The 69080-nt window shown below is 46.9% G+C and overlaps 2 protein-coding genes across 3 annotated transcripts; both read left to right on the forward strand.

Moving 5' to 3' along the window:
- The first annotated feature begins 5425 nt into the window (after positions 1–5425).
- LOC119458812 (uncharacterized) lies at positions 5426–11983 on the forward strand. Its single transcript, XM_037720673.1, has 2 exons — positions 5426–5605; positions 9974–11983. The coding sequence occupies exons 1-2, from the start codon at positions 5426–5428 to the stop codon at positions 11981–11983; spliced, it is 2190 nt and encodes a 729-aa protein (XP_037576601.1).
- A 21751-nt stretch (positions 11984–33734) lies between these two features.
- Positions 33735–49780, forward strand: LOC125946716 (uncharacterized). 2 transcript variants are annotated; one of them, XR_007467805.1, is made up of 5 exons: positions 33735–33844; positions 36219–36445; positions 37540–37609; positions 49033–49152; positions 49221–49780. XR_007467805.1 is itself a non-coding variant. In XM_049670572.1 (5 exons), the coding sequence occupies exons 2-5, from the start codon at positions 36311–36313 to the stop codon at positions 41332–41334; spliced, it is 396 nt and encodes a 131-aa protein (XP_049526529.1). In that variant the 5' UTR covers positions 33741–33844; positions 36219–36310; the 3' UTR covers positions 41335–41417. The 2 variants fall into 2 exon arrangements, 1 of the variants encoding a protein (XP_049526529.1); XM_049670572.1 differs by lacking the exons at positions 49033–49152; positions 49221–49780 and adding exons at positions 40686–40851; positions 41310–41417 and having other exon boundaries at positions 33741–33844.
- Positions 49781–69080: the final 19300 nt, after the last annotated feature.

Consider the following 69080-nt stretch of genomic DNA (forward strand, 5'->3'; position numbering starts at 1 on the left):
GCATACCATCATAGTGTGATTGTATTTGCGCTCAATGTACTTCACTTTGTCTATAAGACTCTGTACGCTGTAGCACCATGAAAATTTTTATGTGAAATATGCCATGCAGCTTATCGATGTGCGCGAATATAACGCAAGTTATATTTTTTTTTTCGAAAATTTGTGGCCTCGGAACGCACTTCACGTTACATTCTTGTTCGCGACAAGACTATAATGCAGATATTTTTATTTATATTTTCTGGCACTTTAAACTGGCGAGCTAAACCATAGGGCAACAATACTGTGATCGCTACCGCGTGTGGACTGTGTTCGAACACATACGACCAAGCACAGTTTTGCCTTATTCGATTATGGTGCGGGCACTTCTGTTTCCAATTACCTTGTTGGCATGGGAGTGCTATCCGCTTCCATGCATTGTTTTGCGTTTCGTTGTTGCTTCACGTCACATTATAATCGAAATATATATTTCTGTTCTTTCTCTGAGAGCCCCATAGCCACCCCCCTCCCTCGTGTTTAATAGCGGTTACATCATTTATGTGCAAAGATGGTATAGATAACCAGTGGTCCAAGTTCATTTTTATCACAAAGTAAAGCACAAGTACCTACAGAATTCGGTATATCAGAAAACCAAAGTTGAACTGCCAAACACTGCGAAGCCGCCTCAGAGTACAGTCTCAAGTAGATAGATTTCATTGGTCATGCAGAGGCGTGCAGCTCTTTATTACTTGCTGAACACGTAAGCTGTGAGAAAATTGAATATTTACGCAGCTTCAGCGAAGTGCTATCGGCCATTGTGCCTGCCCTCGGCAGTTGTGGAAGATTATCACGGCATTTCTTTTTCTAACTCATTGTACTTAATACAGAAGGATTACTGTATGTGTACGGAGAAAATGAATCACATGGGCAATGAGAAGCCAACAATGCATAAACGTGGAACATTGATTGTGCAGTTTGATGGCTCAGAATAAGTAGAAGTTTAAAACACTTTTAACTTTTGCTTGACACAAGGCCAAAGCATGGAGTAACCGTACTTGCCTGCTGTAGCCCTGCGCCAAGTTAATTTCAATTGCAGTCCAGCTTCCCAGTGTATGCGTCTGTTCTTACATCCTGTCAGAGGGCTGGTAACATGTTTCACCTTTCTAGCAGCGAACTAGCCCGTCTCGTAAAAGCAGTAAAAATGTGCCGACTGTATTTTTCAACCGATTTGCTAGAATGTGTAGGCAGTTCGCTTAGAAAACTAATGCCATTGAACCAACCCAGTGATGTGACTTTCTGTTCGCATGTCAGAGGCTAATAAAAGCAAGGTGGGAGCTGTTGCCAGTGTTCCGACTAGAAAGCAAAGACAGTATAAAAGGGTGCACACCACTGATCTCTACTATAGGGGACTGGATAGCGCATTGTGCGCCCTCGACTGAAGCCAACCTGGTCCCGGAAGTTGGCTCTTTCCGACTTTGCAGTGGCACTTCACCTGCATGGGAGGGCGGCATTTCTTCTCCTAAAATGCCTGCCTGTTGTGCCGTGCACTACCAAAGCAGGCCAGAGAAGTGTTTTGAGAAGACGTCCAGAAATTTCCATCACAGTGCCGACAGCATCGCTAACTTGAGCGCTGAAAACACTGGTGAATGAGAAAACAATTTATGTAAGAAAAAAACTATCGCATATGAGTACAGATTATCGTAAGAGCTCTTACCAGACGTGTAGAAACAACATCTGCTGAAATGCAGGAAACCACGAAGAAAAATGTTTACGGCAGCAATATTAGGTGACCGCATGCAATATTATGTTAATACAACTTGTTGTTGGGCTAGTTTGTGCATGCTTCTTACAACGAAAAGACGCAACACACCAAGGAAAAGACAAGCGAAAGGAAAGGGCGTCACTTGCCACTAACTTTATTCCGAGAAAGCAGCGCAACCAAGCCACACATGCGCGGCAAGGTTCCGCGCATCATACCACCCTGGATGAGTCAATAAGAAAGATGTGCTAGTTTAAAAAGCATCTAAAAAATTCGAACTCAGTGCCGCGCAGCACCACTGACGTATCGCTAATGCAGATATCTTTTTTTTTTTTCTTCTTATGTAGTATGCCTTCAGCGTTTCTTGTGCCAGCACCTCGTTGCTTCTACCAAGAATGCTGATCTTCTTAAATCTTGCCTTACATTTACAGGATTTGCAGTGCACAGGTAAATGTGTCGAAAGTTTATTCTTAATGGAAAATGCATGGCCCTCTCGCGCTCTGTCGTTAACACATCGGCCTGTTTGGCCGATGTAAACCCTGCCGCAGCTGAGCGGAATTTCATAAACCACCCCCACCGCACAGGTGACGTCGGGCTTTTCATGCCTCTTGCAACATATTGACGGCTTGGGCGCTTTTGAAATCCGCAGGCACAGGCCTTGGTGCAGAGAGGACCACTGGGACATTGTATCTATTCGCTACCTTCTTAAGTTTGTGCGCAACCTCATGTACGTAGGGTACAACTATTGGCCTTGTTTCCATCGGTTTCCGTTCCTTCTTTTTTTTTTTCCTTTCAATTTTTTGAAGGAGCGTTTCAGCTACAGCATCAACGAAGTAGCGAGGATACCCAGCAGAGTAGAGCCGGTTGACCTGACTGTCAAAGCTCTCCGCCATCCTGTGAGGGCACGATCTCGCCAGCGCACCTTCCAAGCACATAGGAGCAATGCCTCTCTTAATTACTTTTGAGTGGACCGCATCATATGGCATCAACTCTTTGCATGATCGGGGACAGTAGGCCCAGCAAATATGTTCCTCTGACAGCGTGAGGCTCAGGTCTAAAAATTGGATTTTGTTCTTTGTAGGAAGCTCAGGCGTGAAGCACAGCCCCTTCGCATGTTGTCTGAATTCCATCAAAATTTCGTTCACCAAGTTAGTAGTAGTCATACATGGTTTAGTATTTAAAGCTACTAAAAAATCGTCGGCATATCTAAATACCCTATGCACCTTTGCATAAATATTTTAGATATGTCGACGAAGCTAACGCATTAACAAAAGCCAGGCGAGCGCTATTGTGGACAATTACTAAATCAGCCATGTCGTCAAATTGGCCATGTAGTCAGTTCTGATTGACCCAGAACAAGCCCAGATAGTAGCTATGGCCTCTCTCATTGGTTAAAAAAGCCGCCATTACCAAATATGACACTATGGCGGATTCTGACAATGTAAAGAATCGCCCCCATGAACAGAACGCGCTCTCTCAAGCTAGCGCAAACTATGACATTGGAGAAGTGGCATACAACTGAATTCGCCCAACATTGGTTGCATTCTCTCGACCCATCTATGCAGCTGCGGCTGTTGCCTGGATTTCCGCGAAATGAGGAAACAATGCTGTGCCACTTACGCTTGGGTGTTGCATTCACCAATGCTTACACATGTTTGATTGGAATGGCTGATAGCGCCGAGTGTAATGCCTGCGGTGTCGATGAGACTATAGAACACCTACTATGCTACTGTCCATCTTTTCAAAACGAAAGACATGACCTCTGCAACGTTCTCAATAGGCTAGATAGAAGACCGTTCACTTTGAACAAGATCTTGGGACCATGGCCTCGAATATCACAGCTGCAAAAGGCCACAAAAGCGCTGCTGCGATTTTTAAAAACTACAGGACTGAGTGGCCGTCTATGACCCGGACTGATTGATAATCAGTGATAGAACAGAGATCTGTTGCTACGTCGGCGATATCAACAGTGGACTTTCTATTCTTCTCTTAATCTCTCTCTTCCCTTTTTCCTTCCCCCAGTGTAGGGTAGCCAACCGGGCTCAGTCCTGGTTAACCTCCCTGCCTTTCATTAAATCATTTTCTCTCTCTCTCTCTCATTGGTTCAAAAATCCGCCATTACCAAATATGACACTATCGCGGATTCTGACAATGTAAAGAATCACCCCCATTAACGCGAGGCGACACCGCCTTGAACTTCCCGCACCAGCCTGCCCTGACGTCACGTATTTTTGACGGTGCCTGCTTGAGCTTAGTAAAAATTTCATCCCTAAATATAGCCTACATTAATTTAGACTACATTGCACTCTGAAATAGTAAAATACTGAACGTGGCGTGTTTTGACGACTTCTGCTAGGTGCTACAACAGAAGGCATACTAAACAAATACAATGAAGTCAATGACGTCATGCTAGCGCTCTGGCGCCGGTGTTTTGGCACGAAATTATAAAACAATTGCCTTCCTTTCCCGCCATTGACCCTTAACCTCGCTTAGGCCACTGAGCCATCCTTTTCATTAAAGTTCACTCTCTCTCTCTCTCTCCGTAATGAACATCTTACCGCGAAATTAGAGAATATGGAGTTTTGGTGGAATCCTCTATTAGTCTAAGCTGGTTTAGGCGTTCTTCATTATTGTCCATTTAACCAACGAATTAGCTTCATGCTGGTGACTGACCAATATATTGCCTGCAAATTGCCTGTCCCTATGCTCACGTAATACGTGCATCCACCTGCGGTTAAAGGGACCCTTGCCACGCCCCATTACGAATTTGCTTATACGCTGGAAGCTCTAAAACGCCGTCTCAGGAGCGTTTTATCGAAATAATTTTTCAAATCAATCAACATTATTGGAGAAGATAGAAGAAACCAGCTGTTCTGTTACCATGCTGTCAGGTAGCAAGCGTCACTGCCACTTTCTCCCTCTGCCTCGACTATAGCGTCTGCAAGCTGTGTTCCTTCTCTTCCTTCTCCCATACCGTAGCCAAGTTCCCATTCCGCGAGCTAATCTTGTACGCATAGAGAAATACCCAGGAATGTGGATGGTTGGATAGCAGTCGCCATAGCTCAATTGCTAAAGAGCCGCAAGATTTGCGGAAAGGGCTGCATGTGGAAGGTTTGGGTTCGGCTCCCGACTGCGGCAACGTATAATTTCCCTCTATTTCGTCCCCCACCTCCCCATATTAACGCAGAAGCGTTGCTTGGTTAGATTGGCGAAAGCACGCACCCAGCTGCCGTCCGCAAAAGGCGTCCGCAAAAGCCGGGTCCGGAAAGCACGTGACCTTTCCCACCGGAACTGACGCCGACGCCGTTGCTGCGGTGTTTACCGGGGCCCCATTTCCTGGCTAGGTAGACATCCAAGTAAACGGGGATGTCGCCCGATTACAAGCGCGAAATCAAGGGATACAAGTTCGTGTGTGCTGCGCAACGAGAAGGCAATTTACGCCAGGGACGATGTGCAGCTCGAACCGGTCGAGTGCGGGGACTGCTTCGGGGCGGACGGCGAGATGGACGGTGAGTTCGAAGACGCCGGTGTGGTGGTGGTGGTGGTAGTGTGCGTGTACGTGGCGCCCCGCAAGTCGCCGAAGGAAGCGGCGGGTTTCATCGGAAAGAACATTCAGCCTGCGCTGTGTGGGCCTTGGTGGTAGGGGACTTCAACCAGAACGCGCCGGCTAGCCCATAGTTCCTCGCCGTCATGCGTGCCGAGTTCAGTCGCACATCGAAGACGCCCACTGAGGATATCAACACGTCAAGATGTACGTGCATCGATCTCGTATTCACCAACGTCCCATACATGGTGCGAGATGTGATGTATGTTCTCACCTACTACTCGAATCACAAGGTCAAGATAGCATCTATGTACCCCGACCACGGTGTAAGAAGATAGGTGCTCCGACGGCGCGCCCGCGCTGGGGCGACAGAGCGGCCACTTCGTGTGACCGGAAGTGAGCGCCGCCGCTAGGGGCAGCACGTGTTCAGGAGGCCTTGGAGAAACGGCACAACAGTGGATAATTTACGACCTCCGTCAGCATTTAAGCACCCATACCCAAAGATATGCAATTTTTCGCTATTCAGACGCCAAATCCTGAGCAGGTAGAAGGTTTCATGCCACTTACAGTCAAAATACCGTCATTTCGAACACTAGAGAGACCCGTCGTCTGCTCGAGCAGACGGCGCGCTGCGCTTACCGCTGCTCGCCGCGTCGGAGTCAAACGGAATGTCGGCAGAAATATAAAGGGACGTTCCTCCAACAAAGTAGAGTCGTTTTAAGCAAGCGAACGACATATATTCATCGAAATAAAGCACCTTTGCCGCGCGTGCCCATAAAAGCGCCAGCAAAGCGAGCGAAAAAGTGGCCCCCAGAACAGGTGCTGCCCCTTGCGGCAGCGGCGTGCGTAGAGTCACACTAAGTGGCCGCGCCTCGCGCCGCCGTCGGATCACCTTCCTTTTTACACCGCGACCCCGACGCAAGTACGCCGTCACCGGAACTACAAGAGTATGACAACACCATATAGTGTTAAATGACACCACCCACAACGCCGTGGCGGTCGTAGTACTTCGATGTACCCGCGACCCGTGATGCATACTGCCTCGACGACGAAATCGAAGACGACATGTAAAGTGGGGTCGACACCAGTTTGATTGCACCAAATCATGTAAATAAACACAATTAGGACTCTAACGTTGCGTCATTCTTTATAACACAACTCGGCAACACCACTTTGCAGCACACCTTCGTAACAACAACCTAGCCAAAAGAAGCGCTTTCGCGTTCTCATCTCATAAGAACATGCTTAGGGAACCTCTGCAACTTTTTATTTCAACATTTCAATTAAAAAGAACATGATCTTTGTTATCCGCTGTTTCTTCGTGCCACTTTTGAAGAGTATTGTACTTCATTTTCGAACAGCAGTGGGCATGCGTCATATTTTTAGTAGAAGTAGAAGAAGATCAGCAACGGCTCCCGTGATGAGACCCGAACACCAAGGGATGTCCGCGACGCCAGTGAGTACGAAGGCTGCATGTGTGTACGCTCAATAGCGAAGAATGGAGCCTGGAGTCCATTAATTAGCTTCTAGGTGACGCTTCTTGACAAAGACTCAAATTGGAGCATCGGGCCAGGCAGGGTCACCTGATAGTAGTAAATCCGGGCTTACTCTGGGCACGCGGCAGTTTACCTGATAATCGGGACACACCCATGGAGAGTCGAACGAACCTAAAAAGTCAGTGAACACGCAACGGTTCCATAAGGGCCCTACCTGTTAAGCATGATTCTTCTTCCTCACGACTTCCCCGCAGTCGAGCAGGAACAGTATGCGTGGAAATGCTGGAAACGTTGAATTCCAATCTTTATCCAGCACTAAGCCATTGTGCACTTTTGGTGGGTCGACTGTAGTGTCAACCGTCTCTACGCTCCCAAGCCAAAGTTTAAATACCACTGCATCAGACTCGCCGCTGTAGACCAGTGGCTACGGCCTTCTATTGCTGAGCTCAATGTCGAGGGTTCTATACCAGGCCTCGGCGACTGCATTTCGCTGGGAGCAAAATGCAAAAACGCTCGCGTACATAGATTTAGGTACAAGTCAAAGAATGAAAGGGAAAAAAAATGACCAACCCCTCCCCTACCGGAATACCGGGATAGGGGGGTAAGCGAAGCTTGTCGTGTGTTTCTTCAGTGTTCCTAGGAATGAATTGCACTGACGAGTACCACGTTGTGTTCGAACCATAACCGGTCACACACGATGCAACTGGCTCCGAAGTTCCGGTTGAGAAACTCGCGTTGAAACCTAACCGTCGCACCGGGGAAGTTAGCGCTAGCGCTGCCGAGGCGTGCACCACCGTTGTCGGGTTCCTGGTGGGCAAGACGACGCTGACGTTTGGCCTCAACATCGCCCTCCCGCAACTCAGGGTCCGCGGCTCTTCGCTGATGTTTCACCTAGGCTTCGGAAGCGCTCACGCTAGGACTGGCAAGTCGACGACGAGCTCTTTTCCAAGCGAGATCGCGGCGCCGTTGCTCAAAGGCAGCCTGCTCCTCGGCAGAACGCACCACGCGCGGCCTTCCCAACCGGGCGCCGGGACTGATCTGAGGCTAGGGAAGCCCGGCGGAGCGCGCACCAACCACGTTTCCTTCCTTTTCCCTCCACGCGACGCACCAAACTACCCTGATTGGCCGCGCGCGTCACGTGATCCGGCGCCGGCGCAGCTGGAACAGCGCTGTGGGGAAAGCCGGGTTTTTTTGCGTAAGCCCGACAACACCACCGAAACTTGTGAGCCAATACAAGCTCCGCTTGAAAATCAATCTGGAACGCTCCATTACTCGGTCTCTCATAGGGCCACAGTTGCCTTGGGACACCCTCGGGATGCCGTACGAATGAATTGTGAAACCAGTGCATCAGCAAAGCAAAAAAAAAAGAAATAGAGGACGCTTAAGCTTCGCCTTTAACAGTGGAAAGCGATAGCATTCGAAGAATATCCCTAACTGCTGCTCATGCTTCCCAGCAACTGCTCCTTATGTAACAGTAATGTTTACCGGGAAACGCTGGCGGCGAACGCTATGCACGAAAGTGAGCTTCCTAGTAGAAACGCGGCCGCTTGAGTGGGCCGATCATCTGTTATTGTTTCGCACTTTTAATATTTCAGAATTGCAGGGTCCCTGCAGGGTCGACTGTGCGTGGTGCGGCAGCATACCAACACTACAACACATTACATGGGATTGTGAATCACACCCGTTTGATAAAACACGCCACAGAATGGAGTAATGGGAGGCACAGCTAACCAACTCAGACCTGGCATCAAAGAGGGTCGCTGAAAAGCGGTGCATATCTAATGGCACCTACTGAGTGCTCCAAGTCGGCGCCAAAGAAATTCATTGAAGAGTGCTGCATACCTATTGCCACATACCCAGTTCGGCATCCCCAATGACCCATGTCGGCGTGAAAGAGACCCGTGCCATATACGCACTGACTCAAGTTCGATCGACGGTTGGTTTAGAACCCCGTTCTCTGAGCACATCAGTCAGATGCTCTAAGCTTTCGACCATGCATGTACTTCACAGTGACCCAGGTTGGCGAGAAAACGGTTAGGCCGATGGATAGGAAGTGAGCAAACAGAAAGTTTGTGAACTACCTTAAGAATGCTAATCCCATTAAGCATGGCTGTGCGTCCATCCTTTAGGGATGCTTGTAGACTTTAGTGATACTAGACATCGGTCTTATGCTCGGTGGTTAACTGTGCATCATATGTTTTATCGAATGTTTATTACGCACGGCGGCACATACACGCTGATACTTACCCAGTGACCGAAGTTGGCATCCAATATTTTCATTGGAGAACGGCGCATACCCAGTAGCACATAAATAGTTAAACAGGTCGATGTGAAGGAAGGTCAATGAAAAGCGGCACCTACTCAAAAGGTGCGACGGTTCCTTCATAACAGCAGCCCTATACCAATTAAATCATGGACTACCCAGGGACATGAGTTGGCAGGAAAGAGCTTAGGCACGGACATACGTAGATACGTAGAGACAGACCGTAAACTGGATGAAGCTCCAAAGGAATGCTAATGGCATTCAAAGCTAGATAAGGCGCAAGAATACAACACGGCTGGCGTCACCCCCTGATGTTCCGACACCAGCTCACCTTGTAGACGAGAATATGTACGGCACCTGCTTGGGCCTAGGTAATTCTTTATCGGTAAATATGGATTACATCGTATTTTAGGTCAACCAAAGACCGAATTTAACAAGATTCGAGAGATTTTACTCCGTCACGACGGGGCCCAAGAACACGGAACTGCACTAAGATCGATGACGTCACATTCACATAACGACGCGGGGTTTTCAGCGCAAAATTTTAAAAGTAATGTACTTTGTCAGTCTATATTCAGTTGGTGTTTCTATTTATACATGGCCCCTTAACGAAATATTCTTCTACAGTGTCACGTTAGGTACGAGTTGAGAAATTTAATGATTCGCATAGCTAACGAACAGTACGCTGTGATCATAAACACATCTCCTCGCATGTCTTTTTGCAATGTCGTTGTAAGGGACACTGGCAAAATCGGACATCCAACAGCAGCTGTTTGTCACATTCTGTTCTTTCATCGTTGCCCGTCCTTTACTACTTTCTTTTGATTTACCCATCCCTTTTTACCTCAATGTAGACCAGCACGCCAAATGCACGCTGATCTAACCATCCTCTCTCTTTTTGCTCTGTTCATCCGTTTTCTTTTCTCGCATCGCAGTGCACGCGGCGGGACAGCGACATCAACAAGAAGTGTCTTGGCGACCACAACCGTTGGGCGTACGGCTTTCTATGTTTCGTGGCCGTATGCGCGCTGGTCGCGGGACTCCTGGTCTACTACCTCTTCACGGACGCGCTCGGCGAGTCCACTCGACCTGAGTACATCGGAAGCCTCGGCTGCCACAACTGCTTGACACCCGGAGGGCCTCTCACCGAAACGCTCGACGCTAGTGTCAACCCGTGCGACGACTTCAAGGCATACGTGACGTCCCGCTGGCTGCCGGACCCGCACAGCGACGCGTCCGAGCACTGGAAATACAAGTGGCACGTCAAGTACATCTGGACGCGCGCGGCGACCAAGGAGATCAAAGGCCCACACTTCGCCTCGCCGCCGGAGAGCATAGTGGCGTCGTCCTTCAGGGCCTGCGAAAGCCGGTCCGCCGAGAACGCACTCGAGACTCGCGCCATGTTCAAGATGTTGTTGCGAAACCTCAGCATTCCATGGCCCGAGCTGCCCACGGGAGACACGGACCCGTTCGACGTCCATTTCAGCGTCTGCGTTCGGTGGAACATCCCCCTTTGGTTCGACGTCAGGGTCCTTCCGGAAGACGCCCTTAAAAGCAGACGTGCGGTCTACATCGGGCCGAGCGTGTATGCCAAGTTCTGGGGCAGCCAGTACAGGTCGATGGCTAGCGAAGCCACGATACGCCAGTACGTCGGCCAGTACCTCCTCTACTTCGACGAGGAGTACGGGCAAAACACATCGTTGACCTTCGACTCCTACTTGACGTTCAACTTCACGCGACACGTGACGTTCATGCTGGAGGCCGTTCACAAAAACGCGGGCCCTGAGTTCCACACCTTCGAGTCGCTGGCGAACGCCTTTGGTCAGCGTCCCGATCACTTTCTCAGCCTAATGAACAAGCATTTTCGGCCTCAAAAACCCTTCGAGCCAGGCGATGCGGCCATTGTCAAGAAAAAAGGCACCACCGAAGTCGTGAGCTACATCACGGCCAACTACGATTCCACGCTGCTCCGTAGTCACATGGGCTGGTGGGTGCTCCAAATCTACGCGCCCATCGCCGACGCCAGCTTTTTCGTCCAAAAGTACGGCAGCAAAGAACTGGCTGATCTTCTCAGACCGCTATTCTGCGAGACCCAGATGGAGAGTTCCTTCAAGATTCTGATTTTCTCCAAGCATGTCGCCCTCAACTTTCCCCGAAAGGTGAGACAGCAGGTCGACGAAATTTTCCACAACATTCGTGAAGAGACGGCTGCCCTGTTCGAGAAGTCGGGCTCACTCGCCGGCGCGAACGTCGGGCGCAGATTGCGAGGCATGAGGGTCAACTTGTGGCCGAAGCACGAATACCGCTCCAGAGAGAAGCTTCAGCGCATCTATGCCTCGCACAACACGACTAAGGCGACGTCACTCGAACATTGGATCACTGAGCGGCGAGCCAACGCGAAGCTGATCGGAAGCGACGCCTACTTCGAAGACAAGAGGCTGCCTCACTCATTCTCTAAGGAACCGATCTATTACGATTCGCTTCTCAACGAAGTCACAGTGTCGATGTTGCTGGCACACGAGCCTTTCTTCTATCCCGGCGGCGACGCTGCCGTCAACTACGGAGGTTTGGGAGCCGCCTTCTCTTCTGCGTTGCTGGCGGGAGGGCTTGAAATAGAAACAGCGGAACCAGAAGCCAATCTGGAGGAGGCCACTGGCAATGAAAGCCTGCCGACAACGCGCAAAGCCACCTCCTTATTCATGCCTATTAACCCTCTCTCGAAGACCGCAGCGCAGGGCTTCCTTCCGGCCTTTCGCGCCTTCCAGCTCTCAAGGACCATCCTAGCGAATGTCCGCCCATTCGCTCCAGAAATGTTGTTCTTCATCAACTACTGTCACAGTCAGAGCAGGGTACGGATTTCTTTCGACTGCAACGCGGCGCTTCGAGGGGCCACCAACTTCGTGTCAGCGTTTCACTGTGAGAAGGGTTCCCGCATGAACCCCTGACGCGCTTGACGCTACGAGAAGAGATCTAACCTCTTGGCTCTATATTGCACACCACCATCAGTGGAATCACGTGACAGTCCCGTTTGCGATTTCTTCTCCCGCTTTGTTTTTTGGCCAATGGTTTTTTCTGAAGCTATAGCTTGGTTTGCGATTGTTCGGGGATTGCAGGTTCGACATTGTCCGCTTATCCTTTTTAATTTTATTTCGCAATTTAAACGAACCGCTTTTACCGAGAACCTAACCGAATTCGTCCCTCAACTCTGCGGCGCATTTTGTTTTACGTCTGGAACTTCTACAAAAATGAACAGACCAAAACCGGCGAAGTTTCTCGACAATAACTCCACGCATCTAACCTCGTATTTATTACAATAAATGCCGCGACATTTGATAATTATACGATGTCCGTGCGGGGAGCAGTATCAGCGGTGAGAGTCGGAGATGACTCCGAGGGCAAGTGAAAAAAATTGAGGGGCCAGCCCTCCGAGCAATATAGCGAAACACAAAGGTTATAAAACTCGTTTGATATAGTGAAGCACGGTGTTAGACGGCTAGTTCCTTTTCGAATCATTAGGATGTGCACACAATGCGGCTGACAGACAGACGAAAAAGGAGCGACAAGGACAAGCGCTTGTCCTGTCAGTTGTGTTGTGCACATCGTAATTTAATAGATTGACCATCTTCACCAAGACACAGCAAACATATGTTATTAGCATATTAGCAAACAATAGTGAAGATGAGATTGTATCAGAGTGAAGTACAATTGTTTTTAAGTCATGTCTGTTATCAGGTTGTTGATCAGTTGGATCAACAACCAAGACCAACTGATCGCGAGAGAGATACAACTTTAATGGTGCCAGCAATTCACGAGGGCGGACGCAGCCTCCCTCCGCCTAGCAGACGGCCGAGATCCCCTGGGTCTCAGCGGCTGCCTCGGCTAGCTGGACGGCCCAGACCTGGTCTTGCTGGTCTGAGCTGAGCAGCAGGGTCTCCCACTGCTGCCGGTTTTGAATTTTGCGGCCCTCAAAAGGAGCCGCCTTCGAGCATGCCCATAGAATATGTGGCAGATCCGCCCTACATTTACATAATTTGCATTGATCGTTGTATTGCCCTGGATAGAATCTGCTGCAGGCCACCGGGTTTGGATACATGTTTGTTTGCAGGAGGCGCCAGGCCACCGCCTGTTTCCTGGTTAGCGCGGGATGAGCTGGTGGGTACCGGGCCCTTCCCAGCCGATAGTAATCGTTTATTTCTTTGTAGCTGACCATGCGGTCTCCTCTCGTTCCCGGCTGGGCGGGCTCACTTGCTCGGCGAGTAAGTCCTCGAGCTACGTTGTGAGCCGCCTCGTTGCCGGGAAGAGAGGAGTGCGCGGGTGCCCAAATAATTTGGATCGTGCCGCGATGACAGTCGCTGTTACTATTTAGAATTTTGAGCGCCTCTGGCGAGATGCGTCCTTTCGCGAAATTGTGAACTGCAATTTTGGAGTCGCTTATGATCACTCTCGCTTTCGTGGAGGCCACCGCTAATGCTATGGCGGCTTCCTCCGCAACTTCGGCGTTGTCCGTTCTCACGGTGCCGCTCGCGAAGGGTTCTCCGTCTGCGTTTACCGCTACTACGGACATCCCTTTGCGTTCTCTGTATTCCGCGGCGTCTACGTAGGCCACGCCCTCTACGTCATGGTATTTGCGCTCAATGTGGCGCGCCCTTGCCTCTCGTCGCTCCTTGTGGTGCTCCGGGTGCATGTTCTTGGGCAGTGGAGGAATTTTAAATTCTCTCCTCGTTTCTAGTGGAATGCTTAGTTTGGTGCCGTGTTGCGCTTCATATCGAATTTTGAGTTTCTGTAGAATGTGTCGCCCCGTTGGGGTTTGTGTGAGTCTTTCGTATTGGGCGGTAGTGTGCGCCTCGATTAGTTCGTCAAGCGTGTTGTGTAGCCCCAACTCTAAGAGTTTGTCGTTGGGTGTTGTGACTGGGACACCAATTGCCTGTTTGAATGAACGTCTGATGATGCATTCCATCTTGTTTTTTTCTGCTACACCAAATCTTAGGTACGGTGCCACATAGACGACGCGGCTTATGACGAAGGCCTGCACTAAACGAATTAGGCTGACCTCCATCATGCCGTAGTGTCTATTGGCAATCCGTTTGATTAGCCTTAGTGTTTGCTGTGCGCTGTTTTCTAGCGCCTTGATGGTACCGAGGTTTCTGCCTTCCGCATGCAACCGGAGTCCTAGGACTTTGATTTGGTCTACGATAGGTATCGGGCCCCCGTTCACTTTGATGTTAATATTCGGTGTTCCTCCGTATTGTTTCCTGGTCGTAGGGTACACCAGCAGGAGTTCGGACTTTTGAGAGGAGCAACTGAGCCCCTTCTCTGCCGCGTAGCGTTCGACGGCCTCCGTGGCCTGTTGGAGGGTTTCCTCGATTTGGCGTTCGCAGCCGCCTGTCACCCACAACGTTATGTCGTCGGCGTACAGGCTGTGGTTGAGGCCGCGGATCTTACTGAGGATTTTCGGCAGGCCGATCATGGCCACGTTGAAGAGAAAGGGGGACAATACCGAGCCTTGCGGCGTTCCCCTACTACCCAGTTTTATGTCATCCGACTTGATGTCTCCTATCGTGATTTGAGCTGTGCGGTTCGAGAGGAAGTCCCGGACGTAGGTGTAGGCCTTGCGACCTACCCCCAGGTCCTGGAGGTTCCCTAGGACCGCTTTGTGCATAATATTATTGAAGGCCTTGGTGAGGTCCAACCCTAAGATGGCTTTCAGTCCCGTTCCTCTGCCCCGCGCGTCGAGGATTTGATGTTTTATTTGGAGCAGGACGTCCTGCGTGGACAGTTTCGGCCTGAACCCGATCATCGTGAGCGGATACAGACCTCTATCCTCCATGTAGTTGCTCAATCTAGTGAGAACGACGTGCTCCATCAGCTTCCCCACGCACGAGGTTAGAGAGATGGGTCTGAGGTTCTCAATCAGTAATTTCTTCCCGGGTTTGGAGATCATCACTACGTGCGCAGATTTCCACTGCGGCGGTATTGCACCCTGTTCCCAGCACGCGTTCATGTACTTTTTTATTGCCGCGATGGATTCGTCATTTAGGTTGCGGAGAATCTTGTTCGTAATGCCATCCGGGCCCGGTGCCGACTTTGTGCGCAGTCTGAGTATTTCGGCCCTCACCTCGGCCTCCGTGATCTCCTCGTCTAATGCGGGATTTTCCCTGCCCGTGTACGCATTCTGTGGTTCTCGCGTAATGCTTCCTATGTATCTGTTGTGTATGTCGTGAATGAGTTCATCGTCGGTTCCCGCGTAAGTGTGGGTGATCTTGTTGAGGTTCTGTTTCTGTGTCGTTTTGCTGCCCTCTAGGTCTAAGAGACATCGGAGGAAGTTCCACGTTTTGCCCAGCCCGAGCTGGCCCTCCATGCTGTTGCATGTAGACTCCCATTGCTGTCGGTCCAAGCGGTTCGCGTGATCTTCAATCTCCCTGTCTAAACGTGCTATTCGCCGCCGCAGGGTCCTATTCAGCCTCTGGCGCCTCCACCGTCTCTGTAGGCTACTGCGCGCCTCCCACAGATGGAGGAGTTTGCTGTCGGCTGCTTCGAGCCCTGCTTCCTCGGGAATTTCTCGAGTAGCCTGCTTTACCGCCTTGTGTATCTGTTGTGTCCATTTATCAATGTCCGTAATAATTTCTTCGCAATCTATGTCTGCCATTGTGTTGTTGTGTTCTTGTGCCTGTCTGAATATATCCCAATCCACCATCGTCAATTTCTTACCCTTCTTTTTTGTGGCCATACTGATCGCGAAACTTTCTTACGTTGTTTACATGGTTGGTCCATAATAAGTTCTCATTAAATTTAACTCCAAGGAAGCATATTGACTGAACGCATTGAATGGTGCTTGTGTTATATGATATTGTTGGATCATATTCTAATAATTTATTCTTGCTCTGTATATTAAATACTTAGTCTTTTTAACGTTTAATTCTAATCAGTTGGCACGCAGCCACAATGTTGATTTATTCAACCAATAATTTGCTTTATTTTCTACTGCTTGCAAACTCGCGCTATTAAAGAAAACATTCGTGTCATCAGCATATAAGGCTATTTTGCAGCTGGAAGAAATATTAACAATATCGTTAATGTGAACAAGGAATAGAATTGGGCCTAGTATATAGCCTTGAGGTACGCCAGTACGTGTAAGGCCGTAGTTGGAAGCTATATCATTACCATTTGTGAATTGCACTCTGTACGACAGGTAGCTTCGAATAAGACTCGGAGTGCAGCCTGCTTCATGACTGACTGAGTCAAAGGCTTTTCGAAAGTCTAAAGATAATCCCAGTGTGACGATTTTGTTTTGTTTACTATATTGTTGACTATTTTGTCTTTTATGTGAAGTAAAGCCTTTTCGGTACATTTTCCTGTTTGGAAACCGTATTGTTGTTCTGCGATAGCTCCGGTCTTAGTGAAATATGAAATAAGGCGAGTGTTTTTTTTTTTGTTTGTTTTTTTAAGGCGAGTGTTGATAACTTGTTCAGCGATTTTCGAGAAAATGGCCGAAATTGATATGGGACGATAATTATTGGGATCGTTATAATTTCCGAATTTATGGATCACGCAGACTCTTACGATCTTCAGTTTCTCTGGAAATCTACATTCTTTGAGCATTTGGTTGCATATGTGCGATAACAGATGAGCGATACTATCGCAGACGCTTTTTGCTACCACAGCTTTAACATTATCAGCTCCAGCGGAGCAATTGTTTTTCAGAAGCATTACATACGTCACGATTTCAGCAAATGTTGTTGGGGAAAGAAATGTCGTGGGTTTTGGATTGCCTTTGAGGTAAGACATAGGGTCAATGCCATTTGCTTGCGTAGGCCGGTTTTCTCCGACTGATAAAAAATACTCATTCAGCTTATCTGATAGGTAACGCATTCGATCACAATCTCTGTTGAAGTGGCTTAAACTCGTTTGGATACTAAGCTATTATACGACGTCCAAATTTGATTCGCTGAATGCTTATTAGCAAACGCTTTTGCATAGTATTCCTATTTGGTTATTTTTAAATCAGAGTTCAGTTTATTCCTTACAGCTTTATACTTTTTGAATATATTAATGTCCTTATGTTTCACCAAGTCCTCAAAGAGTTTATGTTTATGTCTTATTATTTTGTACAGTTTTTTGGTGATTCACGGTTTTCCGCCAAGCCTAGTAAAACCTGAAGAAAAGCTAGGTCGCTCCCCAGCTCAGCTGTTTACTCCAGCCTTGCACCACTAGTGCAAGCTGCCCACGTTTTCGTGTCCGTCAACAAACGTGCGTGTGCAAAAACTCAGCTCTCGAATTAGATGCAAATGGTTTCATTCTATGAAGCGCTTATCGTCTCATCACTTGGATATGTATTTTCAGTAGATTGGTTGGCAATAGACACCATTTTCAACATCAGTAGACTCCGAGGTAGATAATAAGGGTTTCTCAAAGATTTGCCGCTGTGCGACCCACGTCAGCCATGTGTGCGCTCGCACCGCCCTCCCTTTCTCGTCGTTCCGAGCGTTTGCGTGCCTAGTTTCCTTCCGCTCTCCCGGCATGGCGGTCTCGTCGCGCGTGTCTAGTTTCCTCCGCCTCCCCGAGGTGGCGGTAGTCTTCCACGCGAATGTATGCTACTGATCAAGACCACTGATAAAAATAAAAGTGTGTTACGTGTGTCTTTTCTTCGGGATGACCGCTGTCGCCACTCAAGAGAAATAAGATTTTCTCATACCTTTATAAGTTTTTCCAGTCCAGTCATACCTTTGATCTAAATTCTGTGTCAGTTCTATACTGTGTGCTAAACTGTTTCGCTGGTAATCCACCTTCGCAGCAGTGGACTGGCGCGTGATTTTTGTATGAAACTCCGTGTATTGGGTGGTTTCTTAGCTTCCCTCTTGCTACGCCAGCTGTCAGCACATGCCTTACTGGTTTGCTTTGCCTCCTCATAGAGGGCGCGGAAGTTTTGAGGCGCGGATATTGAAAAATCTATGGGAGGGTAGACACATACGGCTCCGCTGTAAAAACAACGCACTCGGCAGTTCGTACAGTAAATTCCTGGATGTGGAACACAGTGAAGAGACGAGTATCTGTGCGATACGGTTTATTGCTCGACCCGGTGGCAACCAAGATGGCGCACGAGTCCTCGAGCCTTGTCAGCGTGCTCTTCTTTCACTGCGGTTTTCAACGGGGATAAATGCATGACGGCTGTAACGGCAACGGATACGGTATCACAACGGCGATGAGTATCCATAATTTAACGAATCTATTCATGGCCCATCCCCTACTGTGGGTACGCGCAACGACCACTCCGGTCAGCAACAACGACAGTAATTATAATTTTCCAATCATAGAACGACCACAAAATTTTCTAAATACAATTTTCTGCGTACTACAACGTTACAAATCCGCTTTACTAGAGCGCTATGCTAAAACTCCCTTCACTCGATCGCGCAGTAAAAAGCTACGCATCTAGACTGGAACTAAGTAGGCGTACTAAGTACTCAAGTCCAAAATTCACCACGCAAATGCTACCGAGCACTTGCCTATTTTAGACTACGCGTCTAAGGTTATGAAGGAAGTAAATATTTCTCACGGAACCTGAAGTCCTCAGACTTTCGTACACGGTTATACGCAACTCGCGTTTTGAGCCTTTGCTTGAACGGGCCACAGTCAAATCGACAAATTTAAGCCATACAATCAATCGCAGCAACAAAGCATGCAGACAGAAGTTTTCGATTCGCATATTTATTCAGTCCAAAATATTTTACAAAATCAGTAACCGAAACGCATCCAACTAAAGAAAGCTGTCACCACAACGACAGGCCCTTATTCCCTTAAAAATACTCTTTTGATCCGAGCCGAGTAATCGCAGCCAGCGTCTTGGTCTTCGATGACTTGTGTTCTTTGCTCCTGAAAGTCAGACGCACCACGTGTACTCCTCGATCCCGCATCGATGCATCTCCGATTCCACGCTTTCACGGTCGCAGTTTCCAACGCCTGGACTCGGCCATCGGCACCTGGTTTCATTGCGCCTACGAGGCGCAGCTCTGCTGTTCTCCGCATTCCATCGGCAAGTCCGCCATTCGTCCTGATCGGCGTCATCAACGTCTCTACGACACGAACCGTGCGTTTCCCGTTCCCGCTGAACGTGTCGGAGGCCATTGGATGACGACGAAACTGCTGCGTCGTGCGTGGAGCGAGTGCCACGAGCCATCCGCTGCTCCATGCGAAACTCACGGCAGCGATACGAGGACGGTGAAGCCGTGCGACGACGCCCGTCGATTTTGGGAGAACGAGCTGGCAAACAATTTATCTTGCTGAGTGGCGATCCACGTCGCCTAGAAGGCTCGGAGTGCCGCTGCGGGATGCGGTCATGTTGGCGCATGCGACGAGGCGATCGAACACCGAAGGCATCGCTGCAGCGGCCGCGTCTCTCTGCCGACACGAACCGTTTCGACGGCTGTGAGAGGGGCCTGCGGAAAGAATACCGCGAGCGGCGTCGAAAAGCCCCCGGCTGGCACCGCCAGTCTCGAACCGTCGGCGGCCGGCTAGTTTCGAACCATGGCCGGAATCCTCGGCGAAGCGACGGGGCGCGTTCTTCTCCGGCGTCCCGAGTGGCGAAAGGACGAGTGCGACCCCGGCATGACGCCGGAGGAGCGCCGTTGGTGCTCGCGAAGCCACTGACGTCGCAGTTCGCGGACTCGTCGAAGGGAACGCTGCCGTGGTCGTCGTTCAGACAGCGGATGGCGTGGACCAAGCGTTCGACATCCGGGTCATATTCATCATCGTCGTCTTCTTCCGAGTCGAAGTAGCGCTGCACCACAGCTGGAGGCGACAGCTTGCACCCGTATTCCGCCTGCTTGCCCCCTAAGGCAGTCCCCCGCAGCCACATCACCTGGGTCCGGACGATGAGCGGTTGCGGCTGTTGAACCGATAGACTTCTCTCTCTATCCTCGCCGACTCCAATGGAGGGCTGTACGAGATGCGTGCGTGTTCTAATCGGCGAAGCCTCGTTCTGCTCAGCGCGCGTGCCTTCAGCGTCACCGCCCTCGCTCGCCCTTCGCGCTTAACGCTCCTAGCGTTCACTCGCGACGCCAGCGCCAGCTTCTTCCACAGCACAAATTTTACGCATACCAGGAAATCACAGTACACAACAGACTAAATTGACAAATTTACCCGGGAGCGGACAGAATGCTCAGTAACAAAGATGAAGATATGTGGAGGAAATTACAGACGTGTTTTTTTTTTTTTTTTTTTTTTTAAACCCCGTACTCTACAGCAAGTGGCATCCAGGAGTATTCAGGTCAAAGTGCAAATTCTGTGATGAGGCTGCAAATCTGGTTCACATGGTATGGACATGTCCGTCTAAGCATGATAGCTCGCACACTCTAGAATCCTGGGAGGCTTTGCTCCGCAGCCCAGACTCCAACGTCCAGCAGGACATCATCGGTCAAGCCGTTGCTGCTGCGGTGTCTCAAAGTGTTCCGGCCGACGGCTAGGGGCGACAGGGAGAAAGATTTCTCTCCTGACGTTCATAGACTGGTGTTTTTAATAAAGTTGTTCCTCCTCCTCCTCTCGACCATCGAATATCAGCGCTGGAGCAGCAGGCCGCCGAAACTGCCGCGTCGTGCGTGGAGTGAGTGAGTGTCGAGAGCCGTCCGCTGATTCACGTGGAATTCGCGGCAGCGGTACGAGGACGACGACTCCTACGGCGTCTCCTACGGCGATAGCTGTTCAATTGCTGCGCTTGACCCATTCGCAGTGACGTCGGAGAGGAATTTCAGTAGAGTCAGCCACAAAAAAGAAGTAATGAAGAGGGAAATAAAGCCAGATCCGCAGTATGAAAATGGAATTCCATTTCACTAAGGTCAGCACTAAGGATTCAGTGCCTTGTTCAAGGCGTACAAGTATACCTTATGCCGCCAACACCGTAGGCGCCAAATACGGATGGGGGGGGGGGGGGGGGGGGCAATGCCTAAGTCTACCCCCCCTCCCTGAAGTGTGAGTACCAGAGTTGTGCTACCCACATCATTTCAGGTTTCTTTTGAGCTGCCTCTACCTTTACACTTCCAATTTTATTCTGGCTAGAAGCTTATACTGCCTGATTGTTGGCGCGGACGTGCACGGCTTTTATTGATACTTTCGCTTTATTTCTACAAATCCTTGCAATAGGAACACAAGCGCATTAGAAGCACCAGGGGCGGCTACCTCATCCGTATTTTTTCAATACAGCATTTTTTTAATTTCCCTTGTGAACAGCATGTACAGACAATATAGTACAAATGCATACACAGGACAAAGATTATTATATTGACGCGTGTACTCTATGCAGACGACAAGGACGATGGGGGCATTAACGGACTCCGTCTAATTTCTGTATGGCGCGCTTAGCGCATCTACAAATTTGACAGCTTTAAACACGTTTTATACATTAGCTCCTCCCCACTTAAAGTTAGTTCATTTAGTATGGGTACCAGGCCACTGAGACATCCAACCTAATGAAATAGCTGATTCTTTAGCACGAGCTTCTTTAAAGGGTCCGGCGATATCTGTGCTGCCGTCAACTGCGTATATCACTGCAGCCAGATATAGGCAGTTTTCTTTGACTGTAGACAAGAAAAGCCTCGCATTAGCAAAATCGACAGACTTTATACATCTAAATTATTCTTGGAATTGACAGTGGTGTCCTAACCGGCAATTCGAAGTAACATTTACAAGACTGCGTTGCCGTATTCCACAACTAAATGTTTACTTGCACAGATGTGGTCTGGCGGCATCACCATTATGCTACCTCTGCAATGAAGAAGAATCTATCGATCACTTTTATTATCGTGTCGGCGGTTTTCTAATCATCGACAACGATGTTTAGAAATCCCACTTCGTAATCTAGGACTGCCGTTAAACAGTTCAGTTTTACTCTCACTTGGAGTCACGGTGTTAGGATATGGCCACATGAATGTTTGCCGAGCCATTTATAATTTTCTATGTGACACAAAAAGATTGCCTTATTAATATTTTCCCATTTTTACGTGATTGCTTTATTTATCCTGCAATAAATTATAGATTTAGCAAATTCAAAAAGTAAAGTCACAAAACCACATTTATATTATTATTGTTATTTTTATTCAAAATCTACGTATTTCCTTTGCTGTATTTAATTTATTATTAAATTCATATTACTATTCCTATTCAGGCAAGGCTGACTAACTTAGTATAGACTACTTAATTCTTTTATTATTGCTTTATTTCTCATTTTCAATTAGTCATTTATTTTCATTCTTATACTTATGTAATTATAAATTAATTTATTTTAAATTTCTATCATAATACCACCCGGTTCATGGCCTATCCCCCTCAGTGGGTTGTTCCAAGTGTTGAGGCATCATCATCATCATCATCATCATCATCATCATCATCATCATCATCATCGTCGTCGTCGTCGTCGTCGTCTAATGGATCAGTGGAATTTTTTCGATGAAGAAGACGTGTCCCTGTTCTGTTTCGTTTGAACAGGTTGTATACCTATTAATTTTGATATACGTACCTATTCCCAAATTTGTGTTTGCGTTATTTTATAATTATCCTTTCTTATTGTTAAATCGAACTACCCGGTTTTTGGCCAATCCCCCAGCGTGAGTATGTGCCACTACCATCTAGGCTCTACATCTATATCTAGGTTGTCCTGCTGTTCTTGAACGTCTCCCTGTCTAAGGTCAGCACTAAGGAATCAGTGCCTTGTTCACGACGTTCAAGTATACCTTATGCCTGTCCGCGTTGTACCGCGACACTGGTGGAGGTGCGGAGAACTGGCCACGCCTGATGCCCCGGACTCCTTCTCGGAGTCGTTCATCTAGCCCGGACGCACTGTCACCCATTACGACACCCGTGCATCGCTTCAGTTGTCGACTGCTAGGCCTTGCCCGGAGTTCTCCCTTCTTCAACCACCTCTTACCAGGAGCTCCACACATCTGGCAATGGCCGAAACCAGCCCACCGCAAGCACCCCAAAGCAGCCGGTCTCCCGGTCCACAACAGATAACCGTTCTTCATCCGCTGGCTCCCAATCGCTATCGTGGTGCAGCCTTCGAAGACATTGAAGACTGACTTGATAAGTATGAGCGCGTAGCACAGATTAACCAGTGGACTGAGCAGCAAAAGCTATCCCACGTCTATTTCGCCCTTGACGACAGTGTCCGTACTTGGTACGAGAACCACGAAGCTAGCCTAATGACATGGAATGACTTTCGGCAGAAAATCACAGATAGTTTTGCAAGTGCCGACCGACGCTGACCGTGCCCAGCAGGTGATGGAGCTACGGGTGCAGCAACCCAACGAGTCGGTCACAATGTTCACCGAAGACATGGCCTGTCTCTTTCGTAGAGCCGACCCGAACGCGACCGAAGATATGAAGTTGCGCTATCTGATGCGAGGTGTAAAAGAGCAGCTGTTCGCGGAGCTTGTGCGGAATCCACCAGTCATCGTCGCTGATTTTATCAAAGAGGCTACGGCTATTGAGCGGGCCCTTCATCAACGATGCAGGCAGTACGATCGGCTGTCCACCAGCACCGCAATGAATGCCGCCGCATTGACTGCCGAGTATCAGAGCCCCTTGCGTGAATTGATCAGAGAGCTCGTCAGAGAAGAAATTCAAAATATTCTGACACCCACACTGGATAGACACGTAGCGTCAATCGCCGAAGTGGTACGCGACGAAATCAGGCAGGCGTTCCCGGAAGCCAATCTTCAAGACCACCAGCGTCCCGTGAGTTACGCTGTCCGATGTCCACCACTCGTTACAACCACACCACCGTACCACCAGCCTCCGACAGCCGCTCCTTGGCCGCCGCCGCTTTGAGGCTCGCACCCGTGATGCCGATGCAGTCATACCGCCAGCCGTCGTTCGCCGCGCCTTGGTCCTCGCCGCGAAACGACACTGCGAGACGGCCGCAATTTCGGACAACCGACGTATGGCGCACCTGTTGATAGGCGCCGACTCTGCTTTATGTGCGGAGGTGCCGGCCAGATTGCGCGCCATTGCTGGCATCGCGACGACTCATCATTTCGACCTCTTCGTCCGTGGTCTGACGGTCGACGCGCAAATTACGACTCCACGTTACGCCGCGACGACGCTGCTTTTCAGGGAACCTCCCATAGCGCACCCGAATGACGAATCCGTGCCTACTGATCGGACCGATTTCGGCCGTCGGTCGCGCTCTCCAAACCCCTTCACGTCAAATGCCTTCGCCTGCTGGACGTACTTTTGCTGACCTTCAAGGATGAAGGTCGCCCAGCCCACGCCGCGGAAACTGAACACGGCGATCTCTGGGAGTGAGGCTGCAGGCCCACCGCAAGACAATAAAAAGCCCCTAACTCCCCCGCTGCAGAACGCCGTGAAGCCGATAACCACCTACACCGAAGAAATTGTGAGCGCCGACCTTGATGTTTTCGTGGATGGCCAGCCGGTGACAGCGTTAGTCGACACTGGTGTCAACTTCTCTGTAATAAGTCAGGCACTCGCAATACGCCTGAACAAAGTAAGGACGCCAGGGATGGGACCTCACATAATAACCGCAGGCCGCCAATAACTGATGCCGACTGGGAGATGTATTGCTAGAATTAACATCGGAGATTCTTCTTTCGTGGTCGCTTTCATCGTTCTTCCTGCGTGCTGTAAAGATTGGATTATTGGAACGGATTCCCTAAGGGAAACTGTTCCAATAATGTATGGTTTCACATTCTCTGGGTGACACCCAGAGAACGTGAAGCCATACAACATGTGACAAAAATGCCTGAAGACGACGTGATCCAACCATCAACGAGTCGCTGGGCATCCCCTGTATAGTTCTAGTCAAGAAAAAAACGGCAGTTTGCGTTTCTGTGTGGACTACCGAAAACTAAATCAGGTCAAAAAGACGTGTACCCGCTTCCCCGTATCGACGATTCCCTAGACAGGCTTCGACACGCACGTTACTTCTTTTCAATGGACTTAAAAAGCGGATATCGCGAATCGAGGTAGACCCGAGAGACCGTGAAAAAACGCTTTTTTTTTTTTTTTTTTGACGCCAGGCGGCCTATAGTAATTTAAGGTTTTACCTTTCGGCTTGTGCTCTGCCCCTGCTACATTCCAACGCCTCATGAATGCCGTGCTTTCGGGTCTGAAGTGGAAAACCTGCTGAGTGTACCTCGACGACGTCATCGTGTTCTCCGCAACGTCTGAAGAACATCTCGAACGGCTTGAAGCGGTTCTGCACTGCATAGGATCCGTCGGCCTCACCCTGAAGCCGGAGAAGTGTCACTTTGGCTTTGCGAAACTGCAGTTTCTTGGTCGCGTCGTCAGCCTCGGTGGTGTCCGCCCGGATCCTGAAAAAATTGCCGCCGTTGAAGTCTCCCGTATACCATCCGACAAAAAGGCTGTCAGGCGCTTCCTCGGCATCTGTGCCTATTACCGGTGGTTTATTGCAGAATTCGCTCGCATTGCGTCGCCGTTAACTCGCCTCACGAGAGACGGACGCTGCTTTTGTATGGGGCGACGAAGAACAAGGTGCATTTAACGTCTTGCGGCAACGTCTCCAGACACCTCCAGTGCTTGCCCACTTTGATGGGACCGCTCCTACATTGCTCCACACTGATGCCAGTAATGTTGGCTTGGGAATTGTTCTCGTGCATAGACAGGATGACATGGAAAGAGTGATTGTCTATGCAAGCAGAACGCTCTCACGTATAGAGGCAAATTACTCCCCAAACTGAGAAAGAATGCCTCGCCGTGGTATGGGCGGGTATCAAATTTCGCCCATATTTGTATGGCCGCCCCTTCAAAGTTATCATCGACCACCATTCACTGTGTTGGTTGATGAACCTTAAAGATCCTTCTGGACGATTGGCGCGTTTGAGCCTAAGGCTGCAAGAGTATATGACATGACAGTCATGTACAAGTCGGGGAAGCGACATACGGATGCTGACTGCCTGTCTCGATCTCCGATAGAGTCGGCTTCTCCACTCCAAGAAGAAGAAACAGCATTTCTTTGTGTTCTGGACACATCCGCCATCGCTCAACAACAACGGCACGACCCTGAGTTGCTTGTACTAATCAATTACTTAGAGGGAAGATCTGCGAAGTCGCATAGAGTTTTCGCAAGAGTATTGACATCGTTTTGTGTAAGGGGCAAATCCCTTTACAAAAGAAACTTTTCTTCGACCGGGTCCCCCTATCCGCTCGTCATTCCTGCAGCTCTTCGTACGGAAGTACTTCAAGCCTGTCACAACGATGTGACATCTGGTCACTTAGGCGACACGCGAACATGGGACCGAGTGGGGCAAAGCTACTACTGGCCGAGACTTACCACCACCCTGAAACATGACGTTCGCACTTGTCTCGACTAACAGAGGCGCAAATCGCCTCCGACGAAACCAGCCAGCCTCCTGCAACCCGTCCAGGTTCCTCGAACACCCTTTTATCAAATCGGAATGGATATTTTGGGCCCACTTCCTACTTCTACTGCAGGGAATCACTTTGTTCTCGGCGCAACCGACTATCTGACACGTTACGCTGAAACAAAGGCCATCCAGAGAGGCACAGCAGCCGAGGTGGCGCACTTTTTCATTGAGAATGTTGTGTTGCGACACGCCGCACCAACCGTCGTAATAACCGACCGTGGAACCGCATTCACAGCTGCACTTTTATGTCACGTCTTGCTGCTAAGTGGAACGGCTCATCGGAAGTCAACCGCCTACCATCCACAAACCAACAGACTGACAAAGCGCCTAAACAAAACAATTGGAGACATGCTTTCAATGTACGTGGACGTCGAACACAAAAATTGGAATGACATCCTAACTTACATCACGTTTACGTACAACACGGCGAAACAAGAGACGACGCGCATGACTCCGTTCAGCATTGTTCACGGACGGGATGTACGAAGATGTTTGATGCAATGCTTCCACACGAATTTGACGACACTGAACGGACAACGATATTTTACGCAAAGTTCCGAACAGGCTTAGCAGCTCGCGCGCATGCGGATCTGCCAGCAGCAAGACTACGACGCAGGCCGGTATGATGTTCACCGTAGAACAGTAACCTATGAAGTCGGCGAGACAGTGTGGGTTTGGACACCCATACGGAAACGACTTCAAGTGTACCAGTGAGCTGGAAGAGTGTCAATATTATACTAATCCGTAAGAAGGAGAGAAGCCCCCCTCGGCAGGTCAACTGTAGTACTGCAGTGCCCATTCGACAGGCGCTGGCGGTGAATTGTTATCAGTGGTGCCTTTTGTGGGGCAATTCAAGCTTTCCACTTTTTCAATAAATAACTTATACGCAATTAATCGGCTGATGTGGCCCGGAGTGAAGGTTGGTCCCCTGGCCGAAACGTCAGTAAAATCGTGGTCTTTTCCCTACGTGCTTCTACTCTTTGACATGTTTCATTGGATGCTGTGACTCAACGATTCACTAATGCGTGTATATGCGAGGGGAAGTCAAAAAGTAAAAGAACTGTTGCAATTTCTCGCACTAGGGTTTGGTAACAGTGCTTGTATCCAGCGCTGAATTAGTGTCGTCTGCAACACTCCTATGGAACGCCCCACTCTGAATCCCGCGTTAGTCGTTAGAGTGTATCAGACCGTTAAACATGGCAGCTCCATTGTCGATCTGCACCAAGGAGGAAATGAGGGCCGTGATTCGCTTTTTGTATGCGGAAGGTGTTAAATCTGCGGAAACAATTCATCGAATGCAAGTGCAGTATGGTGACAGTTGTTTATCGCGAAGCAAGATCTACGAATGTATAGAGCGTTTCAAACAGGGAAGAACTTCTTTATGTGACGAGGAAAGATCTGGCAAGCCATCGACGTCAACGACTGAGGACAATTTGAAAGTCGTTGAGGGTATGGTGATGGAAAACAGACGAATCACAGTGGACGAAATCGTCAATACTTTACATATCAGTCATGGTTAAGCGTATTAATCTTACACGACAGGTTAAATTTTGGGAAAGTGTGTGCAAGGTGGGTCCCGAAATAATTGTCAGCGCAGCATAGGGCACAGAGGTTAGACATCTCTCGTAAACATTTGGCCCGTTATGGTCGCGAGGGAGATGGATTTTTACAGCAAATTGTTACAGTAGATGAAACTTGAGTACATCATCACGAACCGGAAAGTAAGGCCTGCGAACATGGTTTGGAAACGCTCATCATCACCAGAAGTTAAGAAATTTAAACGTCAGCCATCAGCTGGTAAGATTATGCTCACACTATTCTGGGTGTAACGAATTGAAATCTGCAATCAGATCCGTGGAAAACTGCGAAAAGGTGTCATCCTGCCGCAAGATAACGCTCGGCCACATTCTACCAAACGGACGGCTGAAACAAATAAAGGAGCTGGGATTCGAATTGATGGCACACCCGCCAGCCATACAGTCCAGACCTGGCTCCAAGCCCTTTTCATATATTTGGACCATTGAAGGAAGCGATCAGGGGAGGGAGATTTGCAACCTATGCAGAAGTCATCGATGCGGTGCAAAATTGGTTACAGGCAGGTGCAACCAAAAAAATCTATAAACTTCGGAAACGTTGGGCAAAGTGCGTTGAAGTGCAGGGAGCTTATGTAGAAAAATAATGTATGTTTCAGTTTTCAATCATTAGAGTAAATGTACCTTTCCTCAAAAGTCCCTTTACATTTTTTTTTATTTTCCCTCGTATACATGAGCGTGTGTAAGTGTACGCGCGCAATACGGCTTGCCACCCTATGAGATCCCCCCCACCCCGCCTCCACTGAAGGGAGACTTTAAGCCCTGGTCGCTACTAGAGGGCGAGAGGAGGGTTAAGCGGTTAAAGCCCCTGGAATTTTATGAGCGGTCGCCATACGTTCAGCGATGACATAGACGCAGTGACATCGCTACGTCACCACGTGAAATGCCACGTCATATATGTTTACGTAACCCACGTTGGCGGCGGCATCATCCGCTTTCCGACGTACCATCAGGTAATCCAGTTAGAGTCTTAATTCAGTGGAGAGTCTAATAAAAAAATTCATAACCCTTCCACTACTGTGAAGATGGAAGCCAGCGAAGTTACGACTGTGGTGGATCCGCCGTAGTGAATATTACTATCGTGAAGTTATATATTATCATTATAGACTATTTTGAGCGTCTTCGGCATGTTCGTCAAAGAGCAAGGTAAAGTGAAATTGCTTGGGTGGCATCCATGGCAGCGTTAACCAGGCCCATAGGCAGGGTGGGGAGGGGCTAGGGGCCCGGGCAACCCCCCCCCCCCAAAAAAAAAAAAAAAAAGAAAAAATTATCTTTCCGCGCTTAACCGAAAATAATTACTCAAAATAGGTGCTTTCTTCAAATAGTCAAGGCCTTCAGCAAGTGCCCCCCCCCTCTCCCCCTAAATAATTCCTGGCTACGGGCCTGGCGTTAACTGTATGCGGTAAGTACAACAGCGTGAGGACGACAACTATGCGTTCCTAGCCCAGAAAAGATGCTTAGCGTTGTTGGGTTTCAAGAACGCGAGAGCTGCCGCACCGAAAACACTCGTCCCTCGCTCGGAGCAAATGTTGGCGACCAAGCGCCAACGCCGCCGAAACGGACGAAGGAAGACCATAATATTTATAATAGCATACAAAATATATCATAACCAATTACAATCCCATCGTAAGAAAGAATACTAATCGCATAAACGTCACCGATCATCTCCAAACAATGGATGCGCCGCCAATTTTCTTTATTCGATTCACGTCTATATCGGATAACATTTAATGTCACAATTTCCACTTACTATTTTCGTTTTAATATGTTTTCCGCAATTTTTCTTTAACATTCTCGAACCCTCGTATACCACTTGATTTAAGGATACTACGCCAGGGTAATTTCCGCCATTTCACTGAGGACCAACCGACGAACCAACCAATCAACCAATACCACCTTCATCACGTGCCACGCCAGCCGGGGAAGATGAAAAGGAAGAAGAATATGCGACGCTGACCCGATTCTTGGCCAATCCCCCATAGTGGGTACGAGCCACTCTTGAAGGCAAGCAAGCAAGCAATCAAGGAAGCCGACTGCATTATTTTATAAATCTCCTTTCTCATTGTTAATTCGAACTACCCGGTTCTTGGCCAATCCCCCAGAGTGGGTATGTGCCACTAACTCTAAGGCTCTACATCTACATCTGCACGGTACGGCTTTGTTCGTGTCCCTCGCTTCCGTCGCCTCCATCCTGCTGATCATCGCCGTGACGCCGCGCAAGGACATTCCGACACCGCCCCAGCCATCCTGCGCCCTCGAGACACAGCGCAAACTGTTCGCGAACGTCAACCTGACGTCGGAACTATGCGCCGACTTCTCCGAGTTCATGTGCTCCCGGCGACAGCAGCGTGGACCCAGGGAGGCGGTGCGCCTCCGCTACCTGGAGAACGTCGTCTACCCCGCCCCTGCAGGTAGTGCACGAATACAAAGCGAGCCGCGCGATCTACATGCTCCACAGGTCGTGCGTGCGCCACTTGCTCGACCCTTCGACCACGCCCGAGACGATATGGAGTCAAATGGCGAACGCATTGCGCTCCTTCTCCAGTTGGAACCAGTTGGACCCGTTGCACCTGGTCGGCCTTCTGGACATCAGGTACAACGTCGGGGCATTTCTGCGCTCCTCCGTCACTTCTCCGTGGAGCATCAACACGACCCTGAAGCTGAAACTGGCGATGCCGAGCATGCCCCTCCTGAGCGACTTTGTCCGCTTGCACAGCGAGTTACTCGGTCGCTTGCTGGCGTTCCTCCGTTTGTCCCTGAACGTGTCGACTACGGCCGAAGGCCTGGGCAGATTGGTTGGCGTTATGACGAGCGGTTTTCTCGCAAACGGAACTACCGAAGAAATCCCAGGGAAGATTACCCTGTTGAGCGAATACCTGTCCAAGGCGTCGTTCAACGTTTGGATGGACTCCGTGAAAGCCGTGTGCGCGTGCAACCGCGTTGTCTACGCGGACGAGAAGATCTACGACGCCAAGCTGTTCGCCGCGCTAATCGACCTCTGCTCCGGTCGCGAGTACCGAGACGAAGTGCTCGCGTACGTGATCGCGTCCCCCAGCGCGAAGTTCGAGAAGTGGCTGGCCGCATCCGCGGGCTGGGACTCTCCGACGCGTCTGGACGTTTGCACGTCGTGGGTGCTGAACGTCCACCACATCTGGGACGTCGTGACCATCGAGCGCCACAGCGACCGAGCCTAGGACAAGATCTTGAAGTCGCTCTTCGATGCCACCGTAAAGGCTGCTGCGTAGGGCACGGAGATCCTGTTCGCGACCGTGGGAGACGCTACGGCGCTGCGTCGTTTCCTGTCGAGATTGGCACTGCTCTACCCCCGTAAAGTAATCGACCTGTACGCCGACCTCTTGCCCAAGTTCGAAAGCGGCGAGCACGTTGATGATGATGAAAAAACTTTATTTAATTAACACGGAGGAAGCTTGAGGTGGCCCGGAGGAGGCCACCTCTCACACTCACTAGGTGGGCTCCTCATTACAGGAGCCCATTGGCGGCCGCCGCGGCTTGTGCTCGGTCGACCAGGGCCTTCTGATTCGCCAGGTCGGAGCAGCCGAGCAGGGCTGCCTCCCAGTCCTCCCGTGTGGGGTTTGATTTTGGGGTGAGGTTCGGGGTTGATTGGCATGCCCACACCATGTGGAAGATGTCCGAAGACTTCTCCGCACAGTGCGGGCATTTTCCTGTACAGGCAGGATCAAAGTGCTTTAAAACTGCCGGGCACAGCAGTGTTTTGGTGTAAAGGCGGAGGAGTGTACGTTCCTCTGCCTTTGTAAGGCCCTTACAGGGCTTAGGATAAATTGCGTGGCCGAATTGGTATAGTTGAGTAATTTCTCGAAAAGTTAGGGCCGGATTGGGTGCGAGCACGTTCGCGACAGCTTCGCCGTGCGCGAGTACATCGTGAGAACACTGGCGATGGACGCTGCCTTGGACCTGGACGACAAGCGCATCTGGAAGGCGGGCACTTTAGGGCCGCTTGTGACCATATCAAGCCGATACGTCTTATTCTCGCCGTTACTCGGAGATGCGGACCGAGTGCGGGTCGAGCAACAGCGGCTTTCTCAACGCCCACCTGGCCGACAGTCTGGTCCAGAAGATTCACGCCGAAGCCACGCAAGGCGATTTCGGGGTCGTCGTGGCACCGGAGAGCCTCGGGTGCTTGGATGACGTCGGTGGTCACGTGGTGCAAGGTCCAACGCCGGCCGGCTTGCTGCAGTGTCAGCTGCTGGCGCTGCAAGTTGTGGCTCGCGCGATGCCCTTCGACTATTGGCGCCATCAGTCGGCGGCGCTGGGCGCCTGGAACGTGACGTCACACACAGCCGGGTGTTTTTCATGCTCCTTTATCTGAGCGAAATCGGCCCGTCTGCCGACCTGCCACGAGAGAGTGGCACGGCGGCGTTTCTGCTGCGACTGCCGGAGTTCCGGGAGGCCTTCGGGTGTCATCCGCCGACGATGACGCCAATTGACACCACCGCCCCCACCCTTCCTCCAGCGTAAATGGGACAGATAATTTTTTACAATAGTTGTCAAATGCCTTTATTTTTAAAACTTGTTGTATATGCCCTGCTTCGTACATGTATGTCCGCGTACGCTATGCTAAGGCGACGCTGAATCTATTGTTCGTGGGAACACAATACAATGTTGTTAACATACTGTTTATTCGTTTGGCCTTTTGTTAGTGACGTTTGTTTCTTTGCTAGAAAAGTCGCAGGGCGAAACATCGATTGCGATAAGAAATTAGTGGACAGCTATACCAAGTAAGGATAGTAGTTTTATCGGCCGTGTAAAATTGTACACATAGGCATACTACCTGAATTAGCAAGCACGGTGTCACGCGCGCACAAGCAAACATAACGCATCTCACTCGATGACCGCGGAAACGCGCTGTCAGAACGATGTGACCTGCGTGCGAGAACACGGGATGGCGTACTCTAACGCCGCCTCAGATCACTCTACCGCAGATGGAGAGACAATCTGGGGGCTTTTGCTCCTTGAATATCTGTCCTTGCCTAGATACTACGGCGGAGAACTTCCTTAGCTCGTTTGGTATGCGTTTGTCCCTAGGCTAGCCGGCATGTACGTTTGCGTTGATGGCGCCGTCCACAAATTTTGCTCTTGTGCTCCGGCAGATGACTTTCCGCGCGGACGGTCGCGGCCGCAGGCAAGCTCCCTCCGTAGCGTTCCGCGCGACTGGAAAACATCGCGTTTCCTTACCCCTTCCCGCCATTGCGTGCGCAGGATTTAGCCGCGATTACCCAGCTCACCGTCGCATGCTTTTACCCGCACATATAACATACGGCGCGCGGCGACGATATCGCCCGTGGACTTTATACGGGATCTCACGGCGACGGCAGAAATACGCCTGGAGTGTCTGTATGACTGCTATCGCAAAAAAAAAAAAAAGTAAAATTACAGGTACATCCTACGGGACCACCTGCCGCGTCCTGCAACGGGCTTCAACGGCTCCGAACCTGTTCTTATTTTGGGGCATGATAAGTAGTTATGGTTAGTGTGACTGATGTAGTGAGTACCGTTACTGTCTGCGATTGCCAGGAGGCTCATCCTATATTCGTTTCGCTAATGCAGCATTAAAACTTAATCGAACTAGCTTTTTGCTCGGAACTTGTGCGAAGATGCCACCACGCGGAAGAACACGTGCAGGCGTACGCAGGCCCGAAAGCCCAATTTCTGTCGTGGTTTCGGATTTGCGAGCAGCGGCGGCTTCGTTCCGGGTTCCATCATTTCCCTCGCTTTTTGCTGCTGCAACGGCCAACCGTACAGTATTGTGGATTCTCCTACTCATGTCAAAAGATATTGCACGGTAATTTCGAATGAACTTGAATTCTTTCTTGTGTCAGAAAGCTGTTCATCAACGAATCACTGATCCACCGCTCGCCCGTGCGCCTGCCTTTGCTGTAGGTTAATATTCTAGACACCATGCGAGTTCTTTTGTGACATTCAGCCGTCGCTACTCTTTCTGGGCTCGCAACATAACGGCGTAGCTTACTCAATGCGCCCTGCGAACTAAAATTTGTCGCCGAATCGCCGGCCGGTGCTTGCTTGTCACTTCGTCTAGCCGCCCACAGAGCCGATATATGTAGTTGACGTGCCCGTGCGGTGGTGATTTGCATAGTGTGTCGTTGGACGAGTTTTTGTTTTGTCGGCATTGATAGCGTGCTCATGTCACCTGTGTGTACCTCACAACTGCTAATAATAACAACGCGCGATAGCTGGGCCAGGCATGCCGCCCGCGCCTACACTGGCGCACCAACGATAGATTACACGCCGCTGCTCAGGACGCCATGGACAAACGCTGGAAAGCAATTCGCAAGTCAGCTACGGGTATCACAACACGATATCTTTCGTTGTGGCATCGCACATCGTTTCTGACGCTTGCGGCAAACGAGGCGCTGGTAAGGCTGCGGGCAAGATTGTGACGGGTGTTGTAGAACAGGCTGCGCTACTTAGACAAAAACACCACTCGCGGCTGCGCGCCAGCCGGCACGGATCAGCGACCTTGCTGGAATCCTCACTGCGATTCCATTCATGCGTAGGTCGAACACGCCCTGAGCAGCCGCTCGCCCAACGTGTGTTCTCGATTACAGCGCCGGCGCTCCAGTAGAAAACGCATCTGGCATATATCTGGCCACTCGCTCGCATGTTTTTAATGGATCTGAGGTCTGTACTTCAGCATTATAGAGAGGCTCGAGGAACTGCCTAAGTCGGCTCGTGAGACTTTCTGTTGTCCTGCAGAACAATCGTCGATAATGGGCCACAAATGACATTAATGCTCACTAGAGATATTCGATTAAGAAAGCGGGCCTGTGCCGCACTTTTGGTTAGCCCTCAATACACGATCCTTGTGATAGAAAGACAACCTTATTAATTTAAAAGACTTGCGCACACTCAGGAATATCAAGACGTCCTCGATTGAAAAGTTAACGCGCAACATACCTGCACTGTCCAGCATTTCAGAACTGCTCAAATAAATGAAACCGCCTTTGACGGGCGGATCTCATCATTCGTGGAACAGGGCAGGACTCGATTGGTGGTGTTCACGTAAGAACAGAAGTCTCGAATATATTTTAACAGCGAAGCTGTTTAAGCCAGCCGCAATTTGTGGTTCGTATCAAGAAACTATGAAGAAATAAAAGAAAATAAGCTTTCTTGCCCAGGTGGGATTCGAACCCGCGTACAGAAGGTGAGCATCGTAGCCACGCTTGCAGAGCATGCTTGCTTGCTTGCTTGATCCTCATCCGTGGCGCTTACCCACTACGGGCGATTGGCCAAGAAGCCGGTGGTTAAAGGTTAAAGGGAAAGGGGAATGCATTCATGCGAACCATATGATTGCGTTCGAGCGTTGTCATCTTCGTCCACAGCTTGCACGTTCGCATGCTCGTGTTCTGCAAGGTGAAGAAGAGGTTTTGCACGCTATGAGAGAGAGAGACGCATTCACGGAGCGGGTCTGCTGGAATGCGTTGTCGGCATTGCAACGCGGTGTCGGTGTTGCAAGCTGCGCTATGCAACGCGCAGTGACGTCCAAGATGTGCGAAAAGAAATTATCATCATGAGTAATATTTTGCTCCCTACTACGCGACGCTACGGAGGGAGGGTATGCAGGTGAAGGGAGCGAGCTTGAATGCATCTTGAATATTTCATTAAAGTTTTGCATCCATCCATCCATCATGAGTAATAAGATGAAAAGTTTGCACGCACTTCCGGAAAATGCTGGGCTACGATCGGCCAGCTTTCGCTGTTTCTAGCGTTGCGTGGCCAGGTGCAAGGTTAAGCATTTTTTTGTTCTTGAATCAATTTTTTATTAAGATAAAAAAAAACGTCCACACTAAGGAATCGACTTAAGATCTGCGAGAAATAGCCGTACTGGACTGTTCGGATTCTTGTAGGACACGGATTGCTTCTAGCAGTGCAAAAGAAAAAAAAGGGAGTTGGAAACATGCACAGGCACTGGCTTGCAAATAAAGTTTCAACCGTGTATTTAGCACACTGCAGCAAAACCATGTGCTGATAGATGAACACACACGTGCTAAAAGATTAGGAAATATTAGAGGCTTATATTTTACAAGTATTCCTATGATGTACCAATGTGCCCAGCTCTTGGTTCTTCCATCTGCAAGAAATATCTGGCTACATAATTGCATTTTATGCTCTGCATTGCTTTTTTTTTTAACTTACAGGGGTGCAATTGGTTGGAAGGCTGAGCAACATACCCAGAAATGTGGCACTGCTGCTTACATTCTTCTTGCGCTTTAACAAGGGGAATGATGCAATGCTGCAGTGGAGTTTGAAAATAATGCAAGCAGAGACCAGTTTCAGTGACAAGGATGCCGCGTACGTTGGTCTTATACCCCTAGTGGTATCCTACTTCAAAGATGATCTCAGCCAACTCACACAAGTATATGAGGTAAGAGTCGATGTTAACATGCATGCATTGTATGCAAGTCGCATGTGCGCAAGGTTTAGTCAGTTCTTGGGATGTAATGTTGGCAGTGATTGCTTAGTGGTCATTCTTTGATTTCTACCGCATAAGTGAACGATTGATTGTCTTTCGTTCTTTTTATTTTCTTTTTTTTTACAGTTGTATGTGGCTGTACCTTGAATTTACAGGAAAATGTGCAACCTGTAGTTATGTTTTGCAGTAGTTTTTGAAATTTAAATTAGTTACATTAATCCAAGCGTCTCTGTGCCACACGACCACGTTCGATTTTTCATCCTTTTAACATTATGCTGCAACTAATGCCTCTCGCTAGAAGCACGATGATTCAGGCAAATATTTCTGCTGTCAAAGCAGTGGAATTGTCAGGCTAAATATTATATGTTATTGGATCCACAAGGTTGAATTTTCAACACCTATACTGGAAACACAGTCAATAGATGCTTATGCAAGCATAAAAGGTGCCATTGTTACTTGTTACTTTGATGTCATTCGCTCAGTTGGGTGTAGGCCTCGAAGGTTATGCCATGTTCAGCCGTTATCTTTCAGATCTCAAATGATTGGATACATTTTACTATTGATTCCCAAGTAGTATCCATGAAGGGCCTCTTCATGAACGTCAGGCAAACTAAACAAGTCAAGCTTACAATTGTAAGGATTCGAGCACACAAGCTGATCAGTTTCCTAAAGCAGTGCAGGCATAATTAGCATGTTCTATTTTGAACCGATCAGGAGAAATTCTATAATATGTGTGCTTTGTTCCTAAATTGTTTTGTATTTACAGCACGCACAGGCAGGCCCAGAGACAAAATAGAGACCTAATAAGCAAGCTGCTTCTCTCGTATGCACTTCTGGGTTATAAGAATAAGACATGCATTTATAGATTATAAAAATAAGTACAATTTTTGCCTCACTGACCAGGTTTCCTGGTCCAGGCACCAACAGACCTACAGTAAATGTGTTTCAGTAGGAACTAATCTTCATTTGACGTACTAAAGTGTTTCATTCACTAACATTTTATATGTGATTACTTTAAGCCGTGGTTGCACTCTTTTTCGTTTCAGGCATCAACAGAGAAGACAAGCGATTTTCTCGGCACCTTGCTGCCCGATTGCCCAGTCATAGCTGCATTAGGTGAGCTTTCTCAGCCTTTTTTTAATTTGCCAATGTTTTAAAATATGTCCTGCACTCAAAAGCCCAAAATTCACTGTTCATCACGAAGAAAAGCAAGTAACGGAAAAGGCCGCGAATAATTTCTTAATGGCTTACATGGTGCATCTCACCAAATGCTACTTAACAAAATCACCGTAATCTATCTAATGCCTATTGCAATATCTGCTGCTGTTTGATGGCCGAATTGCAAGTGTTGACTTGTTTGAAGCTGTTTACTAGCCCCACTGTCGATAAGAAACTAAAAATAGACATAATTGCAACAAAGCATATAGAACTGGCACCTGGAAAAAAGTAAAACCTGAGACTGTGATGAATTTCTTCTACAGAAAGCTAGGTTAGCTTATTGCAACTTAAGATCAATCAGCACAAATGACTAGGCATGTTTGTGGCTTGCCTGTCCCTCTGTTTGGTCTATGCCATGTTCCTAACCGAATAGTTTCCACAGAGCAGTTTCCACAGAGCAGGCTTCACGCAGTTGGTAATGTTGAAGCACCTGTTGCTACAATCGTATATGTTTCAGCTGATTATGTTAACTTGAGACAGCTGAGACTTGAGTGATTACCTTCGTGGTTGCAAAAAAAAAAAAAACAAGGTGCCTGATGCACTTTGTTCCTATCATTTAAACGGTCTGTAACGTAGCGCTGCATCTCTGAATTTTGTGATTGCTTATTGCAGCAGTTAACTTTAATTTAACGTCATTGGGCAGTTAAGCACAATTACTACTAAGTGACCGGAGTAATGAAAAAAGCAGCAGTGCTTGGCCAGTCTTTTATTGTATACATATATGCATTGTTCAATTGTATACATTGTTCAATAGCCTGGCAAGGGAACAAGAATTCAGGATCGCCAGTCAGCCTCTAGAATCTGTAAAGGAATATGTTTATCTAGGTCAATTACTCACAGGGGACCCTGATCATGAGAAAGAAATTTACAGAAGAATAAAATTAGGTTGGAGTGCATACGGCAGGCATTGCCAAATCCTGACTGGGAGCTTACCACTGTCGTTGAAAAGAAAAGTGTACAATCATTGCATTCTACCGGTGCTAACATACGGGGCAGAAACTTGGAGGTTAACAAAGAAGCTCGAGAACAAGTTAAGGACCGCAAAAAGAGCAATGGAACGAAAAATCTTAGGAGTAACGTTAAGAGACAGGAAGAAAGCGGTGTGGATCAGAGAACAAACGGGGGTAGACGACATTCTAGTTGACATTAAGCGGAAGAAATGGAGCTGGGCAGGCCATGTAATGCGTAGGATGGATAACCGGTGGACCATTAGGGTTACAGAATGGATACCAAGAGAAGGGAAGTGCAGTCGAGGACGACAGAAAGTCAGGTGGGATGATGAGGTTAGGAAATTCGCAGGCGCAAGTTGGAATACGCTAGCGCAAGACAGGGGTAATTGGAGATCGCAGGGAGAGGCCTTCGTCCTGCAGTGGACATAAATATAGGCTGATGATGATGATATGCATTGTGCGTAACGTTAAGAGACAGGAAGAGAGCGGTGTCGATCAGAGAGCAAACGGGATAGCTGATATTCTAGTTGACATTAAGAGGGAAAAATGGAGCTGGGCAGGCCATGTAATGTGTAGGATGGATAACCGGTGGACCATTAGAGTTACAGAATGGATACCAAGAGAAGGAAAGCGCAGTCGAGGATGACAGAAAACTAGGTGGCGTGATGAACTTGGGAAATTTGCAGGCGCAAGTTAAACTCAGCTAGCGCAAGACAGGGGTAATTGGAGATTGCAGGGAGAGGACTTCGTCCTGCAGTGGACATAAATATAGGCTGATGATGATGATCATATGCATTGTGAATTCCAGTACATGAAAACATTTAGCAACAACTTTAGCAAAATAACCTGTACATTCTTTATCATGTATTGGGGTTCAAGACAAACGCGAGAACAACCATATGCCGTCCTTGTTTTAAGTTTGCATTGTTAGTGAGCAAGCCAAGCAAGTGCTCTGGACACAAAGATGCATCTATTTCACCTAGCAAAACCCGTCCCCAAAATTATAACCTAATGCTCCCAACTAAAGCAAAAATTAAAAAAAATTGTGTGTGTCTACTCTAAAGGGCTCTAAACATGAAAGTTTTGTGTTCCAAAACTTCTTCCAAACTAGTTTTTCAGTGGAAGCCCTGCTAATCATCATCCAACCACTTACATTATATCAAGGAGTCAGAGACAAAAAACTGTAGTTCGAGGATTTGCCTCACACAACAGAACCTTTATAGATGAGATATAATGTGGTTTCTTGTTTAGTTTCCTGGCCCTAATGTCGCCGGTACGTTGCTCAAGTACTCAGTTGCCATAAAAGTTTATAAAAAAAACGTGAAATGTCTTCAAACTAATGCAAAATTGTCACACGAATAGATGGCATCGAAGAGACGTAGGTTGCAGCTTGGGACGGTGAGCGAACGAAATCAATCCAGCACAGGTATTTCAGGGGATCATGAACAATGTCAGGTTCAGATGGGTGCTCCAGTTACGAGCATCGTTCGCATAGTCGATAAGTGCGGAGTGGGCAGACGAGAAGTCCTGGCGAAGGATCACATCATGGGGACACCACTTAAGAGCAACAAATAAAACAGTATTTTCATGACTACTGTTACTGACAGGAGCGGCACACATTCCTACAACAGGCGTACTTTCATCTCTGACTGGTGTAGGTGCACTGTTTAACAAGCATGAACGCTCTCCTCAACTGACTGAAGGTTAGCATTCTTGGCTGGTAGCTGCACGCCAGTGTTCACGAGGGCAGACAAGTGGAAACTTGGAGAGGATTTTCAATGTTCCGGAGACCTCTTAGGTAAACATTTGTATCCAATTTTTTTTTATTTGTACACCCTCACTTCCAGATTAACTATTTTCTGATCTGCCTGTAACATGATACAACCAGATTTTACTGAAATAGCCTGTTTCGGGTCAACTCCTTTCTTATTAACTTCTGGAGAATAAGTGAATAATATTACTCAGCATGTATCAACATATAATTGCATGTTTCTCACTGTAAATCTGCTTTTTGCTATTTCCAGGTCAGTCCATCTTTCAATGCATCTACCATCTGTTTGTGGATAGGGAGCTTATAATACCAAGCTGGCTATTGAGTACCTGTTGGCTGTCCACTACTCTGCTTGAACATCAAATATGCCACACATGTACTGCACCACACGTGTACCGCACCCTTGAATTTCTTCAGAGGTAAGTACCTCTTGCTTTTTTGGACATTTGGCTAAAATAATGTTCCAGTAACAAAGCAACTCTCTTCAAGACACTACACAACCTTAGTCTAGAAAAGCACATCAAGACATCTTTCATCAGTGCGAAACACTTCGATGAGTGGTACAAACTGATACATATAAATCAAAGCCGAGCCTTTCGAGAAAAATAAATGTACACCTACTTTTTAGTGTATGGTAGTCAAAATCAGCAGAGTTCAGTGCAACTGGTGAAAATTGAATTTCAAACACTGCATATATTTGTAATCAGGTATAAAACCAGCTGATGGTTATGGTTAATTTGCTTTGTCTATTACTGTGCTGTCTACTTATAACAGTATTGACAAAAATAGAAACTTCAACTGCGCATGAGCCCCCAGCGGTTGCCCAGCTAGAAGCGCGCATTGACAACCTCACGGCTGCCATTGCTTCACTTCACAGGACCAGACGATGCCAGGGCTCCTGAAGTCCCCATGCTTCTGTCCACGGCAAGGACCCCTCAGTTCCTGCGAACTTGAAGAGCGCTGGCATCGGTCTGGGCTCGTGAAGGTTAGTGTACGTGGCCGGTAGCTGTCCTGTGTACATTTACCTTGGCCATCTAGTGACTGCAGAACCATTTTGCACAAAAGAAATTCGTGGGAGAAGAGTATAGGTTAGTGTGCACTTGGCAGGCACTGCCAAAGTGATGAAGAGCAGCTTACTAATTTCTCTAAAAAGAAAGGTGCATAGTCCATGTATTCTGCCAGTACGCACATATGGAGGTACAGACTATGCTAGAACACCATCCCACCGATCATCTGCTCAGAAGGCAGTGAAAGCACATTTGTGCTTTCTGAGAGCGTCTGGTTTGTACGAGCGCCTTTGACTCTGTAGTACGGGACCGTGCACGTCTCATTACCCCCCTCTCACCCTCTCTCTCTCTCCCTTCTTTATCTACCCCTTCTCTCCCCAGCATAGGGTAGCCAACTGGGCTCGGCTGGTTAACATTCCTTCCTTGTATCCCTCTTTGTCTTGAAGGTAATAAAGAAAATTGAAACAAATCTGAGGAATGTGGTACGAATAATGGAATGAAAAAATTATAGTGCGTGGAAGAGATCTAGCTGGTTAGGTTAGAGAACTGATGGAAGTTCGTGACATTCTAGTTGACATCAAGCAAAACAAATGCAGGTGGGCAGACCATTTAATGTACCAAGCTGACAACCACTGGCCTTTAAGGGTGTAACAGCGTGGATACTGAGGGAAGTGAAGCACAGTAGGGGCTGTCGGTGAATGAGATGGAATCGTGAGATCTACGAAATTCACAGGGGTAATGTAGGCGCTCATAGCACCAAAGGAACACTGTAGATGGACTGAGTTGGGTGAGGCCTTTGGCTGGCAGCAGACGTAGAACTGGCTGATGATGAATCTCTGCCTGCTGTCAGCACTGATCCTTAGTACAATTGTCTTGTTTTAGTTCATTTTATGCCCGTTGCTCGAGAAATACACCATGCACTTGGGCAGGTTTTTATCGTGCAATGAACAGTCAAAAAATATATATCGCAGTGGTGTACTTTTCCATGACTTCAATACAACACTGCATTATGCCTAAGAAGCTGATAGTTGCAAAAAAATGTGTTACTTGTGCTACACTGCAGGGCTGGAAGCAGAAATATTTTTGGACAAGGCTGAAACATATAAGGAAGGGGCGCACGATTAGATTGGAGCCTAACGAGAGATGGAACTGAGTATTGATTTTCTTCAATGAGCCATGAAATCTGTGTTGTGTTGACTGCTGGAAACAAAATTTCTTCTCTCGGGGGCATGTTTGTCACTGAAGTTGATGTCATTTAATGGCTTTGCTTTGTTTATGGAAGTCAAGACCGGTGTAAAACTTGGTTAATGACTGTGAATGTCAGGTTAGCTTATGCAGTTTCTTTCCAGCAGCATTAGCCTTACCCCGCTTCTGACTACGTTATTAATAGCATGAAAACTTCCCTATCTTATACTACCTTTAAATTTCTAGGAACCAATCTAACCCATGATCTTTCTTGCCCAAAACACATTACAATATGACACGGTTTGGCTGCGGTAACTATGTAATATCACATTTTCTTGGACCAAATCAGCCATTTTCTTGCACCAAGCTAGGCATTGCTAGGGCGTGTTTTGGCCGGTTGCTAATTAAATGCTTTGTAGTTGTGATGTCGTTGTTAGGCTGTTTTCTTTTTCTTCTTTTTTTTTGTTTCTCACGCGCATACGCCTACGTTTGTCGTTGCAAACAAGGCGAGGTGTAAGACTGGAGTGACTAAGTGGCACGGCACGCGTGCACATTTTATAGGAAACACGGTTGATATTCATGACGTCACACACGAGCTGTCACAAAGAAAGGAGACGAGGAAGTGGCATGGTGTGCACACGCCGGGTGTCTCAAAGAGCTGGCTGGCTTTGGAACGGCAGAAGTATGCATGGAATCGGGGCCTAATGGTTAGAGCACCGCGCTGCTGTGCTTGACGGCTGAGGTTCGATTCCACCATCGTGTCGCACATTATTTTCTTTTTGCGCTGGGCTGTATTCAGAGGCTTCATCCAGACAGGTGAAATCATGGTTGGTAGGCTAGTAGTGCTTTCACATGAAAATAAGCAAGGAAAGCTAACTGCATTCTTGATTACTTGCTTCGTTCCTTGATACTCGCGCCACTTTCTGTAAAGGTACTAGCATATTCGACAGAAGTACAACCAAAAATGAAATATTCCTGTCCAGTCTGGGACCTTCGAATCTATTCAAAGCTTTCCAACTATATTTATGACGAGTATTTCTACTACAGTAGCCTGTCCTTATAGACTAACTTTCACTACTTACAAATAAGACAAAATTTCCCAAGTTTTTCTTTTTTTTTGTATTTCAAATTCTTCCTCTCTTAAAGGGACACTAAAGAGAAACAGGAAGTTCAGCTGGAATAAAAGAGGGACCTTCAGGAATGCATGCAGTTTTTGTTGGGTGCAAAAATATTAGTTATTAGCGGAGAAATTCTTAAACAAAGACCAAATATCTCTTCCTCAATTTCTCTCACCCCAGATTCGGCGCTGAAGCAGTGTCGTCACGGATTTCATTGCTCTCAGCGAATCAGAGGGCGCCATGATACGTCACCGCTTGTGTAAACGGCGGAGGCACTCACTCCATGGCCGCTGCGTTTGCGTTCGTTGCGACTTTTGCTAAGGTGTTCTGTGGCCACGATGGATACCGTTGATGACGCTGAACTTTGCAATGAAGAGCTCGCCAGGGAAGCAGGACTGCATTTGAGCGACTTCATTGAAACGCAGTGCGAAATGATCCTCCGTGCTCGTGCGGTAGGTGTTTCCGCGTACGATGGCGGTGAGCCGAAAGCGATGCCTCGTTTTCGTCAGCGCCAGGTGACAATGTTCCCGATAGAACAGGCGTAAGAAAGTTCTGATAGAACAAGTGCACTCGGTATGTTTTTTTCCTGTTTTTATTAATGACATTCAGCGCTCACCGAGCCACCAGTTTTGCTGCTGCAGGGTCATCAGTAGGGGATTTGATGAAGGCGACATTGATGGGACAGCTGCTCGAGAAAGGACTGGCCTCTGTGGCACGCCAAGATACTTTCCGAAAGCAGGATTATATACACAATCCGAGGCCGAGAAATACAGAGAACACACCATTGGTTTCTCTGACTCTTGTGCTGTTTTGTCATCGGCAGAGCACTGAGCCATTGCGAACGCCGGGGCTCATTGCGCGGCACCACATGAAAGGACACAGTCAGGTCAACACTGCCGCTGCCCTTGAACAAGCACCTTGCGCCTGATACAGCCCTCAACACTACACACACGGGGCATTTTCTGGCTGTTTCCCGCGAAGTCAACGTTTTTTGAGCCACGCAACACGCAAACAAACACAGCAGCAACACTGTAGAGCGGAACAGGCGCATGCGATGATGCATGGAGCAAAACAAAACTACGAAACTATCAGGACCGCATCTAACGCCACGCCATTTTTTCTTATTACTTATTTAATTTGCGCTAAACTTGTACGTCCTCGCTTGAAACGGCTTAAAAAGTTGGCAAATGCTGTTTATGTATATTTAGGGTGTATTTCATTTTGCGTTTTATTAACAGCGATAAATCGCTCTCGACCAATCGCGGCCAGGCTGCGTTTGTGATCTCTGACGTCACAAACGTCTAGTGCAGGAAATTCGAAGGGGCGTCAGCACCTATCCTTCAGTTTTTCGCTATTTTCTCGCTTATTACACATCTGTTCGCAGTAAGAAAGGTATGTCTGTGATCGTGATAGGATACCGTATTTTCTCGCATATAACCCGCACCAAAAGTTGAAAAAAATTGCTTAAAAAGTGGGGGTGCGGTTTATCTGCGAATATTCACGATGGGAGGGGGTGGGGGTCGGCTTCACGGCAACGCGCGGCCTGCCGTGCAGAGTCTGCATTGTCCGCATGCCTATTGACATCGACGTGTGTTAAGCCAATAAGAGGCCAACACAGGTTATAGTCCAGATCCGCATCCATAGTCTGGTTAGACGCTTTTCACACAGTTTTGCAACGAGTCAGGTGCCGTTTCTTGTACGCTCAATTTGCATTAGGCATCATGAGTGTGTCTTGGCGGCAGTCTTTCATAGTGCTTCAAAAAATGTGCCATAAGGAACATCTTAGATGGTTCCGAAGACGATTACGTCTTTGAGAGCGGCGATGAAGCCTCGGATGGCAGCAGTGAATCGGACAGCACTGACAACTTGGCGGCGGTCGTTTTGAAATAAATGTGTTTTGAAAAGGAAATCATGACTGCACGTAGTTGTAACTTCCTAGTCTAATCCGCTTTTTGCATTGCGCTGTGGCGCCACCTTAGCGGGCTCCGCGTAAAAAAATTTGTACGGCGTCGGGGCCCCGCGGGACGCAGAGTCACGCTGCAAGTAGCAAGCGTAAATGGGTTTGTGCACAGTCGTAATTTTCGTTTTGTGTGAGTGACCGCTTGTTGGACAGGATGCCTAGGCCGGCAATGACTCTGGTGCGACTTACAACCGCAAGTCGTCGAAATATGCTGACGGGATTTCGTGCAGCTATAGACGCCGACAAAACCAGTCACCGTGCGATGTGCCTCTGAACGAATACATCGCACCGTAACGCGATTGACACAGCGCCTACGCTTGTATTCCTGTTATTCAAATTTATTCGTACCGAATATGAGTCCAAACATGCTTCGGAAGTTGAAATGCACGAACGTGAGCACTCGCCAGCCGCCCACATCAAGTTTAAGCTGAGGTCGATTCCGCTCAGCGGAGGTTAGCCGTATCGTATATAGCAGCCGAGTTCATGCATTTGCCACTGTTAGACCTGCACTGAACGTGCGATAATAGAATGATAAAAAGTGCTTTTATAGCTGAGTCTTGACCACAGTGGCCATAGCTCTTTGAAGGGGCGACACTGCGCCCAGAGTATTTAGGCAACGCAAGAACGGCGCATTTGTTTACATCGGCACGCGTACAGCCACCGCTCGCTGTTCGCTTCAAGTACAGTAGAAACCGTGCACCGCTCGCACGAAATAATGAGGAAATGATCAAAGCATATATGAACACTTATCATGCACATATCAGACGCGATCACAGCTGAAACAAGAAGGCATGAACGTTCTGGGCACATCAAAAACGGCGACAACCACCACCTAGCCGCACTGGCACGTGCAAATGCCGATGCCTGCCTTACTCACGTGGCAATGAGCGGTGTTGTTGCTTACGATGCAGCATCAAAAGGGCCATCACTTGTTGCCTGTTTAGCATAAAAGGCAAACTGTGTTTTCGGTAACTGCTTAATCTGGCAGCATAAAAATACACTCTCCGTAGTTGCACTTCGTTCATGGAAGCGCCGGCGACTGCAACCGACAGCCTTCGTTCAAGAATGGTGCCTGTACCGAGGTATTAGCACCTGCGCCGTGTCGCCGCTTCCCACTCTGTGTGCATCGTACTATGCTAAGAGTAGTTCACTTCAAGGCGGTAAGGTCAGGACTGAACTATATAAGCAGTTTCCTTCGTCGTATTTGTTTATTCTATATTTCAGGTCCACTGGTAGCGGACGAACGCGTAGGCTGTGTTAGGTCTCATGAAGCTGCCTGAACGAGATCGACACCGCCTCAAACTTGATCTGGAGGGCTCTAAAGGGCTGTAAATCGTGCATATCGGCGTTGAAAGTGCGTTTCGACTCAATTTGAGCGTCAATAAATACATACCCAAGCGCAGTTGTGGCGATATTCACGTTGTCGGTTTGATGTTCTCACTCGGCGGCCGCTCGCACGGCGATCAGCACACTGGTTTTGTCGGCGTTGTCAGCACGAAAGCTTATCACACTACGATCACTCGCTGTTGTCGGTCGGGTCATCGGTCGCTTCTTCGTCATACTTGTATGACAATATAGGTCTCCCACTGGCACAATATGACTACAGCCGGCCGAGCATTGCCGCCGGCATGAGGTCGATTTCTGACCAACATCGGTGTCGTGTCGGCATATATTGTGATGTACCGGACGTTAACCGAATATCGCTGTGAACAGCTGAAGTTTCTACCGAAACACAGTGCAAATACTGCGTCGTTGACCGGCACAGCGCCAACAATAAAGAGTTTGCGTCCTCGACGACTATGCTGCATACACGTGCGTCGTCAGCTGCACGAACCACCGACGCCGTACAAAACGTTTTCGGCGCTCGCCGCTAGGGTACAGCACATGCGCACTCGGGACATGCAAAAGGCGGATTTTTTCGGATAAGCGTGCGGGTTATTGCGAGGTTATTTTTTTGTTTTTCGTGGAGTTCAAAGTTAGGGGTGCGGGATATATGCAAGGGCGGGTTATACGCACGAAAATAAGGTAATCTACCATTAAAGCTGAACTTCCGGTTTCTCTTTAGTGTCCCTTTAATTCTGCAATTCTGCCTGTACATTACCACTGTGCCATTGCGCATCCATCATAAGGAGACCATTTATCTGCACCCCGTACATACATCTTTGTACCTGAAGTCCTTTGTTCAGACGGCCAGGGACTGGAATTATCTCGCTGATCAAACTGTGCACCATTTCAAGGCCACTATAGCAGAAAATTTTCTTTGTCGAACAGAAGCCCACCTCTCCTGTAATACCTTGACAGGGGTGTTTGAGAAATTAATAAATTATTTGAACAAAGCAACTAGTGGGCATTCTACAGAGCTAACTTGAATTACAGCTATGTATTGCCATAGATAGACGTTAGCTTGTTTAATTGCCTTGTTTTTTATAACAAAGCACTAAGAACAACGGTGAACATAGGTGACTTACTTGCTGTAAAATGTGTCCTACTGTTGGCAGTTATCAAGCTTTTTTTTTGTAAAAAAGTTCCTTCTAGCCAAGATTGGCCAAGGTAACACTCCAATGTAACACTGCATGTTATTGCCTTGTCTGTTATGCCCTGCCATTTTACAGGTTAACCACAAAGAGCAGGTTATGATGCTGTGAAGGAAGCATGTAAGGCTAGGCAGTATATTTTGCAAGTTACATCCGTAAGCTACAGTGACATGTATTAGTGAGCTCTATTTCCCTTAACCATATTGCACAGATAGCATTGCCTGTAAACAATATTACTCAAGAAAATGAACACAAGGCAGATTTATTTGACTAGTGGCATTGGGGTTTTCTTTTCATTGTACCTGATTTTGACTTCTCCATCACAAAGACAACATGCCATCTTTCATTTCTGCATCGTGTTACATTGAAAGTATTACTTCTTCTTTCCTGAGATTTCGAAGTTTCAAGCTGATAAGTTATCATAATCGCATTATTTCTTGGATATGTAAAAACGAAGTTTTCAGTTGGTCCATGACTGGTTATGCCTGTTAATAATGCAAGTACACATACTTACACAAGCTATTCCTTGCATTGATACCATCATGGCTACATGTATTTCCGTTGCAGTGCGGAATAGCCCAGCATGAGTGCCAAGGTTCGGATAGATGATCATGTGTGGCTGCTGAGATCTGCGTGTATCTTAACAAGTTATGATAGTGGTAGGGGCTGAAATTACGTGCCAGGCTTAGTAGGTGATGCGGAATACACCTGGGATTACAAGTTAGTTGTCACAATTGTTTTTTGCATGGGTATCTTTAATTACATTTGTGAACTGCCTATCTCGTATTCATTCCAGATACCCATTGTCATATGTGAAGAGGACACACGCCAGCAAATGAAGAGGAACAAAGGAGCCCGCTCAAAGGCTCGGGCGGCTTGCGCAAAGATTGTGGTCTTCAAGAAGAAATAGAGCTCTGTGAGTCTTTTTTATTATTGCTTGGTTGATTTCAGATACTGGCTTACATTTGCTGCTTTCATTTTCAGCTCCTCTTATGGCCCAAGACAGGCTGTACATGTTCGTCGAATTGAGTACAACTGAGAACTCACCTTGTGGGGATTTTTTTTCAAGGACTATCCTGAGTATCCATGTAACCTTTATGGAGTATCAATTATTACGGCATGAAAAAAATTTGGTGGTGTTGGACAGAAAAGGAGAACGCTCCCCTACAAATGTTGAGCTCCTTATTCCCATACAAGAGCCAAAAAGGTGGTTTTATTTATTATTCTGGCTAACATCTTTCTTTTCTAATGTACTATTGACTGTATGAGTTCCATTTTAATTAGACTACCTAACAGATGGCTACAACACTGGGGAATGCTGCACAAGACAGAAGGAAAGGAGTCGCACACACGAGCACCTGTAGCAATCGCTGGTGTTTCGATTTCTGCCCTTCCGTCTGTTTATCCTGCTCTTCCGTCTATTTATGTTGCATTACTTTATGACATTTTCCTTATTCATCAAAACTGCTATAAAGCACAGCAACCATGCAAATTCATTACGGTGTCATTACAGTCACGATGTCTCACAGGTGAGATCCCTCATGTGCCAGTTATGGTTATGACCCTGAACTTGCACGTTACATTTATATAACCGTTTTCCCATGGCACGGCATTGGCAATGTTGGGAGGTACTATGGCTTCAATGGTAGTTTCTTGTAGTATGGCATTTGTAATGTTGGTAATAAGTACAGCTTCAGATGTTTTTCGTTGTGGTACGACCGGGATTCATAATGTTAAGGAGCATTGCGGCTTCAAAAGTAGTTTCTTGAGTTAAGGCATTGGTATTGTTGGTAACTACAGCTTCAGTTGCATCATGTATCATTACGGAAACTTCCTGGCATCAAGAGTTTGCAGGTTATACCGTAATGTGACGGGACTTTTTTTAACAGTGCATCATTCACTTCATTGTGGCCTTCTCCCTGGGAACACAAGCACACACACGACCACAGGGCACAAGAAAGTACCATGCTCGCACTGAGAGCCATCGCGTCTACTGAACAAATCAACGCACCTGCCCTTATCTAATAATAGCACCAAAGCAGCAATCAAATCACTAAATCTTCGCTGACACCCGCAATTTTGAGACTAGACGAGGATTCTCACTGCTCATGCTACCTCCAACACAGAAGAGTCATTCCCGCAGTGACGAAGCACCACATGGTGCGCAAGCGCTCAAAATCCATGTAAATCCACCAGGCTTCGCTTGACCCAATAATTTGCTGCCGCCAAAGCGAGCTCTTATGTTCCTCCAAGTTCAACTAAGCCAGACTATCATGCTGCACAAGACCAAAGATACACAAGAATGCAATAAATAAATTATAGTTGAAATATCATACGCAGCATAAATGCCAGGAACAGTCTGTTCGAACTTTGCATCCATTATTAATGCACGTACCAGTGCCACTGATAGCCACATTTGCTTCATCGATGTATTATCAGTCGCTGTTACATTATGGTCAAAACTACTAGCTTGACACACGTGCACTCCTCGCCCTAATCTTTCTCTTCTCTTGTCCACACAGGACACGCACTAAAGAAACAAAAAATCTTGTGTAAATTACGCGCTCAACTCTATTAGAATATTTGCGCTTATTTTCAAGACCTTCCACGCACTAAACAAAACTCTAAATGCTGCCGTCTTCTAAACAAACGTGTGAGACACGCACAAACGCTTTGCTTCTTCTTTCTGGTGTTTTACGTGCCACAACCAGTCCTGATTATGAGGCATGCCATAGTGGAGGGCTCCGGATTAATTTTGACCACCTGGGGTTCTTTAATGCGCACTACAACGCAAGTACACGGGCATTTTGCATTTTTGCCTCCATTGAAATTCGGTTGTCGTGGCCGGGATTCAATCCCGCAACCTCGTGCTCAGCATCGCAACGCCTTAAGGCCGTTTCACATGGTGCGATTTTGCACTGCGATTATCGCACCGGAAGTGCGATTTCCGTCGCATGCGACGAAAATCGCAGTCGCAGGGCCGATTCTGCGATTTTCGGCTGCGACCAACCGGTTGGTCGCAGCAATCGCTGCGATTTTTCCGTTGAAATTGCGCCGAGAGGTATTTCGCAGTCTGTTTTGGAAAATGGCGCCGGTCGCTCAACGCAACGTTTATAGATACTTTTTTGTCTATAAATATTGGATCAACGAGCCTCGAACAGTGCAACTAATTTAGTGGAGCCTTGGATTGCACAATCGGTACGTAACATCAGCACCGACACGCGAACAGTGCAGATAAAAACTCGTAGGTCAGATTCGGTTCTGTGATTTCTATGGGTTTGTTGACACGCTACGTTGCTAATCTGGCGACGCTGTTTTTTAGGTTGGCTTCGGGTGCTGGTAGTACGTACTTTTGCGTGATTTTTCGTTATTCACACGCGCTGCGAGTTGGTAAATACTACGAGGTGTCCCTCACAGGAAGGCATGGCCTTCGGATGTCGTCCCAATTTTCTGGTTCTGGAGACAACTCGCGATATACGAAAACGCCACAGTTTTATCGTGGTATGCTTTTACGGACGGAACAATTTAAAGAATATGCAACTACGGACAAATGCTGTGGTCAATAGGTCACGCTATACGCGCGTCCATTTAGTTGCAGTCGGTTGGTTAGGGCTTTCATGCGCATTTTCCCCAATGAATTATCTCATTTCATGATTCTGTTACTTCCGCTGCGAGACGCAAAGCGAACGTGCAAACTGGATATCGTAATGAATGTTCTACAATAGCATATTTCCCGCTTTGACTGGGAATAAGCAGTATTGCCAATTTATTTTCGAAGCAATATTTAAACAGTTTTTCTCTCATTTTTCTCATGCATCATTTTTCTCCTGAATAAAAAAAAAACCAATAAACCTTCAGTGTGTTGCAGACTTTGTATCCGTACTGCATCTGTATTAGCCCTCACATTAAAAGGTAATTGCACATTTCGCTTACTTCAGTGAATCGAATTACTTTTGTTTATGCTGGTTGTAACATATCGCAGTACTCTAAGAAACTACTTAGCCATAAACATCCTTGCCTTTTCTTGCTTCTCTGTCTCTACTCCCTGTAAAACACACGCAATAATGTGAAATGCAGGCAGACATCTGGTTTTTATAAGTAGTAGATAAGACATTAAACAAAAGCAGATCAAAATTGTGCAGTGAAGTCAGCCGGTTGCATTCCTTCGTGTGAATGATAGGATCTTTTCAAGTGTGGGTGGATCTTGCATGTCCACAGCTCATGGATATGTTTTGTCGACGTTGTCAGCACGAAAGCTTATCACACTACAATCACTCGCTGTTGTCGGTCGGGTCATCGGTCGCTTCTTCGTCATACTTGTATGACAATATAGGTCTCCCACTGGCACAATATGACTACAGCCGGCCGAGCATTGCCGCCGGCATGAGGTCGATTTCTGACCAACATCGGTGTCGTGTCGGCATATATTGTGATGTACCGGACGTTAACCGAATATCACTGTGAACAGCTGAAGTTTCTACCGAAACACAGTGCAAATACCGCGTCGTTGACCGGCACAGCGCCAACAATAAAGAGTTTGCGTCCTCGACGACTATGCTGCATACACGTGCGTCGTCAGCTGCACGAACCACCGACGCCGTACAAAACGTTTTCGGCGCTCGCCGCTAGGGTACAGCACATGCGCACTCGGGACATGCAAAAGGCGGATTTTTTCGGATAAGCGTGCGGGTTATTGCGAGGTTATTTTTTTGTTTTTCGTGGAGTTCAAAGTTAGGGGTGCGGGATATATGCAAGGGCGGGTTATACGCACGAAAATAAGGTAATCTACCATTAAAGCTGAACTTCCGGTTTCTCTTTAGTGTCCCTTTAATTCTGCAATTCTGCCTGTACATTACCACTGTGCCATTGCGCATCCATCATAAAGAGACCATTTATCTGCACCCCTTACATACATCTTTGTACCTGAAGTCCTTTGTTCAGACGGCCAGGGACTGGAATTATCTCGCTGATCAAACTGTGCACCATTTCAAGGCCACTATAGCAGAAAATTTTCTTTGTCGAACAGAAGCCCACCTCTCCTGTAATACCTTGACAGGGGTGTTTGAGAAATTAATAAATTATTTGAACAAAGCAACTAGTGGGCATTCTACAGAGCTAACTTGAATTACAGCTATGTATTGCCATAGATAGACTTTAGCTTGTTTAATTGCCTTGTTTTTTTATAACAAAGCACTAAGAACAACGGTGAACATAGGTGACTTACTTGCTGTAAAATGTGTCCTACTGTTGGCAGTTATCAAGCTTTTTTTTTTTTTTGTAAAAAAGTTCCTTCTAGCCAAGATTGGCCAAGGTAACACTCCAATGTAACACTGCATGTTATTGCCTTGTCTGTTATGCCCTGCCATTTTACAGGTTAACCACAAAGAGCAGGTTATGATGCTGTAAAGGAAGCATGTAAGGCTAGGCAGTATATTTTGCAAGTTACATCCGTAAGCTACAGTGACATGTATTAGTGAGCTCTATTTCCCTTAACCATATTGCACAGATAGCATTGCCTGTAAACAATATTACTCAAGAAAATGAACACAAGGCAGATTTATTTGACTAGTGGCATTGGGGTTTTCTTTTCATTGTACCTGATTTTGACTTCTCCATCACAAAGACAACATGCCATCTTTCATTTCTGCATCGTGTTACATTGAAAGTATTACTTCTTCTTTCCTGAGATTTCGAAGTTTCAAGCTGATAAGTTATAATCGCATTATTTCTTGGATATGTAAAAACGAAGTTTTCAGTTGGTCCATGACTGGTTATGCCTGTTAATAATGCAAGTACACATACTTACACAAGCTATTCCTTGCATTGATACCATCATGGCTACATGTATTTCCGTTGCAGTGCGGAATAGCCCAGCATGAGTGCCAAGGTTCGGATAGATGATCATGTGTGGCTGCTGAGATCTGCGTGTATCTTAACAAGTTATGATAGTGGTAGGGGCTGAAATTACGTGCCAGGCTTAGTAGGTGATGCGGAATACACCTGGGATTACAAGTTAGTTGTCACAATTGTTTTTTGCATGGGTATCTTTAATTACATTTGTGAACTGCCTATCTCGTATTCATTCCAGATACCCATTGTCATATGTGAAGAGGACACACGCCAGCAAATGAAGAGGAACAAAGGAGCCCGCTCAAAGGCTCGGGCGGCTTGCGCAAAGATTGTGGTCTTCAAGAAGAAATAGAGCTCTGTGAGTCTTTTTTATTATTGCTTGGTTGATTTCAGATACTGGCTTATATTTGCTGCTTTCATTTTCAGCTCCTCTTATGGCCCAAGACAGGCTGTACATGTTCGTCGAATTGAGTACAACTGAGAACTCACCTTGTGGGGATTTTTTTTCAAGGACTATCCTGAGTATCCATGTAACCTTTATGGAGTATCAATTATTACGGCATGAAAAAAATTTGGTGGTGTTGGACAGAAAAGGAGAACGCTCCCCTACAAATGTTGAGCTCCTTATTCCCATACAAGAGCCAAAAAGGTGGTTTTATTTATTATTCTGGCTAACATCTTTCTTTTCTAATGTACTATTGACTGTATGAGTTCCATTTTAATTAGACTACCTAACAGATGGCTACAACACTGGGGAATGCTGCACAAGACAGAAGGAAAGGAGTCGCACACACGAGCACCTGTAGCAATCGCTGGTGTTTCGATTTCTGCCCTTCCGTCTGTTTATCCTGCTCTTCCGTCTATTTATGTTGCATTACTTTATGACATTTTCCTTATTCATCAAAACTGCTATAAAGCACAGCAACCATGCAAATTCATTACGGTGTCATTACAGTCACGATGTCTCACAGGTGAGATCCCTCATGTGCCAGTTATGGTTATGACCCTGAACTTGCACGTTACATTTATATAACCGTTTTCCCATGGCACGGCATTGGCAATGTTGGGAGGTACTATGGCTTCAATGGTAGTTTCTTGTAGTATGGCATTTGTAATGTTGGTAATAAGTACAGCTTCAGATGTTTTTCGTTGTGGTACGACCGGGATTCATAATGTTAAGGAGCATTGCGGCTTCAAAAGTAGTTTCTTGAGTTAAGGCATTGGTATTGTTGGTAACTACAGCTTCAGTTGCATCATGTATCATTACGGAAACTTCCTGGCATCAAGAGTTTGCAGGTTATTATACCGTAATGTGACGGGACTTTTTTTAACAGTGCATCATTCACTTCATTGTGGCCTTCTCCCTGGGAACACAAGCACACACACGACCACAGGGCACAAGAAAGTACCATGCTCGCACTGAGAGCCATCGCGTCTACTGAACAAATCAACGCACCTGCCCTTATCTAATAATAGCACCAAAGCAGCAATCAAATCACTAAATCTTCGCTGACACCCGCAATTTTGAGACTAGACGAGGATTCTCACTGCTCATGCTACCTCCAACACAGAAGAGTCATTCCCGCAGTGACGAAGCACCACATGGTGCGCAAGCGCTCAAAATCCATGTAAATCCACCAGGCTTCGCTTGACCCAATAATTTGCTGCCGCCAAAGCGAGCTCTTATGTTCCTCCAAGTTCAACTAAGCCAGACTATCATGCTGCACAAGACCAAAGATACACAAGAATGCAATAAATAAATTATAGTTGAAATATCATACGCAGCATAAATGCCAGGAACAGTCTGTTCGAACTTTGCATCCATTATTAATGCACGTACCAGTGCCACTGATAGCCACATTTGCTTCATCGATGTATTATCAGTCGCTGTTACATTATGGTCAAAACTACTAGCTTGACACACGTGCACTCCTCGCCCTAATCTTTCTCTTCTCTTGTCCACACAGGACACGCGCTAAAGAAACAAAAAATCTTGTGTAAATTACGCGCTCAACTCTATTAGAATATTTGCGCTTATTTTCAAGACCTTCCACGCACTAAACAAAACTCTAAATGCTGCCGTCTTCTAAACAAACGTGTGAGACACGCACAAACGCTTTGCTTCTTCTTTCTGGTGTTTTACGTGCCACAACCAGTCCTGATTATGAGGCATGCCATAGTGGAGGGCTCCGGATTAATTTTGACCACCTGGGGTTCTTTAATGCGCACTACAACGCAAGTACACGGGCATTTTTGCATTTTTGCCTCCATTGAAATTCGGTTGTCGTGGCCGGGATTCAATCCCGCAACCTCGTGCTCAGCATCGCAACGCCTTAAGGCCGTTTCACATGGTGCGATTTTGCACTGCGATTATCGCACCGGAAGTGCGATTTCCGTCGCATGCGACGAAAATCGCAGTCGCAGGGCCGATTCTGCGATTTTCGGCTGCGACCAACCGGTTGGTCGCAGCAATCGCTGCGATTTTTCCGTTGAAATTGCGCCGAGAGGTATTTCGCAGTCTGTTTTGGAAAATGGCGCCGGTCGCTCAACGCAACGTTTATAGATACTTTTTTGTCTATAAATATTGGATCAACGAGCCTCGAACAGTGCAACTAATTTAGTGGAGCCTTGGATTGCACAATCGGTACGTAACATCAGCACCGACACGCGAACAGTGCAGATAAAAACTCGTAGGTCAGATTCGGTTCTGTGATTTCTATGGGTTTGTTGACACGCTACGTTGCTAATCTGGCGACGCTGTTTTTTAGGTTGGCTTCGGGTGCTGGTAGTACGTACTTTTGCGTGATTTTCCGTTATTCACACGCGCTGCGAGTTGGTAAATACTACGAGGTGTCCCTCACGGGAAGGCATGGCCTTCGGATGTCGTCCCAATTTTCTGGTTCTGGAGACAACTCGCGATATACGAAAACGCCACAGTTTTATCGTGGTATGCTTTTACGGACGGAACAATTTAAAGAATATGCAACTACGGACAAATGCTGTGGTCAATAGGTCACGCTATACGCGCGACCATTTAGTTGCAGTCGGTTGGTTAGGGCTTTCATGCGCATTTTCCCCAATGAATTATCTCATTTCAAGATTCTGTTACTTCCGCTGCGAGACGCAAAGCGAACGTGCAAACTGGATATCGTAATGAATGTTCTACAATAGCATATTTCCCGCTTTGACTGGGAATAAGCAGTATTGCCAATTTATTTTCGAAGCAATATTTAAACAGTTTTTCTCTCATTTTTCTCATGCATCATTTTTCTCCTGAATAAAAAAAACCAATAAACCTTCAGTGTGTTGCAGACTTTGTATCCGTACTGCATCTGTATTAGCCCTCACATTAAAAGGTAATTGCACATTTCGCTTACTTCAGTGAATCGAATTACTTTTGTTTATGCTGGTTGTAACATATCGCAGTACTCTAAGAAACTACTTAGCCATAAACATCCTTGCCTTTTCTTGCTTCTCTGTCTCTACTCCCTGTAAAACACACGCAATAATGTGAAATGCAGGCAGACATCTGGTTTTTATAAGTAGTAGATAAGACATTAAACAAAAGCAGATCAAAATTGTGCAGTGAAGTCAGCCGGTTGCATTCCTTCGTGTGAATGATAGGATCTTTTCAAGTGTGGGTGGATCTTGCATGTCCACAGCTCATAAAGTGTGCAGACTCATCACGAGGCGTAGGTATAGCCCATTAAGATGGAGGCAATGTTGCTAATGAGTCTGCACTTACATGTATTACTGCATAAACTCGTATAACCATATCCCATCATTACTCAATCGAGCTTGCTCAGTCATATTCACCAAAATTCTACTTATCCGAGCTTGCCCTGACTCATATTCACCAAAATTGTACTTGGCCAAGCTTGATCTGACTAATATTCACAAAGATTCTACTCAGGCAAGCTTGCACCGAGTCATATTCACCAAATATCTACTTAGCCAAGCTTGCTCCGACTTATATTCATCAAAATTCTGCTCAGGTGAGCTTGCACTGAGTCATATTCACCAAAAATCTACTTGCCGAGCTTGCTTTGACTCATATTCACTAAAATTATACTTAGATCAGCTTTCCCTGACTACCACATGACAATATTCACTAAAAGTTTACTCAACTGAGCTTGCTCTTACTCGTATTCACCAAAATTCTACTCAGTCAGGCTCAAACGAACTCAGACTCACGGTTAGTTCGAAGTCTTAGTGAGCCGACGTTTGAGTGAGTTCACCGTGCTATGTATACATTACATTATGTGACCTGTGCGGTGAATAAGCAAACATTGTCTATGAGTACGTGTTGCATCGGGTGAAATAAGGACAACTGTAAACACTGCAGTTAGTTTTCTAGAGTTCAACTGACCGTTGCGTGAAAGCTTCGCCTCATGTCGATTCAAGCAAGTGCATTGGATCTGCATCATATTTTTTGCCAATCCTGCTGGCTGTCCTAGTCATTGCTGGGTGGCCACATTTTGTACATTTCAACACAAAGTTTAATAAATGACTGTAGTGCAATATATTAAAAAAAAAGATTCTTGCATCACTGCACGTATAACAATCAGAACATGACACGAACACATGCACATAAGATGGACACAAATGATAAATACATAAACAGATGGAATCAGCTAGCCACCACCTATTAAAAAAAAAAAGCACAGGACTACGTATAACCATTCCCCTTGCCAGGTACATGGGCTATAGGAGAAACACACGTGCAACCTAGCAGTTACCTCGAGGTAGCAGCTATGGACGCTTTTGCATTCGCAGCTGGCCACTCAACCACTCAAGTGTGTTCAGTGTGCACTTGTACTTAGGCACACTTTTTATTGTCTGTATCTCAAAAATTTAATGTGGCTCAAAATTTTGAGAATGTTTGGATTCTGAGGCTTGCAAAGTAAAATATTTTTATTCCATTTTCGTTCAAGGTGAAGGCTCATACAAAAGATTAGAGATATTGTCAGTGCCCCTCACTTTCTCTCAGAACATAAGTGGTCTGTTATTGAGATTCTAGCAGCTTTTCAGCAGCAAGAAAGGGAATCAGCTTCCCCTGTTTTCAGCATTGGGTTAATGCAGGCAATTCAGGGAGGCATAAAGTTTTGCTAATACAATCGGTTCGGGAATACCAGATTAGACTGTACCTTGACATTTTCCTTGCACTTTCTTATTTTGGTCAAATAACCCAGTTTGAAATGGCTCCAGTTAGCATGCTCTAACATTGGTCTAATATAGGTTAAGTACATGACTAGCTTAACCAGACTGGGATGCTGGCTTTCATTTCCAGGAAAGGAATCATAGCACCTGCTCCAGTTGCATATGTTTTTGGTTATCAGGGGTATTCAGCCTCACTTTAAGGATAATGTGCTGAAGCAGGTAGAAGCACACGCATGCCATTAGCGGATAGTTTCGATAGCTTCTTACCTTACACTTGCCACCATGAATACAAAATTTTAGCGTTCGATTTTGTTATTAAACAAACAAACGTACTCCTAACAAGATATTTTAATGTTAGCCGTGTGGCTATGCGGCTGCGCTACGTACTGCAGCATATTAACTTAAGCTTCTTGATACAGATTGACAGCACACTAACAGCGCAAGAAACAAGACGAGAAAATAGACGACGCCCATGTCTGCCAGAATGATACGATACTACGTACACTAGTGACTGCAGCTCCTAAAAAAAATGTGGTGTCGGCTTTTACGCCTTTCGAAATATTCAGAGAGCACTTGTATGAATAATTACAGCACAGGCGCCGAGACGGACGAGCCAGGCTGGCGCTAAGATAAACGTTCACAACACAAATTCCATTGCACGTTCAGTAATTACACACAGATCATTTGCGGCTTTGTTCAGGGGCAGACGTGAGCTTTTGGGTTGGTGCTTGCTGCTAAGTTTGGTGCAAGAATATTGCTGGGAGCAGGAACCGCTAATTCGCAATCACGAGCAATACACACACATCCGTCTTTCAGAAGCTGACGTTAATCACGAGTAGCGCGAGGGTCTCTGCGTTGACATGACGACTTCGCTGCAGCCGAATTCCGAATACTGCATATGCGATTACAACAGCTATAGGGGCTTGTTGATAGGTCCTCTTGTAATTTGTTTAACCGCAGGTAGAACGACACAGGCATAAAACACACGAGACAGCACACAACGCTGAACGACCACCTGCGAACAGCTGTTTACGTCCGCCATTTCTCCTCGTATTGAACTTCACAAACCGCTGTTGCGCACTCCAAAACAAACTAAACTTTGAAGCGTTTTTAAATTACAAAACGCACGCATTATTTGGTCCTAATAAAGAGAGGTCAATTATATTATCACGCGCACGTCTTTTTCATTACATTAAACGAATTTATGCGGCGTGTGCGACAAAATCTGGCAGCAAGCAACTCTGGGCGTCGCATAATCGCATTGTTGACATCGCACCATGTGAAATGGCCGTTGCGAATTTCGCATCTGCGAAACTCGCAGTGCAAAATCGCACCATGTGAAACAGCCTTTAGCCACTTAGCCACCGCGGCGGGTACGAACGCATTGCTACTTGGTGTCCGCACAAGACACGCTTTAAAGGAACGGTACAGATACTTCTAAAAAAGTAAAGTTACACAACGGCTCCTCCAAATTATGTGCTTTGCTTTCAAAGAAATGATCTCGCAAACAGGTCCGAAAAGTGAACTGATAGTCAAGGGCGCCACTACTGTTTTCTAACAAATAACCTGGACTTGACGTTACAAGCGTATCTCGTACAAAAAAAGAAGCCTATCAGCTTAAAAAATGATGATCGAGAAAACGAAGTTTCAAAAACTTAGGTGCGTGCATACCATCGCTTTGAGAATATCGGTGAGCTTCTAAAACAATCTAAACAAAGCTCGAAATGTGCTTATCGAAATTATCTCTAGTTTCGGAGATCTCAAAACGTTTAACCGAACAGTAAAACTAGAGAAACAAACAAACTGTTGTTTCCGTAAAGCCTGTATACAGCTTGTCATTCAGAATAGCCTATTGTTGCATTATATCTTTAAGCCGTACTCGTGGCGGGCGCGGTCTGAAGGCTTGTCTTGTCAATGAGGGAATACAAAGGGCACTTAGGTAATTCTCCGCACTGCCGACCCCCGACACTTTACATACAGGCAACATGCCTTCTGGGTGTCATGCTACGATTTTTCTGCCGCGCATAACCAATTCGCATCGCCTTACCGTCTAGCTCTCACTGTGTCATGCCTAGTACACCTCTGCACCGATCGGCCCTTTCTTTTCTTCCTCATGCGGCAGCTCGATCGCGCTCTGACTGGAAACAGTCCAAGTGACAAGCGTGCCTTTTTAACTCTCACTGCGCTCCCCAGAGGGTTTAGCGCCTTTATTTGGCCACGTTGCTTTCTCTGCCGCATTCCTGACTCTGCGACACCACTCTTCCTACCATGTTTTCTGGTGCTCATTTTTGAGCCTTCCATTTGCTCATTGTGCTGACCAGCACGATTTCCATCTCAACCGCACTGTCTGAATGATTTGCGGGCAAATCATTGCTATCATAGCTACCTCGACTGGCGGAGAGCTTCAAACACTTCAGGACAATGCAGCTATTTTCATTTGCACAACGTTGCTTGCATACATGGGAGCTGTCCACAACTGCACTGCCCTGCTTACATTGTGCTTTAGTGCACTTTTACAACCGAATAAACTCTACACTGGTGCTCTTGTGTGACCAGTTGGTGTCACTTTGGACTACTTCTGGAAGAGCTACCTTCGCGAAGTACTCGCTGGATAATTGTGCCAAATTGTCCACAGCTGGCCTAGCTGCTTCTCTAGTATTCCATTGGCACAGTATCTCGTCGCGCTCAATCCGGTCCCCATCAACGGGTTCCTCAACAACTACGCCACAGTCAACTGATCTGGTATCACCTGTAAACATACATTTAGGTTCACGAAGATTAGCCTCTCTCTCTACCATCGCTAGAACCGTGCGTGCTACTTCGCACCTTCCGTGCAGCACTTCTACAGGTGCCTGACATGTCCGCTGCTCCACTTCCAAACCCTGTAGCATTCTTTCCACCTCTTGTCTTAAGAGCCTCGATGTTTAGCTTTGTTGCTTAATCCATTCCTGTCTTTTCAATTCCTGCTCATGTACAATTGCTTCCTGTTCCTGTTCTTTTACAATCAAGTTGCCGAAGTATTCAAAGTATTCCTGATCACTTTTGCTTTCTAAAATGGCGCTAGTTGCAGTTTCTGACCTGTCATCCTCTACCTCAACGTCGAGTTTATTCACACTAACGCAACATGCTAGCTCTCGTCAAACTCATTAGGTCCATGGTCACTACTTTAGGCTTTCGCTCAGCTATTCTACAATACTTGCTGCAAAACCCACACAAATTGCAATGCAAGTAAAAAAAACTACCAGCAGTTCAATTCTGTTTTTCCAAGAGAATTTGAAGCCTGGAAAATATAGCAGAAACCAAACGCCCATCCACCAAAATAGCACCAAGTCCCCAAGTTCTCCTCCACCGCATTGACTCAATTGCAATAAGGCGTAAATCCTGAGTCACCTTTAATTGACTAGAATTCCGCTAGATCTCTGTCCCAATTACTTCACTCAAGTATGAGGTCTGTCTTTAGTAGCTGGTTCAGGTCTATGCTGAAAGCTGCTTTCTGCTGAGATGCGCAACAGTCACAGTATCAAATAGGCAGTTGTATACGCTCTACCAGTTTTCGACAAGTCTAGGCTAAAAGATCCGATGACTTAAAGGGATACGGACACGAAATCAGAAAATTTTACAAAAATGCTGAAAATGAATCCTCAGTGTGTGAGAACACCGAAAATAAGTAACTTTGCTCATTTTTGAGCCGATGGCTTTATTTTTGGCGTTTTTGTGAGTGCGCGCCTCGCCGCCCGACCCGCGGGAGTTGGAAGGCGTGACGTCACGACACCCTCGTCGGATAGCCAGCCGGCCAGCCAGCCGCGGTCATTCGAAGCGCGCCGATGCTGCCATCGTGAGCATGGATTCGAGTTCTGGTGCGTCTACCAGCGATGAGTACACGTCTGATGACGAAGACCATTCCAACTTGGCAAAAAATATTACCACTTACGGTTACGGGCCTTCCGCGTCAAGCGACGAAAAAGAGCAGGCGGCCATGGAAGTGCCGGTCAGATTTTCGCGAACCGTAGCAGGAAGATTTCGCTGTGCACCAGACACTTAAGTATAAACCGCATGCACACGATCTTGTGTGCGACAGCGACAAGCGACGCAACAGAGATGGCTGTCACATTCGCTCGTGACCTACAAGTCGTACCACACGCGACCTACGACTTTGAGTGACGTCACCCCAGAGTTGCCGGTATGAGGGCAGCAAATACGTGCCAAGAGTGGCGTGACGTATGCTTAATAATTTAAGTTGATGTGTTTTACTGTAAGAGCATCATAAATACTTATAAAAGTCTTGTACTAGGTTCTTATTCTTGCACGTATTAAAATTTAGTCGTTTGCTCATTCCGTGCGACAATCGGTAGTACATGACTGATGTAAATCCTGTTCCAGCTTCGCGCTATTGGCTAGTCGCTCATAGCACTTCTGGGCGACGAGCGACAAATTCTAGATTTCCAGAACCGAGTGATCGAGCGACAAGAACCAGCGATCTGTTTGCGTGACGGCCCGTTTCATCACTCGAAGCTGTCGCTCGTCGCCATCGCTCACAAAATCGCTCTCGTGCGGTTTGGGCATTATGCAAGAATTATAGGTCATTTCCTAGTGTAAATTTTCGTCAGTGACGTAATCGTGTTGCTGCTGAAGATTTACACCAGCAGCGAAGTAGAATACACTTGGTTACTGCAATATTAGCTGTTTTTGTTTGAGCTCTGCGCCACCAGGTGGCAGCGCCATACAGGCCGCTCACGTTTGCGGCTACGCCCCAACGCCCGCGTTCACCCGATTACTGGACAAGCTAAAGCTCTCTAATATGCAGGTATCCAAAGTTTACACACCTTCTCGTCTCTGGGAAACGTGTGCGACGGCGTGTCACGACCGACGATGCTGTTATGACAGAAATGTCTGGGCATTTTCTTCCGCCACGTCGATCGCGTCAATACCGAGCGACGACCGCGGGAAGCCTCATGTAAGACGCACCACCTGCGTGGAGCGCCGACAGGGATAGTGTTTCGACGGACTACGTGCGAAGATTGCCGAAAGGGGTTAAACAAATGCTGCAAGGGACCGACACCCCTGGAAACACTGCGACAGCTGTGGCCGACCTTGGCCGCGGGTGGGTGTTACGATGTCAAATTTCAGCTTCTGCCGGCGGCCGCTTGGAGGCAAGGTGCAACAGAAAATCGCAAAAAAAAAAAAGATGTTTCTCGTTCTTTTTTTCAAAGTAGCTTGTTGTATTCGTCATTTTCAACAGTTAAACTTTTGTTCCGACCCAAAAAACGACCCGCGAACTTTTGTGTCCGTATCCCATTAAGTGCAAAGCCAGGCACTCACCCTGTGTCGTGTAGTCATGATGCACTTCGTTCATCCAGCTGCTCGCGAACCAGTCGTTGGCGTTGGCTGCATCTTTGCTGCTGTCATCCAGTCGCTCACGAATCAGTTGCCGGCGACTGGCATTGCTGCAGGTTGCATCTTGCTGTCATCCAGTTGCTTGCAAACCAGATGTTGGTGACTGGCATTGGCTAGGATCCATCTCACCACTGCCATCCAGTTGTTGCGACTCGGGGTATTGTTTAAGCCAGGGATCCTCAAGACACAGGCTTGAGTACGTCCGAGAGTAGGAGCGCGAGAAAAAGGATTCATTTTATAATATTAACTGTGGCTCCAGAAACGGGAGGCCACTCCATGCAGACTTTGACTGTCTGACTCGCTACATATCTCTTCACACATGAGAACGTCAGGACTTACACCTCACTGCACCCAAGATGTCCGCTTATAAAACAGCCGTCTTCCCTAGTTCCTTACACAAGGGAATTTGATGTCCTTGGTGGGGTCATCGAATTCAGGCTGCTTCCACGAAAGTTGTCGAGCCGGTTTCTTGCTATCTGTGACGATCGTCTTGTCAGGGTCAGGAGAGTGGCGTTCGCGCTGGGCACCACTTTCACGGAAGGTGGCATTCGGTCACTCTCGCCGTCTGGGCGATACTGTTGAAAGGGGCTGTTTCTGGGGAAACAACCAAAGAATGGGATGCAACACCAGCCACCTCGGATTGCCTGAGATTTATACTGGCGAAGATTACCTCCAAAAATAAAGCGTGCAACCCGCGTAGTGGAAGTTTAGGACCCATATGTTCTAGCTGCTAGGCAGAACTCCACACCGCTGCTAGGCAGATTCCACACCGCTATCAAGAAAGTGCCACAGCTACTAACGTGTTTTCATCAGCGAAGGATATGTATCGCCAGAAGTACTACGAAGTACTTGACACCGTGCTGTCTTCGTTAACCAACAGGTATCCGCATGAAATGTGGCAGCATATGTCACACATTGAGCAGTTTGCCATAGGGAAGGAAGGCGAAGCATATAAACAAAGTTCTACGGTGACGACCTTGAATAAGGATGCTACATTTTGCACAAAGCTATGCTGATTGACACTGTAACTCAGCAAAAGTCCCTTTTCTTCTGTTTGGCGACTGAAAACGTACTTGTGGTCGACGACTGGACGATCCCATTTGAACCATCTGTGAATTTTGCACGCTCACACAGAACTCTCCCGAAAAATCAATTTGAATAAGATTGTTGACGACTTCATTGCCAGATCAAGTGCCCGAATTGACACTTTTTCACTGATGGCGAAAACATTGCATCAGACAACGAACTGATGTCTTTAATAGGAAAAAGAAAGGTGCCAGCTTACAAGTCAAAGCAAACTGCCTGGTTTAGAAAACAACGCAAAAAAAGTTATACAAAGAAACGAAAATGAGGTACATAACAGTGAAAGCAGGGTGAAGTCTTTTGGGTGCGCAAGGACGCTTGGTTGCGCTATCTGTAAAGCTGCCTAGTATATGCTGTGCATTTTCCTAAATTTTTATTCGTCATATGCTCTATTAGCTGTTCAATAACGCAATCAACATTGCGTACCTGCCAAGTGTCACAGATTTGGGCCATTTCTTCCGGTTGTACGGTTGACAGGAAAATCTCCCGGAAATTGCTGTTGTGTCCTTTTCCCGCGTCCAGTGCTTTGTCAGGCCACATTCACAAAAAAAATCCAAGCCAATCTAATCCATCATCACATCCATCATATGCATCATTTGCATCATACTTAAATAAATAATCCAGTTGGAAGTTCATCGGGTAAGACATTCTTAAGAAAGTAGTAGGGAAACCCTATACATGCGGTATTTCGTTAACCGCAGAGCAACTCCTTACGCTGATGGGGTTGTTGGGTGCCCTAGTGGTCCTAGTCTCATTAAGCTAGCCAGTGAAAGCCACCTTCCACAACTACCAACACTAAACTCCATCGTTCTCCTTGGCGTCAGCCGCTCTGGTATTGTGTAGGCCTATGGTCAGGTCATGGGTTTAAAAGGAAGGATCGAGCGCCAGTGCAAAAGGTATCTTCAAGCATTTTGAATGTAGTGCTCAGCCGAAGTGACACTGGGTAATTTGTTGATACCACAGAGCAATGCAGAATGCGAGCGGCAATTTAACATCGTGAAAAATACAAGGACACAGTGCTGCTCGTCCAAGATGCTGGGAAACGTCAACGTTGCAAAATGTGAAAGAAATGGAATTTCTTACAATCAATCATTATCTGAAGAATTTCTCAACATCCGCCGTGGTTGCTTAGTGGCTTTGGCATTACGCTGCTAAGCATGAGTTTGTGGGATCAAATCTCGGCCGTGGCGGCTGCATTTAATTAGAGATGAAATGCATCTCTAAAAGGCCGTCCATTGGGTGCACGTTAAAGAACCCCAGATGGTCGAATTAAGCCAGTGTTTGCCACTACGGCATGCCGCATAATCGGACGGTGGTTGTGGGACGTTTTTGAAGGAAAAACAAGCAACAACAAAATGCTTGCAGAAGTGAGATCTTGATGTTCATGTGATCATTTGTATTAGTGTAAATAAACGTGCAATGAAGTTCGGCCAGGAGTACTTGAAAATATCGGCAGTGGTGGGGGTTGTTGTGGAACCGGACTGACCCCCCCGGTCGGAAGATCTCCCGGAGGTCGTTTCTCCAAACGTGGCAGGTATGACGTTGTTCCTAGTTGCTCTCGATTCCTTTCATGTTTTTGAAATATGTCTTATTTATTGATTTATCTGTTAATATGGCTGTTTATTTGTGTGCCTAATAATTTATAACTTATAATCGCTAATTCCGCTGCCGGGATATCAATGAAACCAATAACATGGTATGCTTTGACCATTAATTTAAATATTGTCTTATGGAGTCACATTGACTTATGCTAATAATTCAACTCATAAGTTGTGTTCAAAAATTGTTACATATTGTGTAATTTTATATATGTTATGTCTTCTCAACTGACCTTTCGTCAGCGAAAGATTACTTGATTGTGCCTTTTTGTATTAAAACATTCACAATATGTTACATAGCATAGCTTTTATGTGTATTTGTGCGACTTAATGCGCACACAACAAATATATCGCCCTAACGTGTTTAACTGAATCTGTCGCATGGCTCATTCGAGAGACCCCACTCTCTTGGTGGTGTGAGGGGACTCCGGCTGTGTAATTGAACTGTCTCCTAGTATGAAATCTTGTAAATACTCATATAAGGCTGTCGCTTCAGTGAACAATGGAAGTGCAACTGTTAATAAAGGTTATATCATCATCATCAGCCTATATTTATGTCCACCGCAGGACGAAGACCTCTCCCTGTGATCTCCAATTACCCCTGTCTTCTGCTGCCAGATTCGAAACTGCACCTGCAAGTTTCCTAACTTCATCACCCCACCTAGTTTTCTGCTGTCCTCGACTGCACTTCCCTTCTCTTGGTATCCATTCTGTAACCCTAATGGCCTACTAGTTATCCATCCTACGCATTACATGGCTTGCCCAGCTCCATTTTTTCCACTTAAAGTCAACTAGAATATCGGCTATCCCCATTTGTTCTCTTATCCACACTGCTGTCTTCCTGTCTCTTAGAGCTAGGCCTAATATTTTTCGTTCCATCGCTCTTTGTGCGGTCCTTGTTCTCGAGCTTCTGTGTTAACCTCCAAGTTTCTGCCCCGTATGTTAGCACCAGTAGAATGCAATGATAGTACACTTTTCTTTTCAACGACAGTGGTAAGCTCCCAGTCAGGACTTGGCAATGCCTGCCGTATGCACTCCACTATAATTTTATTCTTCTGTAATATTGTTTCTCATGATCAGGGTTCCCTGTGAGTAATTGACCTAGATAACATACTCCTTTACAGACTCTAGAAACTGACTGGCAATAATTAATTCTTGTTCCCTTGCCAGGCTATCGAACATTAATTGTTTGTCTTCCGCATATTAATCTTCAAGCCCACTCTTACACTTTCTCGTTAACATCCTCAATCATTTGCTGTAATTTGTCCCCATTGTTGCTGAATAGCACAATGTCATCTACACAGCGAAGGTTGCTGAGATATTTGCCGTTCATTCTCACTCCTAAGCCTTCCCAGTCTAAGGGCTTGCAATACTTCCTTTAAGCATGCAGTGAATAACATTGGAGAGATTGTGTCTCCTTGCCTGACCCCTTTCTTGATAGGTATCTTTGTAGTTTTCTTGTGGAGAACCAAGGTTGCTGCGCAATCATTGTAGATATTTGCCAAGATATTCACGTATGCCTCCTATACTCCTTGATTACGAAATGCCTCTATGACTGCTGGTATCTCTGCTGAATCAAATGCTTTTTCATAATCTAAGAAAACCATATAGAGAGCTTGATTGTACACCGCAGATTTCTCTATTACCTGATTGATGACATGGATATGATCCATCGTGGAACAATTCTTCCTGAAGCCACCCTCTTCTCTTGGTTGGCTCAAGTCAACTGTTGCCCTGATTCTGTTGGAAATTATCTTGG

The sequence above is a fragment of the Dermacentor silvarum genome, chromosome 7 (genome assembly GCF_013339745.2).
Source record: "Dermacentor silvarum isolate Dsil-2018 chromosome 7, BIME_Dsil_1.4, whole genome shotgun sequence".
Lineage (NCBI taxonomy): Eukaryota > Metazoa > Arthropoda > Arachnida > Ixodida > Ixodidae > Dermacentor > Dermacentor silvarum.

What these genes read in the sequence shown, in the direction of transcription:
- LOC119458812 (XM_037720673.1), top strand. Translation starts at nt 5,426, where the DNA reads ATGCGTGCCGAGTTCAGTCGCACATCGAAGACGCCCACTGAGGATATC. An exon ending in CTATGTACCCCGACCACGGT is followed by an intron (nt 5,606 to 9,973) that starts GTAAGAAGATAG and finishes CTCGCATCGCAG; the next exon opens with TGCACGCGGCGGGACAGCGA.
- LOC125946716 (XM_049670572.1), top strand. Translation starts at nt 36,311, where the DNA reads ATGCTGCAGTGGAGTTTGAAAATAATGCAAGCAGAGACCAGTTTCAGT. An exon ending in AACTCACACAAGTATATGAG is followed by an intron (nt 36,446 to 37,539) that starts GTAAGAGTCGAT and finishes TTTTCGTTTCAG; the next exon opens with GCATCAACAGAGAAGACAAG. An exon ending in ACCCTTGAATTTCTTCAGAG is followed by an intron (nt 40,852 to 41,309) that starts GTAAGTACCTCT and finishes TTCACTTCACAG; the next exon opens with GACCAGACGATGCCAGGGCT.